The sequence below is a fragment of the Gordionus sp. m RMFG-2023 genome, chromosome 1 (assembly GCF_954871325.1).
Source record: "Gordionus sp. m RMFG-2023 chromosome 1, tfGorSpeb1-WG-v2, whole genome shotgun sequence".
NCBI lineage: Eukaryota > Metazoa > Nematomorpha > Gordioida > Chordodea > Parachordodidae > Gordionus > Gordionus sp. m RMFG-2023.
The window spans coordinates 28895483-28967363 of NC_088775.1; the positions used below are offsets into that span (position 1 = coordinate 28895483).

The 71881-nt window shown below is 27.7% G+C and overlaps 2 protein-coding genes across 4 annotated transcripts; one reads left to right on the plus strand and one right to left on the minus strand.

Moving 5' to 3' along the window:
• Positions 1-36817: 36817 nt before the first annotated feature.
• LOC135922709 (beta-glucuronidase-like) lies at positions 36818-57836 on the plus strand. 3 transcript variants are annotated; one of them, XM_065457150.1, is made up of 10 exons: positions 36818-37193; positions 37249-37352; positions 39381-39494; positions 41505-41750; positions 42286-42384; positions 42501-43196; positions 46162-46404; positions 51957-52121; positions 52612-52899; positions 57273-57836. In XM_065457150.1, exons 1-10 carry the CDS (start codon positions 36865-36867, stop codon positions 57494-57496), a joined length of 2508 nt encoding a protein of 835 aa, XP_065313222.1. In that variant the 5' UTR covers positions 36818-36864; the 3' UTR covers positions 57497-57836. The 3 variants fall into 3 exon arrangements, with proteins under 3 accessions (XP_065313222.1, XP_065313221.1, XP_065313223.1); XM_065457149.1 differs by having other exon boundaries at positions 36819-37193; positions 37249-37406; positions 57273-57835; XM_065457151.1 differs by having other exon boundaries at positions 37059-37193; positions 37233-37406; positions 57273-57828.
• Positions 57837-67645: 9809 nt separating this feature from the next.
• LOC135923838 (uncharacterized) lies at positions 67646-68698 on the minus strand. The gene has a single exon (XM_065458813.1). It carries the CDS (start codon positions 68696-68698, stop codon positions 67646-67648), a length of 1053 nt encoding a protein of 350 aa, XP_065314885.1.
• Between the last annotated feature and the right edge of the window lie 3183 nt (positions 68699-71881).

Sequence of the window (71881 nt, forward strand, 5' to 3'; positions counted from 1 at the left end):
AAATGCGTTCATCACTTCTACCGCTCTTCTCGTCATGCTCCCTGCATTCCATGACTTTTACCCCATCACTGACGGTTTTTCTACAGATTGTATTTAAGTAAAATTTTTGCGATTTGTAGTTCATTCGTGTTTCCTATCTATCTATTTTTAATAATTATATATCCTTGTTTATTTGTTTATTTGTTTATCTATTTAATAATTATTTGCTACAACAATTTTACATATCAATAGAGATTTTAAGCGATTCTTTTTACTTTTAGACACCTTTCCTAGCATCAAGCTCTCTTTTCTAGGGCTCACAATAACAGATTTAACCTGCTCTTTTTCAGTTTAGGCTGGCAATTTTTTTCATTCCATCGTTACTATATCTCAGCATTTTAATGTCATACTCGCCTTTCCATACACTTCTTGGTAAGCACATTATGATGTATACATGAATGTCGGTTTCGCAAAAATAATATTTTCTAACCTCTGGACCAATTTTAAATTCAGTCTTTTGTCAAATAAAAGTCCACTTGTCTCCCCGAATTTTATCCAAGCAACCTTCTTCCTTTCCATGATTAACTTCTTTCTGCAGCAAATCACTGACTGAACTATATTAATTAGATATATTATATAGTATTAATATGTACTTATACTCTTATTATCACAAGGAACCATTATTGGGTTATAAATAATTATTTATCAATATAGAATAATTATTGGCCTAAAACCTCCACTTTTAATTTTACAGACTTAACCTTCCTTTCGGCCCTCTAGAAATATTCTTCCCTTTCACCAGATTTAGTCCGAATCAAACGTGAGTGAATATTTTTCTTCGGGTTGATATTCATCAATGTCTCTCTAACTTATTCAATCATGTCTCAACTTCCTACTTTTTTTTCCTGCTTAAAATAATATAATTTGCAGACAAGACATCAGGGAATCTCCGAGTGACTCTGATATCGTATCAAAAAAAGCTTAAATAAAAAGAAAATTAAAGCCGACCTTGGGTAATTTTTTATAGAATAGGAAGATTTTCCTCTAATTAATGGAACATTCCCATCATTCGTGTCTATTATTAAACTAATGCTCCTTCATTTTATCAAACGTCATCATACATAATCTCTTGTTACATTCCATGGCTTTTATATATCAATCTATACCAAATATAGTATTTTTAAATCCATTCTCAACCCATTAAATTCCTTTGCATAGAAAATCGATTTTAAAAAGTCTCTTATGTGCACAAAATTTATTTTTAAAAAAATTGCTGAAAATAGAAAAATATATAAAAAATTATAACATATTATGGCGAAATTTCTTGTTACAATATTAAAATATATTCTTTTTGTTCATACTTCCAAGAAATATTAATTGTAGTAGGGTTACTAACCAGACTGCCATTAGGAATACTTAGATAAAAATGAGCGGTGTATTTGCAGTAGCAATGTGAATAAAAAGGTTAACCTCTGTGCCATGAATGGTGTCTCTATTATTAATATTCACGATCTAAATGTAATTCGTTGCCTATAGTAAACCCCTTTTCATAGACTCCTTTTCATAGTCTCTTTTAAATCATCTCTTCCCATACTTTGTCACTTGTTCTTTTCTACTCTTCTCCTGTACTCTATTGTGAGTCCCCTATGTCTATCTTTTATTTGATTCTTGAAATAATAAAATTTTTCTTCCCCGAAAACTCTACAATTTAATTTTTTCCTTGTCTAAAGTCTAAAATGGTAGCTCTTATTTTTCAAGGAACCGGCCGGAACCAAACTTTTTAGCCGGTAATGATTTTCTACCCGAACCTGAACCAAACGGTTAAAATGTATGTGAACCAGTTTGAGTAGGGTTGTTAAATGACTATTTGAACCGATTTTTTAAAACGACCAACTCAATATTTTAGCTAGAAAGGTACCTAAACCTAGAAATTTCCCTAATAGATGTCAAAGCATTTGTGCCATCTATGACCAAAATCTTCAGGCCTGCTAATATTTTTCTAAATATAATATTGAGTTATTTTTAAAAATTGGCTCAAATTGAGCCATCTAACAATATTAGGTTCGAGCCACATAATTTTATGCTTATAAAATAATATAAAAGTTATTACTAGTATATTGCTATATTTCTAATTTATATCAGAATTGTTATAAAGATTATTATCCGTCAATTTTAATTGATAGGAGTCAGTCACAATTTTTATATATTGCCATTTTATAACATTTTTTTTATAATGACGAAAGTTAAATTGAATCCAATATATAAACTATTTAGATATAGTATTATAAACAACAAATCAAAATGTAGTATTTTTATGCATAAAAGATTTTAACCCAATTTTTAGAGGTTCGAAGCGAACCGATATTTTTATTTTTTTTGAACTCAACCTGAACCTACCTTGAATAGTTATTTTCACCCGACCTGAACCTGACCCGATATTCGTTTCGGTTTGGATCCCTGGTCTTTTATATTCAGAGATTTCCTTATTTCTTTTTAGTGATTTTTTCCAGTGGCGTCACTAGCCTTTAATCAGATGACTCAACTTTAAAAAAATGGAATTTTTTATTTGATATTACCTTCTTTTTTAGGAAATATTTTCAAAATTATGTTTTCTTTAGATATTTTCTAAAAATATATAAAAATTTTGAACTTTTCAAATCTTTCAGATGGCTCAAGCCCCCCTCCCTTTCCATAGTAAAATTTCTAAATCTTTTCATCAAATTTGTGTTTAATTTACCCTTTTCAATTTCATCTCGTTGTTCTTCTCACTAAATGTTCGTGTAGAGATAGAAGTTCGTCCATCCATAATAATTAATCCTATCCTGTAAACACTTTAGATTATTTTGTTTTATAGATCTATTGTTTTTTCCCATTCATATTTGTTCGTAAACATGAGGCCCACACCTTTATTCTCATTAGAATTTTTATTAAGTCCATCGCAAGCCCAAGCTCTAGCTGTCATTTCTTAGCGCCCTACATTCCTCAAATACTCTTATATTTTTATTGACTCATAACCTCCACAATCTTGTCAAAATTTTTATATCAAATCTCTTTCCAGATACTAGTTTTAATTTTGGTCAGATCCAAAACGGCTAAATTTGTCTCAGTCCTTAAGCTGAAGCACTATTTATAGGTTTAAATCAATTTGTAGCTAAAAAGCTAAACCCTATTTAACAATGTTATCTTTTTTCTCCTACTCCCATAACACTCTTAGCGAATTCATATCCCATTTAATCAAGTACCTACTCTAATACTTTGTTCAAATCTATCATAAATGTTTTTTCATATCTCTCAATTCCCTCAACTTATAGTAAATATATTATTTTTATTATCCATACTCGTATTCACTTTTATAACCATATTCAACAACCTATGTTGCCTCATCATAAACCCCCGGCATTACTTTACAATTAGTAACTTGAGTTCTTATCTAGTGTTCTTAAAAGCTCCATTTAGCATATTTTAAATTAAGATTTTAGTCAAAATAATAATACTCCAGCCTCGAAATTCCGTTAATTTCCAAACCTTTCTGTCATCTACGACAAAAATGACTAGGTTTGCGTAACATTTTTGGCTAAAATATTGGAATCATAACTAAAATATAATTCAGCAGTTTGTTCTTATTATTATATATTATATCTTAGTTAGAATGAAATGAAATGTGGAATTTATTGTTCCACGGGCAAAATTCCAATAGAATAATTCTTCGTAAGAAAAACAGTAATTTTTTATTCAATTTAAAATAAATTCAAAATTTTCGTTTAAAAATATAATTCTTTTATTTAATTTACAATTAAATCCAAAAACTTTCGTATAAAAATATAATTCTTTTATTTAATTTACGATTAAAATCAAAACTTTTTAATTAAAATCATCATCTCTTTTTTTTTCCTTTTTCCTTCAAACATAATAATAAAAAAAAAACATTATTCATATTAAAAAATACACAACACTCTCCAACATCAATCACCATATCTCTATCATATACTCATAATTACAACATTATAGATTTCCAATCACCAAATCAAGCGCCTCCGTCATCCTAAGCATTATAGTTGTATTATATTCAAAACATCTTTCTATATACTCTTATACGAGAGCATTAACATGTATATTAAGAATCATATACCAAAATAATGAAATATTTCGTCGCACGATAATTATTAAACATTATTTTTTAAAAGCCAACAGGAAACCAAATTTCTATTTTTCTGATTTCAATCTAGAATATTTTGAAATTTTTCCAATCTCGTTAGCCTTGGAATTTATTAAAAATATTTAAGGAATTGATCTTTATTTTTTATTTTCAAAAAAATTATCAGATTCTTTTCATAATTCGTTCAGATTCTCAGCATTTTTTTCATCTTTGTCAGAATTTGATATGAATTTATATTTTTACTCATATGTTTTTTATTAGATTTGAGCTGCTGGACATCGAGGTTAAAATATTTGAATTAGGGCACAATCTACACATACAAAGTAAAGACTTAGTGTCCTTAGTGTCCTTAATTTTCTATATTTGTGTATAAGTCTTTCATATTGGGGCCAGGGCAAAGTTAAATCATCTTCATCTGAAGAAATAAGTCTATCGACATATAGTATTTATAAAATAAATTATAATATTAAAAAATTTAAATTGATACACCTTGATTGATTTAATACTAATTAAATTAACAAGACTCTATTTAATTCAACCTAAAAATGTAATAAATAAAATAAAATAAAAAGGAAGAACTTTGGTAGTTAATATGAATTAAAAATTAGTCTTAAATTTTTTATAAAATTTAAATAAAGAGTAACGTCTTGCGTTAGCGTTACTCAGAAAAAAGAAACGCGTTACTTGTTAATCTTTGAAATAAGAAATGGTAAGCGTTAATTTTCCTCAAAAAAGGTTACGCAGTTAGTAACGACGTTACTTTCATCGACGTTACTTTACTAATTTAACTAATTGCAATTAAATAATATAAGGGTTCGGATCTCACTTTGATTCAAGTTCTAAATATATTTCTAAAATGGTCCAGTGTTGTTCCTTAGAAAAACATGGCTATGCCTTATAAACGTGAAAAGGAGGGGGGATCTAGGGTTTTGGTTTTGTTCCAATAGGGTTTTGGATTCAGTTGGTTAGAAACTGTGATTTTAAATTATCCTTACAAAATATATTTAACACAGATCAGGCTAAGATCGGAGGTGAAATTAAACCCGAGACCTAACCTTCATTTAATTAAAAAAATATTTAGGGCATTAGGACTGTAGCCAGCCTACGAAGTATTTTGTTTCTATGATATATTTAAAAAAAATAGATTAAACTCATATTTTGACCTAGTAATTAAATAATACCACTTATTTTTTAATTATCAACTGGAATTTTATTAGGTATTATTGTATATCTTTATTTTTAATTTTTTAAAAAGGGAGCTTTTTAATTTTCTTTTAACCCCTATAAATCGTTCTATTATTATTCCTAAATTATCCATATCCTTTTTTAATTATCTCTAAAAAAAAACTTAATTTATTCTTTTTAAACAATGTTTATTTAAAAATATTTGAATCGATAAAAATAGTGATAAACCAACCAACCTCCTCATAGAATAATATTTTAAGATTTTTTAAATATTTTTTCTCTCTTTTAGAAATGATGCTTAATTTAAAATATCTTTGTTAATTAAAGGCTATAAAAAATTTAAATAATCATTATTTTCTTCAAATCCTGATGATTAAAAGAGAGAAAGATTAATATTTAAAGAGACCCCCCCCCCCTCTTACCCATTCAAACTTTAATTAGATTCTTGATTGTATATGAATTTAATTCAAAATAAGAAGTGATCTGGGTGATCATTCAAGTCAGGTTTGCAATTTTTTGGTCAAGTTATGGTTATACCCCCTCTCCTTTCCCATTAATAGATGATTTATTATTTTTTTAATACTTTGCACTTGTGATGACCACCAAAAAAGTATAAAAATATTCGTGGAGATAAGGCCATACTTATTAATATTCCAGAATAATATAATTAGATTAGTCCATTCAAAATTTAATAATAGAGAGCAACAAATGTAAATTTAGAAAGTTCTCCTGATTTGGATCAGTCCTTCCATTTGCCACATTTTTAAAATGTAGGAGAAAAGCCGGTCAAAAGGAAGCACACTCTCATTTTCTCCATCCCCCAACCCCAAGTCTTCAATTGGGTCATTGAAATCTCAGAAGGATTAGGAGTACTCGATGTGTCAACTAGTGACTAACCATGTTATAATTATATCTTTTTATATTTGTCATCATAGGCCTCAGTGATATTGGCCAGGGAGGGTGTCTAGAGGACTCTGAGCCACTCGAATGCCATTTTCAATTTATCTTCTATTTTTTTTTAAATGGCAGAAAGTTCTATTTATGAAAATAAAATATGCATCGGGCTTAATTTTTCCAGCTCGCCCGGATTTTATTTTTAACTTTTTAATTTAACTCGAAAAGCCCAACTAGAAATAAAAATTATTTGTCCACCCGGCCCGAATTTATTTAAAAAAATTTAATATTGTTTTTAACTACAAATAAAAAAATATTGGCACCTTATTTTTTGCAAGAATTTCAAATATCAATTTATTTCACATTGAATAATATCATATTTAAAAATTTAAGCTTGATCCAACCCGAATGTCTATCAAAAAATATTAGGTCGGACCCACCGATATTATTTTTAAAAAACAGGCCGGCCCCAACAGCCCGGGATTTATAGATCTCCAATATACATATTAAATAATATTTAGGATGATGGAAGAGAGAGAAAAATTAATAATTGAATTTCTGGTTAACTTTTAGAGTGACTTCAAGAAGAAAAAATTAATATTAAAATGTCAAAAACCTTGATCTAGACGCTTTTTAAAAAACACCTAAATCAAGATTTTAGCCAAAAAATATTATCTAAACCTTAAGATTTGGTCAAAAGAGGGTCAACTCTTTCTGTCATCTATATGCAACATGGAAGGTTTTTCCTTTCCTTTCCTTTCTTTTCTTTTCTTTTCTTTTCTTTTCTTTTCTTTTCTTTTCTTTTCTTTTCTTTTCTTTTCTTTTCTTTTCTTTTCTTTTCTTTTCTTTTCTTTTCTTTTCTTTTCTTTTCTTTTCTTTTCTTTTCTTTTCTTTTCTTTTCTTTTCTTTTCTTTTCTTTTCTTTTCTTTTCTTTTCTTTTCTTTTCTTTTCTTTTCTTTTCTTTTCTTTTCTTTTTCTTTTCTTTTTCTTTTCTTTTCTTTACTTTTCCTTTATTTTCTTTGGTTCCAACATCATCTTTAGCGAACCATATAATGCATCTCTTATTCATTTTCACGTTCTATATAAAAAGGTCATTCGAAAGAGAATAAAATGACCATAATTTCTATTAAATATAATTTTAGAAATTTCAATTTTTTTTTCCGCGAGATAAAAAAAGGAAGGAAAATCAAAATATATTAATCAAAAATATGATGATTTAAATCAATAAAATGTCACAAAAATATTTAATTATTTTTCTATATAATGAAAAATATATAATAAATTTGACAAACACAAAAGCCATCATCTGCATTGTTTCAATTGTAAAAAGAGAAAAGAAATAAGGAGGAGAAAAGAGATGGGATGGGAAGAGAAGATTGAATGACAATAAAAAAAAGAGTAAACTTGTTATATATAAAGAGTAGAGTACAATAAATTTAAAAGTATAATATAAATTAAAAACTAGTCAATAATCAAAAAACTAACCAACAGGAGATCATCCTCTTCCCCTTAATAGATGAGTATTAGACTAAGAGGTCATAATATTTTAATCAACATAAAATATCGATATAAGTATCAATAAAAGTTAATTTGAAAATTTTTGACTGAAAGTATTCACAATTTTACGCTAAATGACATGACCGATGTGTTAAAGAAAATAAAATATATTAATAAAAATGTTTTTTTTTGTATAATTTTTTTTTTTGTATAATTTTTTTTTCAATCTAATATTATCTAATTTATTTCATTTTTTTATGGAAAAAAAACTTTTACAAGATTTATAAATAATTAATCACGAAATACCGCTTTTGGCTAATTAATTTAATCTCATATATAATTGATGAAAGAAATGTCTTTTTTTAGTGAGGTGAAAGGGAACCAAAAAGGTTAATTAACTTAACTCCCATCATTCTATTTATTTATAAGGAAAATAGGATATATATAATATCTTCCCAATCCAATTATGATATAAGTTTTTTTTGACCTCTTAATTTGTTATAAAAGTTGAAATATTTTAGGCTGGGAATGTGTTGAGCCCTCTAAATCTACCCGAAGCTGACCATGTCTTTGAAGTTTAAAGTTTTAAAATTAAATCTGGCTAGGTTTGGGTTAAAAAAATATAAATAAATTTTAAAAGATAGAATGTTTTATTTAGTTTATTTTAATTAACTTTATACAAATGCATTGAATTGATATTTTTCAATTAAAGATTTCGATTGGGCCTAAGAATAAATTAAAGCATTAGGGCCGATCTCAGCTTAAAAATAAATAAAATTTAGGCCAACTTTCGCTGAAAAAATTGAATTTGTAGGATTCTAGATGCATTCCTTTCTTAATCAGAGTTTTTAACTAAACAATAGAAATTTTTTAAAATAAATAAATATATATAGTAAATTATGTAATTCTATAAGGATCAAAAAGTGCGGGGTTAGTAGACAGAGCATAAATTTTGATAAAATCAATAATTCCTTTGGGAAGTGTAGGGAGAACCAAACTCTTGACCATTTGTAGAATGCTAATCCCAAATTAATATTTTTTGAAAAGATTTCCATAAGTCAAACGAAAAAAAGGGATATACTTCAAGAGTTGCACTCATAAGAAAGTTATATTGAAAGGCTACGACAATAAAAGTAAAATGTGATAAGGGTAATAATATATGGTGTTGGTTGTCATATAGAAATTTCCTAAACACCAAATTTTATTAAAATGCAAGACTTACTTTTATTTCAATAAAATTATAACGGAATCACCCACCTTTTTCTATATTCAATTTATCATAACACATATGGAACCACCTAGTTAGTTTGAGAAAAAAATCCGGTTCTTGCTGGATTCGAACCCAGGTCGGGATTTATAAAATAATTCATTAATCAACGTCCGTTAGTAATCGTGCCACAAATGCCACTCCGAAACAAAAAATTTTTTGTTTATAAAAATAAAATTACGACCTATCCATTATTTTATATAAAACAGATAAAAAGTCAATACGTTCAAACGCTATACATCATTACTCGAGATTAAGTTAATGAACATTATGACACTAATATTATTTTATATTCCTAATTTTTCATTTGATTTATTTATAATAACTATTGTTATCGAGTTTAAACAATATAAAATATTCTACGTTGGTATTAATTATGATACTTATCTTCTGTATAATTTCTCTTTTTATTTCGACCCGTGTTCACTTCACAAGCTACAGAAGGATAATTAGATAGTTAAAACCTCCTCCGAGCCAAAAATCTTAATATAATTTAGTGTATACATTTCAAATAGAAAACCAAACAGATTCGCTCAGAAAGGTTCATATTTGTCCCAAGTTATGATGATAATTAATAATAATTATATATAATTGTGAATGTAATGTGTTGTTTATATATACAATATACATATTTATATAAAAATAATTAGTTATCTTATTATTATTATCGATTATTGTTAAGCGACATGATATTAGAATATTATTACTTGTTCAGTCAACTTGTACAGGATACCTTTTGATTTTTTATTATTGTTAGCAAATAAACCCTTTATTGTACAGAAATCATACTCAAAAATAAATATTAGAATAATATTCGTGTCTATTGAAATTTTACAAAAACAACAAACAATATTCAATCTAGAGATAGTGAAAAAGATTATATAGATCTAGATGTTAAAAAGTTTGTATTTGCTTCGAAAGAAAGTCAACTCAAAATGGGCCAATGCATGCAACAATTTCTTATGAAATAACTTAGATTGGCATATTAATACACCTCCAATAGTATAATAAAAAAATTTTATTTTATATTTTTCTTCTAATTTTATTGGAATATTGTGTATTTTTTTGCAAACCGAGGGTATCAACATTCAGCACTATTATACAGCATATGAACCTCTTTATAAATATTTTTAAAATAATTTGTGCTATCATTAATTATTACACAATGTTAATATACTATAAATATATTCTAAATAAGTTACAGTTTGTTGTTGCAATATAAATAATTCATGTAATGTCAATTCATTCTTCGATATCATTTATTTTTCTAATTCCATTTTCCCCCTTTTTATTTTATCCAGATGCGTCAGTATTATTTAATATTATATTTTTGTATCAATATCAGTTGACCGTAAACCAAATAAACAAATTTTTAAACAAATTTTTTAAATAAATTTTTTAAATAAAAAGAAATTTTTATCCTCCCCATGGAAAAAAAAATCCTGAATACGCTTATAGTGCCCTTATAAAACACAAAAGTGATAATAAAGTTACAAACAAATTATCGAATGTTGAGAAGAGTTTAAGTTGGTTCATAAGCGATTTTGAGGGATTACATGGCAACCTAATATGGTCAGTATCTTATTGAGGTGAAGTTTGGAGTATGTCAAAAGGTCATAGATATTTCTATGCATTAGTGAAGATCTATGAAAATTAAAGAAATGTTTATAAGATTCAGTCACTCTCAATTAAGTTGAAGAGAGAATCTTATCATAGAGAAGATCGGTAGAGTGAACAAAAACGATAAAAAGAAATATAAAGAGAGATGAGGGGAGAATTAATAGAATAAAAGAAATTTTGGAAACTAAGAACAAATGACAATTCTTGAGAAAGGGAAAATTGTACTTTTAATATTCTGAAAACTCGGGACTAAAGGGACATTTGGGGAATTTAATATAAATAAAGAATGTTAAAGGATGTACTTCAGAGGAGATTGGATTGGTGGGGGGTCTTTTCTTTGAAATACTTATAAATAAAAAAAACAAAGTTATAGGAAGTAGGGAGATAGACGTAGTTATTAAAGCTAAGGAAGTAATGAAGCAGAAAATTAGAGAAACACTACGGAAATAGATCATTCATTGTTAAATTCTAATAGAAGATCGCATTCGGAGAAACAGAAAATCGAGAGGCTTACTTCTTTACATAATGATTTTTTAAAAAGTCAGGAAAATACCCTATGAATGGAGGATTGAATGGATAAAAGGCATCAAAGGAAATAATTATAAGTTAAGTTATAGTAGAAAATCTATGCCAGATTCTGTATTTGGAGCAGAATAATCGTAGGTAAGTTTAAACAAAAATAAAATGGTTTTAAGAGAAGGCTTACAACCTGCCAAGGGAAGTTTACACAGCTTGTGGTAATAAAGAATATAGAAGGAATATTCTAGGATGATTTGAGATATAAATTATACAATCTCGTATCCAATATTTTTTTTCGTAGTGGGGGAATAGAGGGGGGGGGCGCTTGAAGCGCTTTTTTAAATTTTTATATGGAGTGCTCAGCGTTGAAAAGGGAATGGACTCTCTAAGCAAGTTCAAAAGGGATCTTACACGATGTTGGAAAAATTTAAGGGTTGCAGATATTACAGATGAACTTAGGAAAAGTCAGCTTAAAGGCTTTGAGTATCTTGGAAAAGAACAGCCTAATAACATCAAATATAAGCAATGAGAAATAGACCTAGAGGTTCTGTAAATAGCTAATTTTAGCCCGATTTCCACGTAAATGGACAGGTTTTAAATTTAAAGAATGGTTGGGCGGGTTAAAAATATTTTCAGAAGAATTAGAATTCATCATAAAATTTTACGTATACTTCTTTTAAATTTAGGTGAGGGTAAATTAATACATAATCTGACCAAGTCGTTATTAAATAAAGATTTTTGTTTTGGAAGATCTAAGGGATTTGAAAATCTTTATTTTATATGTATAGAAGAATTAAAATAAATTATGAACATTGCCTAGTTAGTTCTAAATATCCCGATAGAACTAATGTTTTTACAACCCCGATATTTTCGATGGATTGGTAATTAGATTATGGTAAGATTTTTCAGTTAGACATAATCTGCTTTGTTCTTTTGAAATAAAGGTTTATGAATATATTTATGGCTTGTTTAAAGAAATATTGAACAACGCATCTAGTCAAATGCATCTCACTAATACATTGGGGGGGGGGCTCGTATAAATCTTGAGCTTCGTAAAAAAAGCTCTTGTGGACCCTTCCTCAAATTTGAGGCCACTACACTATAGGCTCCTGAATCAGTAAAAATCTGGCTTGCCTAACCTCTAAGGATATCACTAATAATCTGCTATTCCCCTCTCTTTATATGATCTACGAAAAACTAATAATATAGTAGGTGTACACAGACACACACTGTGTTGAATTAGTGCATTGGAATAGGATTCATTTCAAAAATGTTTTCTTGTTAAAGCTTAATATTAGATACAGTGTTTAGGCTTCCGCTTTCTCGCTAATCATCAAATTTTTGGAATAGGGTAAATAAAATTTTTATAGCTAGTAACATAAAATATATATTAAATTAAATCTTCTAATTCTTTCCAAATTTTAAATGGTTACTAATTTAATTATCAATGTATCATGAATGTTTTTATGTGTTTAAAAAATGTCTACAATTTAAAATATGTTCAATTTTTTCTACTCCATTTGATAATCATGCCTTTTTGCAATTGAAATGATATAGATATTAATAATATTTTTTTAATATAATATAAAAGTAGTAATTCATGCCAAAAATTTCTTATATGATAGTCATTTCGTTACCTCATAAATCATTATAAATTACACAAACGGCAAAACGAAACCATACATATTATTGTTAAAATTAAAAGTATTTATATTAATTTATCTTTAAAAGAGAGAGGAGCTAAAAAATACATATTACTACAAATTACAAATATAATATTATGGATATAAAATTTAATTTATAATATACAATACATGTATAATGTTATATTGTATATTTATTGTTTTTCAGTTATCTAACTTTTTTTCTCTCTTTTTATAATAAAAATCATTAAACTAAAATAAATTTGATTTCTTTTCGTCCTTGTGCCACCCTCCCCACTTTTAAGATAAAAACATTATAAAATAATATATTATAAATAATAACTCCTCTAAAAAAAATTTATATAATAATTTTTAATATATTATATTAAATATAATTTTTATATAATATTTATTAAAATTCAATTTATTTTATTATCATATATATTAGAAAAAAAAAACAGGGAATCAAAAAAAAGGAACAAAGAAAGGAAGAGAAGGAGATAGAAAAAATGGACAGTGTTAGAAATCTGGGTAAAAAAAATCCTTAAATTTTATTTTATATTTTGTGTAAAATAATATTTTATTTTGTTAAGGCAGGTTTTTAATAATCGATAAAATAAGATAGTATAAATAGTTGAAAAGATAAAAAAATAATAAACAATTTTCGTCTATTTTATCTTATTTTAATATTGAAAAGATTTTTATTATAATAATAAAAATATTAACCCCCCCCCCCCTATCTCCTTCTCCATAAAATTAAATTTTATAGAATTATTAATTGTTTCATAATTAACTCTTGTCGATTAAATGCACTTATTTATATTAAGTGTGAGGTTGTGCTGTTTTTAAAAGGGAAATTTTATTAAAAAGAATGAAGTTCTTTCTGTTCCTTACTTCCCTACTATAGTTAGATAATTACTATTTTAGCCGTTTAGCTAATTTCAGCTGGCTGAAAAATCGGCTAAACCAAGTATTTAGCTCAAAGCTATCACTTTGGCCTCGGGGTTTATCTTAAAAAGATAGCATCTCAAATTTGGAAGAAATTAATATAAATTAAAATACCTTAATGTTAACGGATTTTCTCCGGCAGATATCTGAGGATTGAGCCGTATTAGTCGAGATTTAGCCATTATCTAACTATACTCCCTACCAAAAAATTTAGAAGCATTGATCAAAGGGATCGCCTAATATCTTAAACGGTAGTCTGTTATATTTTAGACCCGACTCAGATTTTAAAAATTTTATTATTTTAAATCTACCATTGGAAAGGGTTTACTGACAGAAAGGAAGTATCCACAACATTAGTAGTGTTTATATACAAATATATAATATAGTTGTATCATGTTAAATATGAATAAAAAAATCGCAAAAAATTAACGGGAAAATATCGATGATAGATATAAAAATAACTAACTAGGCTCATCATTTAAAAAATAAGATTCGAAAAAGAAGCTCTTCAGAATATGAATTAATATATTTATGCAATATATTATAGTTATATATAAATATTTGCAAGGAATGAGTAAATTAGGGAACTTCAAGCATAAATTATGTAATATTTATGCTTTTTTTCAAAATTACAATTAACTAATAAATGCATAAAAAACAAAATTTGACGAAATTTAAACAATCTTATTACTGTTGCCTCGCCTGCATTTGCATACCTAATGGATGGAGGGTTAAGCTATCATTTGATATAAAATTTATGCATTCCAATTATTTGTGAAAAACGGATATATGTATATTTTTTTGGTTAAAAAACACATGTATCGAATAAAATCAAAGGATATATTTTGCTATAAAGATATAATATCTGTCATACACTGATATCATAATCATCTATACCTTAAGTAAATTTTACTCTTTAAGTTTTAATATTTTTCAAATAAAATTAAGTGTTTTGACGTACCCTATGTTTCCTTTAACATCAGGAATTATCTGATTTTAATAAATGGTATGAACATGTGTTAAGGGCTGGCTCAACTAACGTGAATCGGTAAGTTTTTTATCTGAACTTACCCCCCAACTAACTAGAGGCAGGCCTTGTTGAATTTCTCAAATCCGCAAGGACATGATAGATTATGGCCCAAAGCCGAGCCGTATTTTAAAGACCCAAACTAGTTTTGGGATTAGCATAATAAAAAGGAAGAGAAGAATAAAATAATAAGGTTGACTCAGGGTTGTGAAGCTAATGGGGTAATCATATGCCTGTTATTAATTCTACCCATGGGTAGTAATTCATCTTATATATATCTTAACCTAAGTTGACTCAAACCTTGGCCCATACCTAATTTAGGTAAAATGCATCTAATATTAACTATAACGTCACTAGGAAGAGGCGCGCAGGAAATCGAGCTCCCTCATAATTTTGAATTTTTTTTATACCACTAAAAAAAAGGTTAGCTAGCATAAAAAAAGGTAACTATAGATAATGTTAGGTAAAAAAAAAGAAGGTAATTTTGAAAATAACTTAAAATTTTTTTTGAGCCACCCTGAGATTGTAAAGGCTAGTAACGCCCTGGATTAGCCATAACATTATATTAACTCTAGATTGGATCAAACTTTACCTATACCTTTTTAAGTGAAATTGTAAAAAAGTTATCTTATCACATAAATAAACTTGTTAAAGCCAAAATTATGCCTTTGCCCAGACCAAGTTAAACCTTAATAATACATTAGGTAAAATATATCTTTAGGGGGTCTTTAGATACACTTATTGATTCAAAGTATATCATTAAATTATTTTTCTGGCATCCTCAAAATGTTCTGGTAGTTGGATGGCCATTAGGTCTAATACAACCTATTCTATAACTTAAAGTTAAAGTTGTAATAAATTGAATTAAATGGCTCGCAGAAATCGCTATGATTTCAGTTTTATTAATATTTCTCTCATGCATTTTCGCAGCATTACCTATCTCTTAATACAAGTGAATTGAAAATTATATTTATTTTATCAATAATCTTTAATATATTTCTCAGTTCTTTTATAGCACTTATTACATGTCTTGGTTTAAAGATGCTAAATAGCAAATCTTTTGTTTAGAAGGTTTTTCATTTTAATAATTTGCTTTTGCCAAAAATGTACTTTAATATGTATAGAATACCTAATCTATAAATTTCAGATAATTTGATCACTCTTGAATTATTTTTATATATATACTCTTATTGACTGATTTCGCAAATTAGACTATAATATATATATATACAAATCTAAACAAAAATAACTACCTTAGCACTTGGCTAATCATTGTTTTTTTTACTACTACAATGTCATACACTTGCATTTAATATATTAAAGATTTGATAAAAATGTATGCCTTAGCACTTGGCTATCATTTTTATCAAAAAAAAATATAATTCTATATATAAAAAGCAAAATAATTTTATATAAAAATAATTAGGAAAAGGAGGGGGTAGGGAGGTTAATATATAAATTTATGTGTTCTAAAAATTATTAAAAAGCAGGAGGGAAGAGGGTTATCTTAAATGGTCATTGTGCTTTGATTTCAACCAGCATATGATTATAATGAAATCATAGCATTCCACCCCCATAAACCAACCCTAAACGAAATTAACGATCTATAATTTTTGGGGCCTCTAATACAGGAGGGAGACTTAATTGCATAATTAGAACAGGGATTCAAACCACCGTTATCTATAAAGAATTAGGTTCGGTTACAATTCAGCTGCTTAAATGTAAAAGGTTCCGATGCGGTTAACAGTTTTAAAATTTTTGCAATATTTATATCAGATTTGTCTTATAGTACCAAACGCTAAAACGTGAATTTAATTTTATTGATAAAATATCCATATACCATATATGCAATGACATATATAATACCTAGACTGACGATTCATTCATTAAAAGTGTACATCAATGCAAATCAGCTGGAGACGCCATCTTAGTTACACTAATCATTATTAAAATTTTAAACGAGAGCCTAATTTATTCCAATATCTGAAGCATACTTTATTAAAGAATTACCGGATCATCGAGATAATAAGGAAGCAAGTTATCAATTTAATAGCAGTTTTTAACATGAGAATAATTACTATATGTGTTACCAAAATGGCGGGTCCAGCTGATTTGCTTTTAACGACGCTTAAAAATGCATTTTAATGAATGAATCGTCAGTCTAGGTATTATATATGTCATTGCATATATGTATAAAGTATAATAAATATTTAAGAATTATCAGTAGAAATAAAACGTATAAGTACCAAAAGTTCACAATGTTTAATTATATAAGATTTGATTTTTGCAAGTTGTAAATGTATAATTTAGTCTAACTGTAAAATAAATGTATAACTATTAGAAATGAGAACTTTTTTTAATTATCTAAATTTAAACCACAAATCAAGCAACAAGTAATCAAAATATTTAAAAATATTATATATATCGCAATTTAAAAAAAAACAGTAATAAAAATAATAAAATTCAAAAGGAATGACTTATCAAATACATGGTCTTAAGTTACAATATATACATATAAAATTATATTATTTTTTAAATAGGTTCAAAATTATATAAGTTATATTTGCTCCTTTTATAACGATATGGTATAAAGGTTCGTTTACTATTCATAAAACGATAGTTTTTTCAGGTATATTGGCTTCACTTCAGATCCTTGATTAAATCTTAGATGGGGAGTATTCTTTTGGTCAACATATATGGGCAACATCCTTTTTATAAAAATCATCTTATATTTTAATTATCAGAGGGGCCTTAGAGTGATTGGCTTCATTATAAATGGAAATTGTATAATCATTGGGCTTATATAAAATATATATTAATTAATGATATATTATCTTTTATATATATGTAATAGATAATTTTTTAGAGATAGTAAGACAGTGAATCACTTAGTCTCAGGCATTGATCGTTATTTGAAAGTTGGTTTATAAAAGGCTAATTTATAAATTGGAGCATCACTTGTTTCTGTTTGTTTCTCTATAAAATCCATAAAATTATTTTTAAATTCATGTTAAATCAAAAGAGTAGATTTAGTAAAAACCCGGATTCGACTGATCTCGTGCACGAGGTGTGTAAAACGCCTAAACAGACTCATGGTGCAAACCCTAATGAGCAGACCTGATGAGCAAACTTTTTGATTGGCATTCATTATTGAATAAGGCTATTAAGTATCAAGTTTTGAGCCCTCTAAACTCTTGTCATAGCAGTAAACAACTGCTTAAATTTAGGCTTAATTAGCCGAATCGCGAGAGTCAGAGTTTGTAGAAAAGGGTTTTGAGCATTTTGATAATATTACAATATATGAACAAATGATATCATTCTACTTTAAAATTCTAATTTAAACTAAATTATAATATCAAAAAATATATTTCTGGGATAGGACACATCCCAAATAAGTTCTAGATTGTATAACACCCGTTCGGTATGCACATCTCTACCGGCTCTCTTAAAATAGAAATAGAAACATAACCCTGAAAGTAATATAATTTTTTGAAGTAGCCTATGAAAATTGATTATTAAAGTGAACTGGAAAAAAAAGTGAATTTTGTAACTTATGGATTCCAATCCCTGCCCTTAGCTAAAATAACAAAATCAATTTTATCATTGATGATAAAATTAATATTTTCAAGGTTTTATTTTTAAACAAAGATATTAAGAGCTTCTCAAAGCCTTCGCAAGATTTATTAAAGAACCAATAATTTCCTTCCAGTATTTATAGGCGTTTGAATAACTTAGCTCGCAAACTATTTTCTGGGACCATTATGTATCCTAAATATTTTATCAAATGTTTCTCCTCAAAAAATCTTATTGTGTTCAAAGAATATCGAGTTGAAGTGATAAAATTTTCATATTAAAATAATAATTCAATTCCAAACAACACTTTAAAAGCGCTTAAATCCCATGGGGTGGGATATTACTATATGGACTGTTTTCTGAAATTACGAAGATGGCTAATAAGATAAATCATGGCTAACTGCCTTTGAAGTAAGAGACCACTGTGACTCTGATTTATAGAGTTATTAAAAATTATTACCTACACACATACAAAAAAGAAACTTTCATTGATATTATTATTATGAATAAATTATTTTCATTCCCTTCTTTTTACTAAAAAATAGTATTTCATTATTTAGTATTCGTATAAATAACTTTCATTTCTATAATATTAATATAAATAAGTTTGTTCGAATCGAATTGAATTTATTATATTTAAAAAAAGAAGAAAAAGAAATTAAAATGATGGCCTAAATATGATTAAAAATAGGGGAAACGTTGGAAGGCATTACTTTTATTATTAAATATAATTACGAATCAAAGTTTATAATATATAGGAAATAAATAGTTTATTTTGACGATAAAGGAAATGAAATGATATTGATCCAAAAAAAACGGAAACAATATAACTTTCAGGGGAATTCAGTAGATTATAACTATGCAAAGTGATTTTCCATTTCAGAAATCCAAAAAAAAATGAAGAGTAAAATATAACTGACATGAAAAACTCGAACAGAGTTTGAACTATATGATGATACCTTTTCAACTTTCCTCAATCCACTAGAGCCCCGGGGCCAAGCCTAAAAATTTTAAAAAATCAAAAGTGGAAAAATCTTCAAAGATTTTTATCCATCTCTGAAGATATTTTTAAATCAAAATTTTGAGATTGATCAAGCAGAATTTTTGATAAAATTGGTGAAAATTTCAAATTATTTTGTAAAAAAATTTTTTTATCTTTTGTAAAAAAAAATTTAATTTTATAAGATCTTTAAAGATTTTTTGCTCAAAATTTAGGGCAAGAAAAATCCTTAAAAAATAATTTTTTACACAAACTCTGGTTTGAAATGAGTTCGGGTTCAAAGAAAATGAATTGCAAGACTCTGCTCTAGAGCCCTAAAATTTTAGACTGAAACTTCTCTCCCCTCATTAGGGTATATTACTTATATACTAATATTATAAAAAAAGATACTTGGCAAATCCTCGAGTGGCGTTAATGCTCCTACTCTCAGTTCTAAGATTGTTACTAACATATTAACAGCCCCCCCCCCCCACAAAATTAACTTACGAGTCAAAATAGAAGCGATTGAACTTTCAACTTTCATTTAAATAAACTTTCATTAAATTTTTAATGACCGCCATATGGCTTTGTCATAAAATTAGCAGGGACAATAACAGATTTATTTTTCTTTCTTTCTAGGAATTCTTTTTTGAAATAGTCAAAAAAAAATTAATTTTATTATTAAAAGTTCCTGATCAGTTTCGATAAGATATGATTTTGTAAAACTTGTAATTATTATCTATTAGCAATCATTTTGAAATATTTTATTGTTTTTCACCCCCCCCCCCTCCCTCACTCCCCTTTTCTCCACTTTTTTCACTCTCTCTCTCATCTCTTAGAATCGAGTATAAAAAATTAGTGCATAGAGTTTTTAAACTAGAGTCACTTTATTTCTACTCAAATCACACGAATATAAAATCTAATCTCCAAAATTCAAATACATAAAATGAATGACAAAATGAATTATTTTATAATAAATGAAAATGAAAAATAAAAATTATACGGTGGCAGTAAAAATGGTTAACTTAAAATTTTAATATAAAATAGCGTCCCCGAAATGGCGAAACCCGGTACAAGTCAAATAATTTTTATACAAATTTGATTCGACCAAAAAATTTGAGCAGCTAGTTCAGACCTTAAAATTCTCCCGTTTGCTTTTGTTATAATCGCGCACGCCCTAACTATGAAATTATCTACTAATTTTCTTGCCAAATTTAAGAACTAATGTTATTTAACAAAAATGTGTTAATAATGTTGGGATATGTCTTGGGCACCTACCTACATTGAATCAGTGACCATGAGCTGGGCCTGCCGATGACCCCATACCCAGCCCATTATATTATATTTTATAGTGGTGATGAGCCGGGCTTTTATTTAAATTTTGCTTATTTAAACAGTTAGTAACTTTAAAAAAATATTGCAATTTTTTTCTTCTAATAATAATAAATTTCAGTATTGCAAACAAAATGATTGCTTAAATACTTGAAATATCTTTTATTTACATTAAATACAATAAATTAAATTTTTGGATATAGGCTTGAAAATTTTTTTTGAGACTTATCATGGGCTTGGGCCGGACTAACATTAAATTTATGCCGGGTTAGACCTGGGTCTAAAATTATTTTTTTTACTGCTAGCCTAGGCCGGGCCTTATCAAAAAATTAAAGACCATGAAATGAAGGTCTTTTGGATCACATTAATTCTTAAATTTGGCGCAAAAATTAGAAGCTAATTTCTTTAGATAGGGTGGTATATTTTTTTTTAAAAAAAAGGATTTATATTGTCGTTTATTTTTCCTTTTCATATTTTTAATTTTGAATATTATAACTGTATTATAAAACTATTATGAAACATTTTTTAATTAAAAATCTTTTAAATAAATTTTTTTTTTAAAAAAAGAAGTTTTTAGTGTTAAATCGATAATAAATATAAAAGCTGTCCAAAAATTAAATGTTATTTCATCTTAATGGTGTTGGTTATAATGATACCTAACTTCATTTTACTCTTTATGCACTATAAATATAATCATTTTATTATAATTAAATTATAATGATTATTATTTTTTTAAATAAAATGTTTAAAAATGACCTGATGTGAATAATATGAAATAATAATCAAACCATTTTATCGTCTCTTGTCTCAAAATTTCATAAAATAAAAAAAAATTTAATCAAAATTTAATTTGGAAAGGGGGGGGGGAAGAAGATAAATTATAATAAATCTTATAAATAAGGAAATAATAATTATAAATAAATATAGTAACGTTGGAAGGGGGAACAAAACTGGACAAAATATTATCTTCCGAAGATTGAGTTAGTTTTGTTTAAAAAATTAAAGAGGTGAGAAAATTTATTAAAAATAAATAATTTATACCTCCATTCCCAATTAAAAAATTAATACTAAATTAGCACACACGGGTTCTCTCTAAGATTATAAATAAGGGTGGGGTAGGAGTGGGGGTATTTACCTCAATATATTTAATAAAAATAAGTTGGAAGATACGGGATAGGGAATAAATCTCGATATGGTGCTTTCCCCTAAGGAGGTATATTTTCCGGGAAACAATAATTAGGAAAAGTTCGGGGAAAATAGAGGATTTTTTTAATTTTTTCAAAAATAACCACTTGCAATATTAAATTTTTTTTCAGGCTTCATAGATAACAAATAGAGTCTTAATATATCAATGAATATATAATCTAATTTCAATTTTTTTTATCGTTATCTACTCTTTAGGAGACTCCAAATCAGATGAACATAAAGAATAAGAAATTAATTAATAGAAGAGCTTTCTACTAAATAGAATGGATATGCGCCCTTGTTGAAAGAAGTTTACCGATCTTCTCTTTTTATTTTACTTTTATTGAAATTAATCTTTATTTAATACGAGTAACACTATTATTAAATAGTAATAGAGTTTTAAATAGTAAGAGAGTTTAAAATAGTAATAGGGCTATTAGAATTATAAGATTAGATAATTACTTAAATTAAACAAGAGAAAATTAAAGTTTGAAGTTTATAAAATGAAGGCAAAAATTTTATTTCCAGTGATCTCAAAAAGTTATTAAAGGATTATCATATAAATTTAACTTAAAAAACCGTGAAATCGAATATAGCTTAACTAAAATAAAATCCTGAAATCAACAACAACATCATATAAGGACCATGTTTTGAAGTTCATTTAATCACATAAAATAGTAAAAATTTGAAACCTTATTAATTGATAAAGCGAAAGTTTAATTCTCAAATGTGTCAAAAAGTTACTATAAGTTTTATTAATTTATTCTTTTGAAAATAAGGTATATTAGATACAGATACAAATATCTTATTAAAAATGTCAAAAAGATACTGAGTACAAGATATAAAAGGGCAATATAACTTGTACCTTAGTAACAAATATTCGCGGTACTGCGCAACTCCGTACTAAGGTAATAATTATAATTCATTTAATTAATTAAGCAAATATAATTCATTTAATTAATTAGGCAATTATACATTGTGCTAAAAATAATTTTAAAACATTTTTTTGTACATAAAATCATCAAAAAAAAAATATTTACCTTTAATCTGGGTAGGGGTGACTAGGGCTAGTCGGCGCAAGGGGCTTGTCGGTTCAGCGAATTTTATTTAAAACCAGTAACGATTATAAAGTAAAATTTTGTTCTAAAAGAGAAAATAATTTATATTATTTAGCTATTTAATTTTTTATTTGTTATGACACTATTTAACGTGAAATTTGCAATATTTTTATTTTATATTATTAGGTTGTATTAAAAAATTAAAAATTTTAACATGATAAAATGGAATATATGAAATTTAAAACTCTATTTTAATATTTAGGAAAGTTTCAGATTGATATGTAAGGCTTAAATATATTTTAAGATCATATTAGTAATATTACCACCATTGGAGTTAGTAGAATAGTGGCATGTCGGCGCAATCAATTAATTTTTATAATATTATGGTACTCAAATATATAAAAATTCCAAATATGAAAATTTCCATCATAAAGGATTATGATGAAGCAATAAATATGAAAATGATATGTCATCAAGTATCAATGTAATTTTTCATAATATATTTCAATTTTAATATAATATCAAACCTAAATAAATATCTTGCAAACTAAAATCTTCATATATATAATGTGATATATATAAATATATATTGTGACTGACATATTATTTTATTAAATAAATTTATAATTATATTTAATCAATCAGATATGAACATTTATTTACCATATAAAAATATTAACCTGATAATAAGATCAATTATTTAAAATGAATTATATCTAGCAAACAAAGATTTTCATATATATATTATTGTAATTGACAATATATATGATTCAAATTATTATATTTAAATAGATATTTACATTTTAGTTATCAAGATATTTATTTTGGCCTGCTAATAAGATCTAATTAATGTTATATATTTAAATATAGAATTAGATAAATTATGATGGAATTTATTATTTATTTTATCTACTATAAATTTTTTAAGACATTATAAAAAATATAAAATGGCTGGCACTATGCCCAAGATAGGTCAAGATAATAAACAAAAAATATTTGATGAGGAGGAAAATAAAATGGTTGAATATCTAATTTGATGAAGTAAAACTTTTTATGGTTTATCGGTTAAAATGGTTTAAAAAAATTATAACTGAGATTTTTACCTCATCCCCATTCAAGAAACAGCTTCTATTAAAAGAGCAGGATAAAATATAAAAATAAAATTGTTAAAATATAAATAAAAGATGTTTGTATTATATATAAATAGAACTATAAAGTTTATAAAAGATTAGTTTCAATTCAATGCAGAGTATGCAAAGGTTAGGCGCATGGGTCCTGTGCAAAAAAAGATAGCTATTTTATTTGTTATGATTATAAATAATATTATATAAATAAAGCGTATAGGGGAGACCGGGGTAAAACGATAGGCATTTTGCATATTTACCATAAAAATTTTAAACAAGAGTCAAACACAACAAATTATAGATCAATGTGTAGCCCCATCTCTCTTCTACAAGAAAAAAAAAGTGTAGCCCTCTACCTATAATATTTTAGGAGCTATGATTAGTTATGTAAAACTACTCATTTTCGCTATTTTACCCTGTCATTTTACCCTGGGTACAGGGTAAAATGGATAAGCACTAGGGTAAAGTGGTTAAAATAATATTTGACACATATTTATTGTTTTATTTAACAAATATTACAAATTTAAGATTTATTTATGATTTTTATTTAAAAACTAATCGATACAATAAGGACATGTAAAATAATTATCATAATTAGCACATTTAAAATGTGCCCATTCAAGGCACATTGTACATTTTAGCCATTCATCGCCCTCGCGACTATTTTTATAGTTTTTATTACAAATAACACATAAACAATTATTTTTTGATATCTTTTTTTTTCTCTGAATTAATAATTTTTTTTTATAAGGTGTAGATGTTAATATTTCTGAATTCTTTTTTTTAGATATTTTATCCGATGAAATATTGAATAATTTTGGAATAGGTATTATAGATGAAGGATTGAATACTTTATTATAATTTTTTGAGCATGATGGTAACATATCATGATAAGGTTCATCAATATCATCTGGAACATTTTCGTTCAATAATATAGATAAATCACTATCATTATTTTTAAGATTTTGAGTCACTGTAATATTTTCATCATTATTTTCAAATTCAATATTTGAGTTAGCATTTGAATTATTACAGCAGATATAATCTTGTTCTGTAAATATATTTGGGTTTAAAGGAAATATGTCACATGCTAAGAATCCATTTAATAAATTATTTGATATCACTGCCCTTGGTATTTCATTTTTTAACACTCCTGGAATATCATAAATCTGAAATTGTTGCCCCACATGATTTTTAGAGTGAGCATTATTAAAATTATGAAATACAATATAATTTCAATTGAGCATTTTTATTAAAGTTACCAAATTAATAATATTTAGATTGAGCATTATTAAAATTATGAAATAAAATATAATTTCAATTGAGCATTTTTATTAAAGTTACCAAATTAATATTGATATTTAAATTGAGTTATTAAAATTATGAAATACAATATAATACAAACAATATAATTTAATTACTTGTTTAAGCGTTAATCCCATAAATGACCTACTTGCTTCTAATATGTAGTCACACAATCTAGATTCTTCTTCATTTGTAAATATTTGTTTATGATGATCTGAACTTTTAATACCAATTTTACATCTCCTTCTCAACGTTGTATAAGGTATGTTAAATTTTTTAGCAGACAAATTTAATGAAGTATTATTTGTTATTTTATATTTTATGGCTTCATTTATTATATTTACATCTCTGTATATGGTTTTTCTTTTATAATTTCTCATTATTTGATTGGTACAATAAAAATTATAATAAATGAATTAATGAAAAATTAATGTGAATAATTTTATATTTTAACCGTTTTACCCATAACAGCTTTACCCCTAGGTGACATATATTATAAATATCGTTATTGCGTGATTTCTAATATAACTAAAGATGTCAGATAAATTTTATTTTATAGCTAATACATTAAGGAACATGTGTGCCAAATTTTGAATCCTGAGGATATGTAAATTTTACTAAAAGCAAAATATACTAGAGAATGATTTTTATATTTTTTGGGTAAAAAACAGTTTTTTGACAAAATATATAAAACCAGGTAAGTTTTTTAAAAGATGAACATAGGTAAGAAATTAGATATAAAAATACATCTTCACACCAAATTTAAGGTCTTTATACTCAATGGTTAAAATGTTATTCGCGTTAACATTGTTACCCCGTCAATCGCTTTACCCCGGTCTCCCCTATATGGAAATCTGAAGAAATTTTTTTTTGTTTCTCATAGGAAGTTTAATAAGCGATTTGATTCCACTAGCCCAATAGATGATCCGACTAACCACGGGTTTTGGGCACTAGTTTCAAAAATCACATTTACTAAACCTTTTATAGAGAATAAATCAAAAAATAACTGTATATTTATAGCTAAGTGTTTAAGGTATCGATTGGTATTTTGCAAAATCTTATAGGACCAATATTTTCGGAGCTATGATGATTTTGTCAAAAATTGAGCTGACTAGCCCTGGTCTCAATTTATTTGAAAGTTGAATAAAGTAAAAAAAAAATTTTAAATCATGATCATTATATTTAAAAAAAAACACATCATAAAAATGTATTAATGATATTATACACATTATAGAAATTATTAAATATTATGAGATTATATAGGCGTAATCGTGATTAGCCTAAGTGAGAAGCAAGAACTTTAGGGTAAATTTTTACTCCATGCATTTTATTAAAGGGCTTGGCCCCTTTGTAGGCACCTAGCTGATATTTATATTTAAATATTTTTAATTATAACCATTATTTTAAAGTTTATTCATTATTGTTTATAATGGCATATTCTCTACTCATTATTTATGTAGAGGGGAGTGGGAAGAGTGCAGAGGGATAATTATTTTTTTAAGCCTAAAGTGATATTTATACAAAAATTAGCCAATTTTCAAAGTGGTTAGGGTTATGATCACGAGACTCAATCTCAATGAAGTCGAATATATAAACATTTGAATCGTTTTAAAACTAATACAAATCTATATTGTTCGTTATTCGGCAACTAGAAACAATCTATAATCCGAAGCTAATTAATCGTAACGAATTACAAATTTAGTTGGGGTTTTGTATTTCAATAAATTTTATGTTTTCTAAAAATACAGAAAAGATGCATATTATCGGGCAAGGAGAATTTGGGGAGTGGCAGGCCGATCCCTCTCCCCTCTCACACCTGCAAAATTTTTGCATATTTCTAAAAAATGCATCATATACTTTATGCATTATTTATCCAATTAAAAGTATATATAATTTTAATTAAGAAATGGAGTACATATTATAACAAAAATAAGTCAGATTTATAATCATTTATTTGCCTAAATTTACTTTCATAATAAATATTCCTTAATTCACAATATAATCTGAATTTGATATGATATTAAATCTAGTATTATTCGTCTTAAGAGTTTGTTATAGAAGTAATCCCATGCCCCTAAAATTTCGGATTATGACACTGACCTTATTATAAATTTATATGAATAAATGTGATCCACAACATAACTACTTTAAAGTTACTTAATTCTCCATATTTATGAGATTATCTAAGTGTTGTGGACCCTTGAAAATTTAGAGATAATCTTTAGTTTAACTCTTTAAAGTCGAAAAATGTAGGGTTAGTAAAATTCAAAATCGGATAATAGAATTAGTTATGGATCGAGTGTAAATTCGAGTCTAATATTCGATTCGAAATTCGAATATTGAGAGGTCCGAAATATATATACCAAATAAATGTTTTTTTTAAATTTCAATATATACAATGCTCATAAAAAACTGAGGATTTCAAACTCTATCAAAAAATAATATTATTATTCCCTGTAGAAATTTTTGAAATTACGAAAGCCCTTACAAGGCCGCCTAATCGGGGTAAAAATGCATTCAGCGGCCCTTTAATGCAATTTACCTAAGCCTTAAAATTATCAAAAAATAAAATTTTAAAAATAAAATTGGCCAAAATAAAGAAATCAGAATTAGCAAAAAAAAAAATTAAAATAGTTTTTAAAAAAAAGAAATTAAATCAATTAACAAGAACAAAAATTTTGCGGCCCCTAAAATAGTCTCATTTTGGCGGGACTGGTCATTTATCCTAATCAGAGTGATCGATTATTAAAATATTAAGAAATAAATCGTCTGCTGAGTATTATAATGTATTATATCCACTTTTTTAGATAAATGAATTCTTCAGTACTATATTGTTATATATCTACAATAAAAATGTTAAAATATAATTGAGTGTAATCATTTATTTGCATTATTACTTTAAGATTTCCTATTAAAAATATACAAAAAAACTTATTTTTAAAAAAATTCTCTCCTGAAAATTTTTAAAATATGGATATAGAACATTATAATACTCGAGACAAGATGAATTGTGCATGATAATAAAATAAAAATCAGAAATTTGAGGTTCCGAGCAAAATCTCAGGTGAAGGATTTCATAAACCCTAGCCGGGGGATAAAACCTATGTCGAATCAATTTTAAATTTATTTTATATTATAATTATAAACTTTAATAAAAAGAACTTCACATGCACACTTTATTTTTTTGAAAAAAAAAATCCAGGGGGGGGGGAGGGGAATCGAGATTATTTTAAAACCTAAGTAACGTCTCAATTTTTTAAAAACGACTAACCTAATATTTTAGTTTAAAAAATATTAAAGCCTGCTAGGAGATCTTACTCATAGATGGCAGAAAGATTTGGACATCTATTAACAAAATCCCTAAGCTTGCGTAATATTATTTTGGCTATTGATTTGAAATCAGCTAAATCAAGACGCTTAACAACGTAGTGAGCTCTGAAAATATATACCTATACAGATCGATTATTTAAAAAATAAGACTACAAGTGTTGCTAGTGGGGAGGGACTCAAAAATTCCGAACTAGAAAGTCTAGAATATTTCATATTCAAGGAAAATGGATTAAAGCTAGTGGCGTGGCATTAATGGCTGAGTTATAAATAAAAAAAGAGTTTGGGAACAGAACTAAAAATAAAGGTTCTGGTTTCGGTAGATATTTTTTTTAAAAATGGTGTTTCGGTTCGAGGTTCGCGATCGTCTGCTTCTTATTCTTATATTTGATGATTATACTAAACAAACATTATATACCTATTATTATATATCACGTGTTTCCTGTTAAGTCCTTTGTCCTCAAAGAATTTTTTGTAAAACCATTTGAATATATTTTAATGGCGAATTTATTATTAATTATTTTATTTTCTCATGTATAAAATATTTTTGAATTTTTTTTTCTGAAATTTTAGAAGACGAATGAAGGATTTTTTTTAAAAATATCATTTCATTTTGGATGATGATGTGATGATGATAATAGATCAAAATAAAATATTTTTAAAAATCTATTCAAAAATAATATAAATTTTAAAATAAATATTGGTAACATTATAAATTCAATAATACAGTTTTGCCGAAATTTACTGAATATAAAACCCTGAATAGATAAAAATATTATTATATAAAACATAAAATAAAACAAAACATAAAATGATTTTATTGAAGATCTTTTGTTAGAAGATAATAAGATTTATTATATATAATTTTCCCCCCATTATTTATTTATAATATGATACTAAAAATTCTCAAACATTGGGAAAAATACAAAAAATAAAATAAAATTTAATATAATATAATATAATACAATATATTGAATACAGTGAAACTTGTCCGATTTGGGCTCCGGAGTGCTGGCAAGAAATCATTCCCGAATATAAATGAGTGATTCCTATAAAAATGGACACGGCGATTACCAGAGTGGTCTCTAAGGCATGCCCACTACGGAAGTACTAATAAATTTTATCATAAAATTGGGGGGGGGGGATCACAGGAGTATCTCCTTAAAAAATCTTGCAATTCAGCCAAAGCCCTCCCGGCTCGGGTCCAAAAATTTGAAAACCGGGGCGAGCTCGGGTCAAAAATTAAATTTGAAGGTTTACACCCTCTTGGTCATTATAGATAAACAGTTTGTATACATTTTATCGAATTATTTTGTATTTTAGTCATCAGGGATGGTGGAGAGCTCAAGCTCACATCCCTCAACGTTTGGCTAAGTGGGGTAGGTAGAGGGCACATCTAGGGCGATCATATATTTTTTGATGATCGAAGAAAATTATGGCTGTTATGACAAAAATATATATTCTCGAATTTATCATTTCAAATTTGTAAAGTAAATATTTCAAAATTTAAAATGATGCTCAGTAGTACATCAATCAAAAGTCCCGCTTTTAGGTTATTACGTCCTTCTAAATAACTTTCTATCCCGTCGGAACAAAACAGTACTAAATATATGTACATTCAATGCCCCACGATATACAGTGTTATGATGTTTAATGAAACATATTGACGATTTAATTTAAACACATGCATATATAATTATAATCTTTACAAATGTACAACAAAAGAAATAATAAAAGAAATTTCAATAATGCTTTGTCTATATTTTAATTATTTTGGCAAATATTATCATTTTATATGAATGGGTTTAAATTTAATCATCAATATGTTTCATTAAATCATCACAACACTGGTTTAAATCAGAAAATCCAGCAAAACACTCGAAAATGATAAATTTATATAAAATGTTAACAGCTGTTTATAAGAAATTTTATTTATATTTTATCAAATTTCTGCTATTTTTGCCCTTATATTTTAGTGCAGAGCACAATTTATCTTATGACACTTGATTCTGTTTTTCGTCCATCTCATCCAGTTAGTTCAAAATGGCAATCAAAATATTTGAACTGATAAAATGTATATATTTTATTTTATAAATTAAGTTTTATGTTACCCTAACTCAGCTTATTTTTCAGAAAAATATTTTGAATTCACTCGCTGGTCTGTCTGCACATTGTTTAAAAATATTTTTAACCCATCTGCTCAACATTCAAAAAATGTTTAATCAAGGAGATTATTGGATCAAGTAACATTATATGTTTCCCATATTTATGTTTCCATTTAAGTTTCAAAAACTTTAGGCCCGGGATTTTTTTAAAATATATAATATTTATTTTTAATTTTTATAGCTAATAATGGCGTTTGAAAATATTTGGTTTTAAAATATATGGCCCGACCCGGGTATATTTAAAAAAATTAACATCGGGCCGGGCCTGCAGGTCTCTGATCAAATATTATCTTGCTTTGTTTACCAGTGTGATCAACCATTTTTAATGCAATCTCTGGCAGTATTTTATTTATTTGTTTTCATAGTCTTGTACATCAACTTTGTGTGCATCTGAATTGGCATGTTTCCATATCATAAATATATGTGTTCCGGCTTGTAAACTGCCATCATTTATATAATTAAACCCTTCATATGCAATCCTTATGTAGAAGCAGGATTACAGCTAGTAAAATGCTAGTTAAACGGATACAATGACGTTCACCTATTACTAACCAACTATTTTAGAAAAGTATTAGTTTTTGAATTAAAAATGTACAATTACATTAAACGACTACAATTTAGTTTATAAAATATTTTTTGTGTTTATTTCATGATAAATATTAATAATATTCTAAAATACTATTATAAAAAATAATTTTTTGGCAGGAGCACTCTAAAGTCTTTTCAAATCAGCGGGGGTTTTAAAATTAAATATACTAGAAGGTTAAATTTTATATAATATAGCTTTTTGATAGACCAAAAATCTTTTTAAATATTAATTATTAGAAATTTTATTTAAGAAATGAAATTCAATGTAAATATTCAAAGATTTTTTTCAACTATTTTGTACCTTTTTAATTTCAAAACAATAATTTAATTTAATTTTAATAAGAAGAAAGAAAATAGGCGTTTCAGGGAGTATAATATTCCTCAAAATCATCTAACAATTAACAAATATGAAATTAACAACAAATGCAATATATAATACAAGAGAGTGAAGCCATAACTGAGTGGGATATAAAGATTTTTAGTTTTTGTACCATTAATTTTATAGAACCTTAAAATTTAAGGCTTATGTGTCCTATTGAATTAGAATTAAGAGTTGTGAATATGAATATGAATGAAAATTACTAAACTTAATCTTGAGGTCCTTCTGATTAATCTATAAGATCGGTATTTTTATTTAATGTTGAAGGAAAATCTGCAACACCAATTTTTTTTTTTATAATTTACTAAAATGAGATATTTGTTGGAAGTATCCCTTATCATAATACTAATTGCCATAAAATTAAGCAATTTTAAAAACTACTATTTAATTTATAAAAAGATAGAATAGACCTATCAAAAATATTATGTTTTAAAAATAATAAATAAAATAAATTAATAAAAGAGAAAGCGCCCGCTCGCGGCTGAAATGTTATTATCTTTATATTAATAATTTATGATATATTTTTTTAAAATATAAATTATGTGAAGGTCTAGATAATTTTTACGGTATAGAATTAATTCAATGCTGACCATTATTTTAATTATAAAAATTATCAAGTGTATGTTGCTTGAAAAATAATCTGAGACTTCATAAAAAAAAATGATGTTTAAAATTCATTTTCTAAACTAATTACTCTTTACATCGTGGTCTGATTTACCACTTCACCATACTTATTTTCTTCTGTATAAGAAATGTCGATTTTTCCCCATAACCTTATATATAAGTGTGAGGTAGTCATCTAAACTGACGCCGCATACATAAATTTTCAACTTTAATATATGCGAAGTTATCAAATACCTAAATATAAAAAAAGGAGAACAATTTAATAACTTAATACAACACACAAAATTTTTTTTAAAATGCTGCGAAAAAATATACAAGGTGAGAGCTGTCCCGAACCATGCAAATTTTTAAAAAAACATGTTTTCTTGAAAATATTAAAGAAATTAAATTTAAAAAACAAAAATGATAGATGGAGCTCAGCTTTCTTTTCTTAATCATTAGGAAATTTAATTTTATTTTATTGGAAAAAAATTCGCCAAATTATTTTATTGTTATATGTTCAAAATAAAAAAATTAATTAAATATGACTTTCCCCATTGAAGCCTTAGCCTAAGTTGGCGTAGTTTATATAGATTTTATTGAATGTGGAGGGAGGGGGTGGTGGTGGTGTCTAATAAAATATTGACTCCTAAGCATAGGCATAGCCAAGATATTGTTGTTAATAAAAAGAAGGGGGGGGGGAGGTTAAAGCGCTATTAGATTGGTTTTCTCTTTTCTTGTCGTATATTTTATTGGAGATCTTTAAGCTCACCTATTGCAGGTCTTTGGCCATGTTAGATTTTTGGTGATAATTTTGTTTATCACTTTTTATATAAAAAATTATAAATTATAGTTATTCTTTTAAAAAATTAATTTTGATTACCTTTCTTTCAAATTATCGTTTATAGTGATATATTTTTGACATTTTGGGGGAAGAGTGGGTGAGGGTGTTGGAGAGGAAATTTTTATTAGCTTAAGATGATATTTATGAGACCGGCAAATTTTTGAAGGGGATTTCCTATTAACCCCCACCCTCCTGGCTACTCTATCGTACTAAGTTAACCATTAAAGAGGTCCATGAGTTTGGTATCAAGAATTAATTTGAGCAACGGATTTAGGCATCTGTTAGATTTTACCGAATGGTAGATTTGGTCCATAATAAAATTTAGCATTTCTCATAATCTTATTATTTTAAAAAAGGTTCGGTTTATAAGGTTTCTTTTTAGACTAATTTCTGTTTAGACTTTGGGGTTTTCGGTTTTATATTTTTGGAATCAATTTTACTACAGAAATAATTTTGTTTTTCTTTTTTTAAATAAATGCGATTAATAATTTTATTTTGTTTTTTTATTCAATATATATGGTATCCCAATAAATAAATAAAAATTATAATAATAATAGTTTTTAAAATTAAAAATAGGAAAAAATAATTAATGAATATAAATTTTACTTTTTTATATTTTTAATTTTTAAAAATAAATAAATATTTATTAATAAATTTTTTATATATAACAATATATTTCCAAAAAAATAATTTTTGACAAGAATATGATGATTTGTCAAAATTCAAAATTTATTTCTTTAAAAAAAGATATATATATGACACATATGTCATTCCTAATAGCTCTTATCTTCTTCATACTTTATTTTAGAAATAAAGCTTATCAATTCAGGATCATCCTCGGGTCAAATCTCCTAGCTTGCTGTAATGATCACTGATAAAACCTCACGTAATTAGAACTAGACTTATCCCACATCACTTTTTAGTCCGAAAAATTTATACTAAGCTAGGATTAAAGTAGTGAGCTTGTTTTAATAATTTCTAAACTAAACATATAACTTCAATAATAATACTTCAAATCGTTCTCGGCTTGAACTATGTAGAAAATCAAGATGTTCTCAGGTTTTATATCATATATACAATATAGGGATGAAAAAAACGTCGGGAAAATACAAACGAAAAAAAAACAAACGATAATTATTTCACATTTGATTTTATTGCTATATATTTTATTGCAAATTTTTATAATTTTAAAATACAATAAATTTAACAATACAAATACTAGATAATATCGAGCATTCTTACATTGAATATAAATTAGTTGTATTGAATTTTGTCAACAAGATGTAAAAGATCGGTGCCTGCTCATGAAGTTGATGTTAGAAGTAAAATATCATTTTCTGCATAAGCATTTATCATTCTTACCAATGTATATGTCATTGCAACCAACACTTATCTTTAGCTAGATCCTAAAAATATTTCCATTGTTCTTTCGATGTTGGTGTTTTTTTTTCACATTTTTTTCGTTTTTTATTCATATTTTTTTCGTTTTTTATTCATATTTTTTTCGTTTTTTATTCATATTTTTTCCGTTTTTTATTCATATTTTTTCCGTTTTTTTTTATTTTTTCAATTTTTTCTGTTTTTTTAAAAAAATTTCCTCGTTGTAAAACATTTTATATATTTATTTTTTTGTTTTTTTCAATCCCTAATAAAATAAAACCAACATTTATATCAATAAATATATTTGTCTAAAAAATTACTATAAATTTTAATATACTACTAAATTTAATCTCTTAAAAATAATTAATAATATTCCATTTATAAATCTTAAGTCAGAGACAATTTAATATATAAATTGAACCAATCTTATTAAAAATATTAGGTAAGAATATGATTGGTTGAATTTTATTTATTTATTTTTAAATATTTTGCTGAATGATATTTTTATTATAGAAAATTATTCAACTATTTTTTGTAAAAAGATAAATAAAAATGAGATGGACCGGATAAAATTTAAATAAAGGAAAGAGCATATTGGGTAAAAAATCTTTATGGATTATAAAGATGCTGAAGAGATTTGTAATTTAGTTACCTTTTCCATTGTTTTTCTTACTTAGATTGTATACTTTTATGATATATTTTTTAACAGATGATTCTTTCTCAATGGTCACTTATATCATTACTTATAAGTTTTTTTTCTAATTACACATTATCTGAGAATACAATTACTTGACTCTTTCTCTAAAATATTTATTTTTCAAATTTATAAAAATGAATAACAATATATATATATATATATATTCTATATATTTATAATAGAAACTTTTTGAATAATATCTTCTAAAACATTTTTAATGATATTCAATAGATTTATATTCTATTTCTTCTTTAAATAAATACATGTTGCTATATAATCTTCCATAAACTGGGACCTCCCAGATTTAACATAATATGTTTTCAGGCTTCGCCAAAGACGCTCTATGGACTGGGTATTTATGGCATTAGCCTGGTCCTCAAAAAGATATTATTTTTTTAACACTATTAAAAAAATTATTAAACATTTATAAAAAAGTATTAAAATTTAAAAAACTCATTTAAAAAAAAATATATGTAAAGATTAACCACCAATGGTTTTCGGTAATAAAAATATCATTCAACAAAAAAATATTTAAGAAAAAAAAATAAAAAAAATTCACACAATCATAAGACAGATAAATAAATAAAAGAAAACCAATGGTAATCAAACCATAATCTTACCAAATATTCTATAAAATTAACCATAATTTTTTATTAGATATCTTAGAAAAAATTTAAGAAAATTCAAATTTTTTGCTGAATATCTGCCTACATCCGATCATACATCTTTAATAACAATAGTCCAAAATCAGTTGATAGCTTGAACCACTAGTTCAGTAAAATCAAACATATATCGTTGCTATACAAAATATCTCTAAAGTGTCTTGTTTCATATCATACTTAAACTGAAACATAAGTTAAATTAATAAATATGATATTTGTCTAGAAAATAAAAATAAGTATTCTCAAATTTAAACTTATAAAATTAATTAATATTTTTCTTAACTCTCTTTTGCACATTGTTTTCCCGAGGTTCACATGAAATTAGGCGCATTTTTTTGCCAAGTGCTGAAATTCCAGGTGGGTCCTAAAGAACCGATTGTGTCAGAAACAATGAAAAAAAGTGATATTAGGAATCTTAATTTATTTTTTAATTTTTCTAATTTCCGCTGTAACCAAAGAATTGGAGCTAAAGGATGTGCAACCCTATCAACGCATGAGCGGGATTCTGTCGTTCCATAGAAGAAGTGTCATACTGTCATAGCTGATATTAGATTACGTCCTACTAGTTTAAAGTTGATGAAATCTTGTTAGAAAGGAAAGATATTGCAATAATCGGATTTATTGCTTTGGTGGCATGAATGCACCTTATTCTAAGGAAAATATATTAAATTTTTTATAAACTTAAAAGTTTATTATTTTTGAATACTTACATTTTTATTATTAAATATTCGATTTATATCATTGTAATATTATATATTACATTATTAAATTAGATTTTAAATCTTGATAATAAAATAAATATATATGATTAATCTATTAGAATGTTAAATTTACATTTTCAAAAAACACCCAACCATCGCTGCCATAGGGTTATTGACGATTGCGATACGATAATAGTATGATTTCATACATGCACTTATAACAACTCATGTTATATATTGTTATTTTTGTGTTAGCATACGATTTTATAGACTCATTGCTACCGGTACAAAACAATGAATTTAGAGAGATAAAGTGCCTTAATGGCCTGTGGAAATTCAAGGTCCTTCCATCACTTAATACTACGATTGGTTTTGATCAAAATTGGTATGATTACCCCATGAAGAATTTCATATTGATGCCTGTACCCTCGAGTTACAATGATATAACGCTGGATTCAAATATTCGCAACTTCTTAGGTTGGGCATGGTATCAAACAGAGATTTATATTCCACCATCATGGATTACAGAATATAAATACTTATCTTTAAATAATATGTAAGTTGAAATATTATTTTAAAAAAATTATATATTTAGTTTAATGATATGGCAGCGATCATGAAGAAAAAGCATCATTCAAATATATATTGAGATTTGAAAGTGTTAATTACTATGCCATGACTTGGATTGATGGTGTTCTAATTGGATCTCATGAAGGTGGACATTTACCTTTTGAATTTGACATATCAAATTTTGTTATAACATCCAAAAGTAAAAATATTTTGTTATAAGCTTTATTTAGTTAATTCTATTGTAAATTTATACTGGATTTTTAAAATTGTTGAAATCATATCCTTTAGAGAAACCCCACTGATTCCAAAGATCTCTTAATTTTTTTAACAATCTAACTTATACATTATCTCAAATTTGCTCTACATCTATTATTACATTATGTGTTTTATATATCTAAACATTTTCATGAAACTTTTCTATGTTTGAAAGCTGTTTTTAAGTTTTAAAATTAAAAATAGCATTTGGTTATAGAATGGCATGTGCATTTTGCTTAAGCAAATACTTTTAAAATATATTATTTATCAAAGCTTATTATTTCTCAGACATTTTTTTTCCAATTAAATGAAACTTATGAAAGTATGTGTTAATATAATCTAAAAAATAATTATATGAACAAAAATATTATGCATTGATCAAAATTCATGATAAGAAGAAAAAAGTTAAACAATTTTTTTTTCTATTGCTTGATTCTTATATCATTTCAATTGCTATTTGAAAAAATGCTATTCCTTCAGTTGCAACATTCTACATTGCATAGGCAACCCATCCTGCATGGCCCAGATAGCATATGCCCTTCCCTAGAATTATTCTAATTCTAGTTCACTCTGTTTAAATGTTGATAACTGTTGAACTTCATCGAGTGAATAGACCAATATTTTAAAAAATAGCAAATAACATTTAAACAATATAAGATGACTAATTTCAATAGAATAATTAAATATTTGTTTTGATTCATAGAATAAACAAACTATATTCTTCCAGCAAAAATAAAACAACTTTTTTAATAATAATAATATATGTCCATCATGAAAAATATTTTATGGTGCCTTTGCTGCCTAGCATTAATTAGTCCACAAAACCAAATGCAGTTTGGAACTGCTGTACCCCATCATATTTTAGTTGGTACATAAAATATTTATTTAAATTTGTTTATTTAGTGGTAATATTTATTTTTTATTTGATCTACGAAATATGGCGGAAAATTTTTTATAATGCACAATCAAATTAGCTATTTTATACAAAGCAAACATTTACAAAATTAATCACATCCTTGTTCTGCCTCCTTTCCCAATTTATTTGTTAGCTTGATTTATATTAATATTTTAATTTGGGCAAAATCCAAAATTTGTTTATTAACCAAACCAAAAATAAAAGTCACCATCCTAAAAACTTAAGTCATAAGAAAGAAGCGGGTTTTTTTTTTGGTTCTGGGTTGTTGAGTCCGATTTATATAAATATTTTGCATAATCGTTTGGTTGAATTAGAGACTACCATTTTTTAAAAAAATTAACCGCTCTCCTATTAAAGTAGTCGGAAAAGAAGCTAATACGCTATGTACTATCCGGTGATCGGGGAATTTAATCGCACGATTGACCACCTTTCATGAGAATAATGTCTGACATATTTATTTACTGTTATATATAATAACCTTTTAAATTATTTTGGGTTTGGACCTCAAAACTGGAAAAAAGCCAGTACGATCACCTGATTTATCTGTATATTCTTGGAGTTATTTTAAAACTCATCGCTGGTACTCATTTATACACATCCAAAATAAAACCGTTATTGATCACAGACAAACACCCCAACCGATGCTTTACAGGTATCGGGTGAAATTTGGAGCTTGCACACTATGCCAATCTTTTTTTCTGTTAAAACGAATTAAATATTAAACGTGAATAGCCACTCCACTACCCAATTTTTTTAAAATCAATCGTCTATTTAAATTGAGCTTAAAAAACAAATGATTATTACATGCCAAAATTTCTCCATACCAGGTGGACATGAACCTCCTCTCTTTTTCCCCTCCCAAGTGAAATCTAACAGATACATATGCTGCAAAAAATTCACTACCTTTCTTTGCATAATCCCAATAAATCAATAGAAGATATGGGCTATTATAGATTTTTTTTTTTAAATTACAAATTATTTATATTTCATTTTTTTTTATAGTGGCACCTCATCTTCTCACCGTGGCCGTTAACAACACGCTTACTCACTTCACTATCCCCCAGGCTGATATCCATCGAAGTGATTTTACTTCTGCCTTTGAATCATCCACATACGGTTCATCGACATTTTTTTTACTAAAGATTTACATTTTCTTTAAAAATGAATTCTATATTGCAATTTTATAACTTTGAATTTACGAGGCACCTTAGTTTTTATTTACAAATGTTTTTTTAGGGCAATAAGAACTTTATCTCAGAATAAGCCACGTTTGGAGATCTTGCTGTAGATTTACAGGTTCCCTTTCTGAATTATTATAAATATCGCTAAAAACAAAAAAAATGGGAAATTCTTATATTTCCTGAATTTTTTTTAAAGCAAATTTGAAATATATATTAATAAATGTTAGGGAAATAAACACATTTGTGTTTCAATTTAATTTTTTTAAAATCAAAAATGGGGGAAATATCGATATTCCCAAAAGATTTGGGAACAATAATGATATTTCCTCCCATTTTGGTGATTTTTTTAAAAACTCAATTTATAATACAAGTTTACTTCCCTATATGGTAAGCGAGATTCCTAATTTTTAGCGATTTAAAACCTATCCCGTCCCGATAATTATCAATAGGTTTTATTTAAAACTTAAAGACCATACATCGAGAGGACCGGGCTTTAATTTATATATGGTTTTTATAAAAAATATTTATCTGAGACCTGTAAAGATCGACATTTTATGCCCGGCCGATTTTTTGGGGAAAAATATTTTTAAACCCCACGTCTGGGTTTCCTGAAAAAGAGATAATTTTAGCATAAATTTTTATATTTGATTTAACCCTGTCAGGGCTTTTCTATATGCCCAGCAGGTCTCTCAAATAGTATATCAAATTGAAACTTACTAGCTTATGCATTTTAATCTTAACGTATATACTCCTTCCGCGTGTTCAATTAGATTGGCCCTCTGGGTGCATATTCCCATGGAAGGCACATATATATAAAAAATAGTCGTATAAGATTTTCACAAGTTTGGCCACCTTGAGCTCATAAAAAATGTGTTTTTAGAGATGCATCTATCAAGTCGATACTCACGGTATCGATGTGAGTAGCTGTATCGATCGATACTTTCAATTTTAGTAGGTGCAAGTGGCCTTTGCTTAAAAATGATAAATAACTTTTTAATAAATTTTTTTTTTTTAAAGTCAACATTAGAGGTCGGCTTTAAACTGACCCCGTCCAGCCAAATTTTCTATCTCGTTTTTAGCCCGGCCTTAAATAATTTTACTCAAGACGACTCGTAAAATATATTTTAAACCAGTTGTCCGCCCTAACCCGAAATTTTCTTTTCCCGAACTAGTCTGCGGACTGGGCTTCGGACTATGTTGGCATCTCGTCTACCCGCTATAAATTATTTTTCAAGAAATATAACTACATTATTATTTTTTGATATCGGCCCTTACCGTGTTTGTATCGTGGTATCGAATTGAGTATCTGTATATCGTTTAAAAAGGTGGTATGCGCTTATCCCCATATTTTTTTTAGGTATTTTTTTACCATTTTATTTTTGAATATATTATTATGCCAAAGAAAATATTGGCTTTTTAAAATTTTATATTGTAGATAGCTAGAGAAAGAATTTTAGAACGTTTTTTTTCGGGCCTGACCCTACCCGTAGAATTTTTTTGACGGCTCGGTTTGCCCCACCATAAAGAAAAAAATCTGGAAAAATAGTTTCTAACAAATTGCCCAGCCCGAGAAATGATTTGCATTACAAGCCCGGGCCCGTGCAGATCCTTTAATTTGAATCAAAGTGATTCGCATGATTTCCTAAAATAAAGGATATTATAATTCTAGTACATCAACAACATCATATCTATTTTGTAAGAACTCGATGGATATTAGCTATCGGAGTTAGGCTTGATGATTCATAACTATTTATTAGCTTTTGTTTGAGTTTATTATAAAAAAGAAATATAAAAATGCAAATTAATCCCATTGAATATAGCTTATTAATTCCTTTTGATCATCTCGCTCGACAGTATTTTAAAAACAAATTCAACATTTGAAATTTTTTTTTTGAATTTTATAAACGAGAAATCTAATCTTATATTATTTTTCATCACGCGACAGAATATGTGGATAAAGCGAGCGAGATCAAAAGGAATCGCGGGAACTCTTTTTACCCATCGGGATACATCAAACAGCAATTGCTATTCGATTTTTTCAATTACGCCGGCATCCATAGAAACGTTTACCTGATCAAGGTGCGTCGGTCTTACATAGCCGATGTGTCAGTCAAAACGGTTGCCGCTAGGGTATTTATGGAAAAAATCAAGAGGCTCGAGGACGATGGGCCCAAATGGGTTTACGACTACGGTAATATTTATACAATTTTGCTGGTAAAGTTTTAGCGGAAGGGGGGGGGGTAGGGGTGGGTGAGCGTCAAATGTTTCTTAAATTTATTTTTATTTGACCCCGGGTTTCAGGCCTACTTGTAGGGATATAAAGGAGCTGTGACCACGACAATGATGAATCGTCCCTTAAATCGATTTTCGTTTTAATATGCGAATCAGAGTCTTAGAATGAAATAAAGGCCCGGCCTAGGCCCGAAAAAATAAAATGTTATATTTCCTTCTTTCTTTCTTACCTTCCTATTTAATTCTATTTTTTTGCATGATTGTATATATCACGATAATAAAATTAATTTAAAAAATAGGTAAAGTTTCAAAAAATAAATCAGGAAGGTGGGACGTGATTAAAATATGTTTCTTTAATAATTCAACGGGGTTGGAAGCACAAAAAGTAATTTATATACTGGATAGGGTTTTAGTTTTTAAAACGTTTAAAAAATGGCTCTTTATTTTATTCATGCCGAATATAATTTATATAATAATAAATGACTTTAAAAAAGATGTCGTTGACGGACTTGATATGGGATCTAGAAATGTTAGTTCCGCTCGGATCGATTTCGATGTTACCGTAAATGGGATCAGTGAGGAAGAGCTGAAAAGTTATTTAATGTCAATTTGAAATTTTTTTTATAAATGATATAAATTATTTCCTACCATTCGACAAATTGTTTTTAATTGCAATCATAGTATATCATTCTAATCTATGCCAATTCAGCGTACGATTGGACTTGCACCATCGCTATAAGGGGAGATCCCGAAAAGTCTAGCTCGTCTAAGTACCTCGACCCAATCTTAGTGAACTTATCGCGTTACCGCACCCATCCAAATGACCTAGATAGGCAGGATGATGGATTCCAATCTGTATTTTTCAAGCAAACGGTTTTGTTGGAAGACGTTCAATTTTGGTGGCCTCAGTCTATGATCCCGGACTTGGCCCCTGGCTTCTTGTACACCGCTAGAGTGACCTTGATGAGAGCCCTCAGGGTTCCTTCCAACGGTATCCATTTAGGCGAAGAGAACCGAGTTGTGATGGACGTGTACACGCAACCTTTCGGTGTCAGAAGCCTAGAAATTAAATCCAAACCCCGCTTCGTAAAGGGCACAATTGATGAAGCCCTGATCGGTTCCGAAAACGGAACTCATCGTAATGATACGCTCGATAGTTCTAAATCATCGCCCCCTAAAACGCGTTTCCTGGTGAACGGTCTCCCATTTTACTTTCGAGGATTCGGCTGGCACGAGGATTCACCCATAAGAGGGCGCGGTCACGACCCGGTTTACACTGTGTCCGATTTCGATAAAATATCTTGGCTGGGTGCTAACTCATTTCGGACCTCTCATTACCCTTACGATGAGAGCGTAATGGACATGTGTGATCGCATGGGGATTGTGGTTATCAACGAATTGCCAGGTGGGTTATTTCATAATTCCTTTTATGACAAACGCCGATCAAACCCCAATTTTGAACTCATAATATTTCACCTCAATATTTATGAATTAATGATATTTAAATTAAGTTAGCTATCTTAAGTTACATATAAAAATTAGGTCTGTGCCGATTCACACCTACGATCCGATATTGTTAAAAACTGATCCGATACCGGTCCGATTCGATACTGGTCCGATCCGATATTTGTATTGATTTTTATTTACCATCTATCTTTGTATCAATGCCACAAGAATATCAATTTTTCTTTTTGAAAAAAAACCAACTAACTTTCCTAATAAGTGTATTTTGTTTTTTTATTCTCCAAAATTTAACAATTTATTTATTTGCAATGTTTATGGGTGAATGTACAGTGTTGTTGAACAGCTCCATTTGGCTGATTTTTAAAAGGGTTAAATCAATATTTTAGTCAAAATATTATAACCTAAGTCTCGAGATTTCGCCAATAGAATCCAATTCTCTTTGCCATATGTGAGAAAAATGAATAAGCTTGAGTAATTTACTTTTGGCTAAAATCTTGGTTTTTATAATTGAACAAAAAATAGGATAATTTTAACTCTTTTTTAAAAAATTGCCACAAATTGTATTTTAGTTCCTTTTATTAATATATTATTATGAAATTATTTATACCTTTATCTTAAGAAATAAGTATTATTGATATATGTTATATATAAAATAAATTATAATATTTGAGAATAAAAATTAACGTTGGTCTGAAATTGTGGTGCTCTTGCAAAATCGTATAAACTGGAAAAAACGATTTTAAAATTTAGATTCAAATATGGAATACTTACAGATTAATATTAGTAAAGATATTTATAATACTATATCTAAACGATAGCCTAAAAAAATCTTACTTAAAAATATTTTGTAAGAATATTATTTGATAAAATTAAAATACAAGTAAATTAAAATTAACACTTTATTATGAATTCGTTTTTTTGTTCAAATGCTCCATTCATTTTTATTTATGATAGTTTATTAAATAAAAGCACAATAAACAGAGATAACTAATAATCAAATCATATAATAAAAAGAAAGAAAACGCCGAATCTTTATTTAATTCTAATTTGTTAATGGAAATAATAATTTAGCTGAATAAAAAAATTATGGAAATATTTAACCGATAATTTTTTCCATACATATTTTATATAGTAATTTTTTTTTATAAAATTTAAAGATGCGCACAACGGGTGATTATAAAATAGAATAATATCGTAGATAGCGCTTATATTAGCAATAATTACTAAAATACTTCGAAATTGTTAGTGCTCTAACATGGCTAAAATTTAATATTTTTAAATATAGTTTTTATTTATATATTTATTGAAAATTAATCAAATAAAATCTGCTCCTAACTTAATCTTAGAGATTTTATTTTGAGCACTCCCATTTCAGACAAAAAAGGAAAGAAAAAGAAAGAAGGATTAGATTCAATATTAATTAGATTAACAAGACAGTATAAATATCAACAACAAAAATATAATATATAAAATAGAAGTGACGAACTTTAGTGGTTGATCTGAATTAAATACTGCTTGAATTATATAATATTTTAAACAATATATATAATAAAATATTTTTCCCATATTTTTTCAAGGAAAAATTTAAAGTAACGAGTAATTTGTACTAAAAAAAACTCGTTACTCGCTACCCTTTCTCCACTAAAAAAGTAACGCCTTTAGTAACGACGTTATTTTAAAGCACTACTATTGAATAATCATAAAATTTATTTAATTAATATTTTGTGATAAAACTTACTTAAAAGCTACCAAATAAAAATGGATGAAACTTCACAGAAGTATAGTTTAGAATATAAGAGACTCCTTGAAAAAAGAGTCCAAATATTATCGCTTCACCGACGATCAATATTTTATATCTTTTACTCTTATAAGATAAAAAGAATATAAGATAAAAAGAATTAATTTTTTTAAAAAGAAAGAAGTTAAGTTTATCCTGATATTATTTTTTGATTTCCAGGTCGGAATACCTTGAATTTACTTGATCCGCCTAATTATATTAAAATGGGAAGGCCTAAATATACTTTTAAATTAACTTTCTAATAATTTTTTTGAGAGTCAGTTGGGCTATGAATTTTATTAATCCTAGTCAGACCTCACTCCGAAATTATAAGTTAGTTTTTTTTTGATATGAAAGTGAAAGTGAACAATCGGGCAAATCACCTGGAAGCCCTCACTCTTGAATTGTGGGTGGGCAATCTATTGAAAGAAACGAAGTAGTTCTGTAGAACGACTATATTTAGCCAATTTTAAAATTAAGATTTTAGCCAACGCAAACCATGAGATTTCGTTAATAGATGAACCTTTCTACCATCTATGAGCAAAATCTCCATGCTTGCATAATATTTTTTTGGCTAAAATATTGAGGCTAGTCATTTTCCATTAAACAACAATATAACGAAAATGTGTTTCAAAAAAATCCCAAAATTCAAATAATTTTGTTTTTCTTATTCGTAAATTTAGAAAATCCCATATGAATATTGAATTGTTTTTTAAATTAGATTAAACTGATAAAAAATTTTTAGTGCTTTATTTGAATAGTTATAAATATAGTATTTAAAATATTGACAAAAAATAGAGTGTATTAAGGCATTACAAACTAAATTACATTTTCATAAACGTCCTCAACAAGAACAAATCATTCAAACAAAAACGGCAGCCCTTGTCGGGATGGAGATTTTTTATTTATTTTATAACTCGGCGATATGTTTATTTTTTAGGCCTGTCTTGGATATGTATTTTACATCATTTTCAGATAATTTGAAAGTGTGAACTTTTTTAAAATCGGCTCGGTTAGATTTTTCATGAAAATGTTAATTGGCATTCATTATTTATTTTCCGTCCAGACTGGGCTTAAGCTTGGGCCTGCAGGTCTCTGAAATATATATATACTTTTTTTCTCCATCTAGCTGTAGGTGTCCGGTATTTCAACGATAAAACCCTGGCCCTTCACACCCAAATGGCGAAAGAGCTATACAGTCGAGACAAGAACAGACCGTCCACTTTCCTCTGGTCTTTGGCTAACGAACCCCGTTCCGCTCTCAATGAGAGCAAGAATTATTTTAAGAGTCTATCGGATCTTTTTCACATTCTAGATCCCCGAAGGTTCGTTACAGCGGCCATTTACGAACCAACCGGAAGGGATTTGATAGGTATCAGCTGTTATATATTTTATTTTTTCATAGTCTTTCAATTGAGGAATTTTTTTTTAGGGATGTTATATAATATCTTCCTTTAATATAAAAATGAAACTTCCAATCTTTTGTATTACCTGAGATAATGAGAGTTAGAGGCATAAAAATCGTTCTCTTTACTCTTTATTGATAATATTCAATTTATTTATTTCAAAAACCTGCAGAGTTACTAATTGCACCTCCCGGCTCGGATTTTTTAAAATATATTATATTTAATTTTTATAGATAATAATGGCGATATTTGGTTTTAAAATATATGGTCCGGCCCGGGTATATTTAAAAATTTAAAACACGGCCCAGCCCGTGTACCCGGGCTTAAGGCCGGGCCTGCAGGTCCCTGATTTATTTATTAAAAGCAAAATTAGTTTGCGCATTGATTTTAATACTAATATAAATTAAATTAATGATTGATAATTATAGGGTAAAAATTTAAATTAAAGAAATTCTTTGTTAACCACCATATGTCAATTTTAAAATAAAGTAATTTTTCAAAATGGCTATAACCTCCAATTTTTTTTCTCAAATTTATTTTTACTCTTTTTTCCACAATAATTTAGAACGGTTTCTTAATTTTTTCAAAAAAAATATTGCGAATAATATAAAAAAAATTACAAATGGCACTATTCAGCTACTAATTACCAACAATTAATGTTCGCTAAATTCAATGTGTCATACGCTTTCAAAATTAACCCATCTGTCTTATTGATATTATTGTTATATTACTATATCAGATAGGGATAAGTGGACGGGGTCAGCTGGCCAACCCTCCTAATTTATTCGCGATTATGAGTTAATATCCCTATGTCGACTGAGCGTCGGAGTTTAACTCACCTTTTTATACATGCGGCAGACATGTCATGTCACAGCCAAGTTTATACATATAAATTGAAAAATACACAAAATTTAATGGGTAAAAATTGCCTTAATTCATAGGATTGGTTACTCTACATATGCAGGAATACATTTCAGGTCAAATCAGACTTTCAAAATTTAATAATTGTTCTTAAATGATAAAATGAAAATATTACGAATCCCCATGGTTTCCATATCTCAATACTACACATATATTAGGATCAAAGAAATATGCCCCACAAAAAGCCAATTTGAAATAGTTCACATTTATTTGCGTCCGCATTTTGAAAATGCAATACTACGACAAAGCGTAATACATTCCCAGGTTTTATCATTTTAACCCCCGATATGTCATTTTTCTTTCGATGTTAACCCGTTAATTACCAAGACATAAAAAAAATTTAATTTTATTTATTAATACATTAGTATAAACATATTTATATACCAAAATTTCACATTATATGATTTTTTGAATTTTCCAAAAATCAAACATTGGAAGTTTTGAAAAATAATGAATAAATAAATAAATATAATGCCCTTTACTCTCAAACCTTCACTCTCAAAAATATAACTTAACAATCCTTTCTTAATAATTAAATAAATACCAACAGTAAACATTACTAAAGGACAAACAGATTGTTTAATTTCATGTTATACCATATTTTATTTATGTTCACATCCAAATAATTATAAAGGTTTCATATTCATAAAAATAGTTGAATCTCCTCCATTCTTTGTTCTTCCCAGCTGACATCTTCTCCTCTCCCATTCTCCCTTCTTCCCCCAAGGAAAAATTCATTCTTCATGTCATAAAATGACTGACATTCAGTATATTATATTAAATTTATTTCTTCTTTTTTTTCAGCGGTTACAACACGCCCACCCTTCACAAGTCCAGCGTCCCTCTCTGTGGTGGTGTTGTATCGAATCACCTCTTTGAATTGTATCGGGACACCTTGAAGACGTTTAAGGAATTTATCGAATCGTCTTCCCTTATGATTATTTATAATATAATATCTCCAATACATTTCAATATATAATCACGAAAACACATATTATCAATTATGACATATACATTGGGGTATCTGCATTTATAATCTATGGAACATTAATATGGACAATGTAATATCAGCAAAACATAATAATTCATTCATTTTAAGACATTTGGGAAATAGGATCTATAATATACATCATTTGGGTATGATTAATGGTATTAGGAAATAACGATTTTACATATAATACTGTAATGTGAACACATGATCTATGTGTGAAATGCAATTTCAACACATGTAATTGTCCTTCTGTCATGTAAACAAAATCAAGGCTACATTTTTATAAATATCTCCTAAAATAGATATAAAAAGACATTTTTATGTATTAAAAATGATTGTGCAAATTTGCCAAACAAAGATTTTAAATAAAATTACACGACATATGTATAGAAATAAATTTAATATTTTAAAGGGAGGAAAAATATATAATATGTAGAAAATACAATATTTTTTATCTAGGAATTACTCAGTATCCTAAGAAAAATATACCATTTCTACCTAACTCTGCCATCACAATTAGCACAAATTCACAAAAATGTAGAATGCGAAGTAACAAAAATTGAGAATATAATGGGCTATATGGTATATATGTAAAGAATTTTTAATATACCTTCACAATATAAAATAATTTGAGTTTTTTTTTTAGAAAAAATGTTCTTAAAGTAAATAGTGATGTGCTATATAATTATTGCAAAGATAAAAAAAATGTAATATGCAGCATAAATTTACAAAAAAAAATTTACACAAAAAAAAACTTTCTCCAGTACTAAACAATATTCCCACCTCAAGGCATACCCATTAACATGGCTGACCTTATCTGTAAAAATATTTTCTCTTCACATCATTGCATACCATAAAAATAATATAATAATTGCAAATAAAACTTTTTATAATTTAAAAAAAAATATATATATTAAATATAAAGATTTCATAATTTGGGAAAAAAAATATTACACATCATCTAATATATCATATAAATCCATACCCAATTTATATATATATCATATGCAGACACTAAATCAAAATAACTATCCACCTATAACATTATAGATGTTATTCTGACTTCATCATACTTCAATTCCTTTAAATTATCATTCATAATATATATCATATGTGTAATTCACATTACACCCTATTTCATAAAAATGGTTAATTACTTCAAAATAAACAACATTAACTCACCCTCAATAGATCCCTTAATAACATATCAATCTTAATTGAAACTGAATTTTACATATACAATATATTAACATTAATAATAAATTATCCCACACATGTCCATCCCTTTAAAAACCCCAAATGCACAATTATATAACACATACTTTATTACAAAAGTCCATTTTTATATATATTTTCATAAATTTCAAATATTTAAATATTTAGCAATCCCTTCTGTTCTGCTGATCTTGAGGTCTTATCTTCCTATGACGGAATACCTATAACACCATTCAATGAGTCTTAAAGCGTACCAAATAATAAGACAATAATTATTGTCAAACATTGGATGTAAAATATACATCTAGACATATAATACCACAAATATTATTGTCTTAAATGTCCAAATTGAAGACATCTAATACCACAAATATTATTGTCTTAAATGGGCCAAAATGAATCAAATATCATTAAACAATAATTAATCATTTTATTTTAATTTTCAATCCTAATACTCATTACATACTTTCTATCTTAAACCTTGTAAGCTAAATATTTCAGATAAAATTATAGAAACCCTTAAACTCACCTCTTAATCTCACTTACCCCTGTATAGTTCTTAGTACTTATGTGTTGTGTACCTAAATCCATATGTTGTCGATCCTGGTCAGCTGGCAACACTTTTGAAAAATAATAAATAAATATAATGCCCTTTACTCTCTAAAATATAACTTAACAATCCAAACAATCCTTTCTTAATAATTAAATAAATACCAACAGTAAACATTACCAAAGGACAAACAGATTGTTTAATTTCATGTTATACCATATTTTATTTATGTTTACATCCAAATAATTATAAAGGTTTCATATTCATAAAAATAGTTGAATCTCCTCCATTCTTTGTTCTTCCCAGCTGGCATCTTCTCCTCTCCCATTCTCCCTTCTTCTCCTAAGGAAAAATTCATTCTTCATGTCATAAAAGGACTGACATTCAGTATTATTAAATTTATTTCTTCTTTCTTTCAGCGGTTACAACAGGAAGGAGTTCATTTTTTGGTGAAATAATTTTGAGCATTATATATGAATAAGTACTTCACATTTATCACACTTATATGTCGTATTTATTTTGCAACATTTGCAATGACCACACGATTGGCTTTAATTGACATATAACTTATCTCTGTCTCTCGGATTGAATCAATTGAGCATCTTGATGAACTTTTTTTCATTAGTTTTTGATCCAATTGACATTTTTCGGTTCGATTTATGCGGATTGTTCCTGTACAACGTAAACCTTTTTTCCTAGCATTCTGCAATGACGACTATCATTCCAATAACAGAGCAATTTTTTTATCACTGAAGGTTTCATAAGATCCTAAAAGTAAAAAATTATTAAAGAATAGTGAATGTATTTGAGCTTTAGAAATAACAGCTGTCAATTTGGTCACCACTCTTTCACCAAGAGGACTAGTTTTATTTTCATCCTTCTTAGTATAAATATCAAAAGAAAAATGATATCCACTTCACCAAATTTTACTGGCTTTCCTCGCATATCTTTAAAGTTAGATTTCCATAATAGGGGATCATTTGTTCATCCAAACTTATATTTTCTTTGAATATCCCAAATCGTAGATTTCGACCAATAATATATAAAAATGGTCTGACCTTCGGCAAGTTTTATCGATATTGTTGGCCAGATGTAGATATCTTTTTATTTCTTGGAAACGATTTCTAGACATTTTTTTGGACCTACATCTTCATCTTGAGACCATTATAAATTTTCTGTGGAAGAATATGATATCCACAATATAAAATAATACCTATAAAAATGTCCAAATCCAAATCCATAATGTCAAAGGAATGATTTAATTTTTGATTAGCATATAATTTTGTTTGATTCATTATAAGTGAATACATGTCTTCATCAAAAAACATACGAAATAATTCTAGAGGAGATTTTACATTTATATCTGGGAAAGAATTTTCTAACTGAATTGGTTCTTTTCAAATCATAGTATCCTTTTCACTATTTTTTTTCCATTTTATATTTAAAATTTTTATTCTCTTAGATAGTTGAATATTATTTATCATACTCTAACTATTTATCACAACATCTTCTAGTTCTTCTTTCCATATATCTTGATCGTTACCTTCTTCAACTGTAACGTCTCCTATATTATCTGGTGATAATACAATAATTTCATGTTCATCATTATCCGAATTTTCTAATAATGCGTTTAAAGCTCTTTTTAAATGAACGAATTTTATGCTGGCACTAAAAAATCTAAAAAATTGAAAAATTTAGATATCTTTGTTTACCGATGTTTGAAAATAGAACATTAAAATATTTTACATTATATCTTCGCGAAATGAATACCTTAGATAATATTTTAATGAAATAGTTAAGGATATGAGTTATAGTTTTTTTCTTATAACAATTTTTTTAAGGCAAGTATCTGGACGTAATTTGCTTTAATAGGTACCACGGGTGGTACGAAGACACGGGCGAATTGGAACTCATCACGCCTCAAATGACCGTCGATATAAATTCTTATGGAAACGTGTACGCGAAACCTATTATCATCACGGAGTACGGGAGCGAAACGATCCCAGGTATTTCGTTTATTTTATATAAAAATGTATGAAATAAAAAGTATAATATCTTTGCAGTGTATCCATCCTAATATATACGTAACCGGCAATAATTTGCATAATCAGGCACGGCATCTACTGCCTGATTAATGCAGGCAATCCAGAAAATTTAGGATATAAATATAAATATGGTCAAATTGTAAATTTATAGGATAGATATTTTACACACACTGTTGTACATTTTCAAACAAATCAGATATTAGAATATATATAACACATTTCAATAAATACTTTTTCATATTTTTCAAATTTAAATCATTTATTTAGCTTGTTTTTAAAAAAAAAGAAGATTAATATGATTTTGCCGTTCCAGCATGTATAAAATACCTCCTAATAAAGTTTGGAAAAATTATATAAAATATTATACTTATTGTCTAATAACGCATATTGCGGTTAAATATATAAATATGAATCTAAATAATAAACCCTAAACTATTTATGCTTCTTGTAGGATACCATTCCAATCCTCCTTTAGTGTTTTCCGAGGAGTTTCAAGTCGAGTTCATCAAAAGGTATCATCGTTCTTTCGACAAATTTCGCAATTACAAACCAAAATTTACTAATAACCATTTTAACCTCCATCAACTTTCGAACAATGCCGTCTTTAAACACGATACTGAAGTTATCCTGATTAACAGGGTTGATGATTACACATTTGGGGCTAAGTACCATATGCCCGATGTATCTGTAGATAATTCTAATGGATTGGCTGAATGTTTTGAAAAATCAAATTTGATAGGTATAATATAATGAAATTCTTTACAGTATAATTTACATTTTAATTTATAAAATGCCTATGCAAATTACATCAATAGGCGAGAAGGTTTTTATATGATTATCCCATATTGGAAATTATCGTAATATCATTATATAAAAAAATTTGTATTAGTATTGAATTAACGAAAAAAGTGTTTATCATAATAATGCATAATTTAATACATTTTGAATATATAATTCCTAATTAAAAAATTATATATTAATATTAGACTATTATAATAAATTGAATATTTATTGAACAAGTTAGTGATGATTTTAATATTTCATACAATTTTGACAATAAATTTTTTAAACAAATTTTTTGTACCAAAAATATTATTTCAGTATTAACGCAAAATCATTTATATAATAATAAAATTCTATAATTAATTAAAGCTTTATGCAAAATATAGTATAATGAGGGATAATAAAATATTTTTATTTAGAAAAAGAAACTTATAATTATTTAAAATATTCAAACAAAAAAGGAGAATAGATTTAAATCATGATTTTTATTAAAAAAAATCAATTTGATTTAATCATGCCTATCCTAAACTATAGTAATGAAAGAGCAGATCAATATATTTGCTTAATCTTTTTCGTATATTTGCCCTTTTCCAGATTCACCAGGGTAGGCCAAATACCCTTCTATTCCCTTTATTTCCATTTTCCGATGTCTTGAGCATCACTGCTCAAATCTAGCCTTTTCATATTATTTTATTAAGTTTCTCTGGGTCTTGTTCATAGAAGGTAATAGATCATGGTTTTATTATAGAATGCTCTTCCTGACATCAACCTCTTTCGTTTGCCTGTTACAATTTTTCGAGGAAACTATGATCTTATTCTATCCCAGAACCTAGAGAACTTCTTAACCTCCATTAATCCCCTGAAGGAGTTGCCACTTCCCCATCATTTTGAGGCAGGATTTTTGGGAAGAAATATTGGCTTAAAATAACAAAAACGGATCCAAAAAGTGATTACAGTTTTAAATTGATGTCTTCATTCATTCCAACCCGAACTAAACTAAATTCCAAAAAAAAATTAAAAAACATTTTACTAAAGTTAATCGATCGCATAACATTTTAGTATACCCCAATTATAAGATGGGAAACGCTTGATACAATTATAGTGGAGCGTTGGAATATTAAAAAGCTGTTAATCCTTAGAAAATATAATCCATTTCTAGATTATAAATATGCAATTGAATTAATAAAACATGAATATCACTTAAAATCGCAATTTCCATTAACGCAAATTGTAAGATGATTATATTACTGATCAAACAGGGTTGTCAAGTCGGTCAATTGACCCGTCAAATTCGGTCAATTGACAGAAAGAAGGAGTATTTGACCTGGTCAAATACTCTAAAATGTTATTGGTGAATAACTATATTTATTTAATGAACTAATATGTATTTAAAGCATATTTATCAATCTTATTTGTTTACAAATTATTTAAAAATATATTTGTATCATTAAGGCTTCGATTTAATTATAATTTTATATAAAAATATAAAATTTTCTTATTAAAATATTAGAATTTCAATTTGAAATATATAAAAAAAGAATTTTCTCATTAGTTATTTGATTGGATCTAAATAAATAAAGATTTTACTTAAGCATGGTTTGAGAAATTACGAATTGTTAATTTATATTACATTATGTACAAATATCCAAACAAGATGGGTATCATAAATAAAATGTAATGAGCAAATATAAATATGCAAGAAAGCACTGAAAGCAGCTGTTGAAGAAGTTGGATATTTGTCCATGAGAAATTATCAATAATATATTAAAATATTTTGGACAAAAAATTTTAAATTTTAAACTATTCATAAACATTTAGCTATCTCATTGACCTTAGCTTACGTATAAAAACAAGATGCTTAATTTAGAAAACACATAATACAATCATGTCCATGATTTTATAATTTACCAATCTAAAAAAAAATATTAAAGATAAGTTTGAAAAGAAAACAATTCAAATACATGTGCTCTCACTGCACTGCTGATTATTTATTGGATTTCCAATTAGTTTGATGAAGCATATGACATAATACAAAAATTAGTCGTTTCATAAAGAGATGATCATCAAAATATTTTAAGTGGAATCATAAATTTCAGAAGTAAAAGCGGAGTATTTAATAGCCAAAATATGTGGAACCAGTAACTTTCATAAAAAACAATCAGATTTCGGGCTCAAGTTGTTGGAATGGGCTTTGTTTACATTGAATATTAAGAGAAGTGTGTAAGAAATTCGATTGAAGATCTCGACAACCAGAAAATTGGTAGGAGTATATCATATAACTTAAGATTGATTAAAAAATGTTAAAGAAAATGATAAGATCGATTGAATATAAATTAGAACAAGGCTCTGCCATAAAGAGCGAAACATTCATTATAGAATTTAGAAAATTATTTAATAAACATACATTTTTTACTATAAATAGAATTAATATTGTCTTAAAAAACATTTATTTGAATTTGACCGGTTAAATATCGGTCAACGAATCTTATTTGACCGGTCAAATGCACAACCCTGGATCAAACTAAATAAAGTGGTAGCGCCTTATCTTCTTTTATGCGTCGAATGATAATATGGGGTTACGAGAAGAATAACAAGGATCTATACATAGAAGTACTTTGACGTGGGAATGGATACGTGATACGGCATTAAAATATAGGGAGGTGGGAAAAATGTAAAGGTTAGAGAAAAATTGAAGTATCCAAGAAGCTTCTTATTGAAAATGATTCTATAACCAAAGGTGCAACACCAATGGTCCCCAATAAATAATGGGATAGGGTTTTTAATTTGTGACACGCGTAACATCAAGGAATAGTAAAGCTGAGAAATGATTAGAGAGTGAGGGCATATGATGGCCATAGATGAATGAGAGTGAGACAATATATAAATTGAATAGGAAGTGTGAGACGTGATAAATGGGCGAGGGCGCCAGATTTAAAGATTATAGATAGTGTTGAGAATCGGTAAATAATCTGGAGGAGAGAGTACATGGAGATTTTTTTTAAGTATACAATTTTTAAAAAATGTGGTAATGGTTAATATTTTAAATGAGGTGAATGGAAAGTAGCAAACATATTAACAAGTAAAATAGCAAGAAAAAATAAAGGGCAATGATTGGGAAGATTTGAATTAATAAAACATTTTTATCAGGTGGGGTGTCGGTTGTTGCAAGTTAGCGATTCTATAAATCTATAGATTTTAAAATGCATAGTATGGAGTAGAGCCCTGCACGGCCTGTCAGAACCCTGCTCAGATACTGCCAGTCCGACCCGAGGCCATAAAGATAAATCCTAGAAATATCCTCAATAATTATTTTGCTTCATCGAAATGTCAATCAGAATTACGTGCCATTTTTCACCTAACGCATTTCACTTATTCATTTACATAATTTCCATTTTCTAAATTAACAATTTCCTGTGATTTGTGAAAACTTTATTACTTACATACATCATATTCTATCAGGTAAATATATTATAATTAAACTCAAATTCCAAATTTTTTTAGCCAGGCTTGGGCCGAGCTGGAACAAAAAATTTATTCCCGGACTGGGCTCCGTCACGAATTTGTGTAAATTCGGGCTCGGGATCGGGTTCGAGCCGCTAATAATTATTTTGCAAGGCTCTAGTATGAACCCTCATATTATTTTAGCTTAATAGACTAGTAAAGAATAGCAGGGTTAGTAATATCATAGTTGAAGAAACTTAGGAAAGAAAGGAAGGGTAGAGTAATGTTTGTATGTCTACTATTACGAAATTTTTACTATATATTCCAAAAATGTCTATATGTAGAATATTTTTCGCTTTCCCAATACTTTTTTTTAACGCAGGCTTAGTCATTACAAGTATCTCGCTTTCTACCTAACTTTTCTATCTCTTCTATCCCTAGCCACCATATATGAGCTCTTTCTAATATTTTCATCCTTGCATTCCTTAATGGTTCGCGTGCAATAAGTTCAATACCTTATGTCGTAATCTATTGATGAGATATCATTCATATGGAACGACATATCTCTTTACGAAATTTATAATAAATAAGAGTCAAAATGATATATTTTACAAAAACAACTGAGTAAGATAGAGAGATAGAAAGAAAAACATATATAAACGATATAAAAAGTTTACACATCTTTTATCTTATTTATCCATTTTATCAAATTCGTTTCGCCTAAAATATAACTCTTAAGATTTTTTGAATTCCTTTGGCGAATGCACCTTTACAGCTAATAAACACATTGACCAATTTAAATAATATTTCATTTAAAAACTCAAGGCACTATTACTAATGATCCTTTAATTAAACATATTAATATAATTTAACTATCAACTATCTAAGATGAACCCGAAGCTCAACATTCCAATTTGGTGGGGGAGATGATTTGGAACTTTGCCGATTTCGAGACCGATCAAACTATAACGAGGGTCGGAGGTAACAGGAAAGGAATTTTCACGAGGGATTCTAGGAGCCCCAAGATGGCCAGCCATACCCTGAGAAAGAGGTATTGGAGCATCGCCAAGGAAGACCAAGACAAAATTATCGCAATTTTATCAGGGGGGTGATTTAATCTTTAATAAATTTTATATAATTCCTTCAATTTGGTTAGTTATATTTTTATATAAACTTGTTTTAATATAAAAACAATCATTTATTTTTTAAGAAACTAATTATGAAATAAGAAATTTAATTTTTTAAAAAAAATTGATAATAATCTGAGAAAGTGATGATTTATATTCTTTGTAAACCACGGGTTGAAATGACTTTCCTCCTCGTCTTTAGGAGAAATTTTCAATTATATACAATAAAATTATTCAATATTAGCCATCTTTATAATTATAAGATTTAATTATATTGTTATCACACTAGTCATGGCTCATAAAGGAAATTTGTATTCGATGTCAAGAATATTAATCATTTCTCTAATTATAATTCTATATTTATGTTCTGTGAAAATAAATTATACAAAATCTGATTTTATACTGAACTATTCTAATTTAATAAATTATGATTAAATTTTTTTTCCATTAAATTAACGTATTTTATACCTCAGATTGATTGAACCCTAACCAAAACAATTTATTATTTTATTTCAATTTAAACAAACTGAAAATTATGTTTCAATTACTTTAGTTAAGCTTCAACCATACTCATTTAAAGCATAAGATAACATTTAAATAAATTATGTGAATCTATATCTAAGACATATTTTTTTGCAAGAATTTATATCTAGATCCTTTTTCATGCTTAACTTTGAGAACAAATAATTATTTGAAATAGATTGTGATATGTCAATTGTTTTATATAGTAAAAATAAGTTTATAAACCAAGAAGAATATAATGGAATTGAAGATGTTTTGAGAAAATGATATGTGAACAGATTTATGTCATGTGCTCTTTGCATATTTTGTCTATTATTTTGCATGGTTTAGTAATTTTTGGGCAAGTTTAAAATTTTCCCTACCTTTTACGCCATTCTGTGAGGTTTAGTAATGATGATGTAATTATAAACCGAACCGATATAAATTTTTTCAAAAAAACCCGAAATGGAACAAAACCTTTATAAAATTTTATACTAAAAACCGAACCGCTATCGAAACCCGGCTTAGGATAATGATTTAAAATTTTGCCTTTGGTAATTTTAACACGAATATTATGATTTTGGTAGTTGTGGGATGAATATAAATAAATATTTTAAACGAAATTTAAAATAGATATTTTCCGATATATAATTATATCGGTGTCCTATAGGTGCAGAGGTATTTAATATTTTGATTATTTTTCATTTATATACCAAAGAAAAAGAGTAAATTTGCGTTCATAAATATATTTTATATTGTATAAAATAAATATTAATTAATCTCTAAATTAAATTATTATTTTTTATAGTTTTCTTAGCCCAGTTGGAGTATTTTTTAAAATTTAAGCCAGGCTCCTAGCATTTTTAACAAATTTTTAAACCCAGTCCTGGTAAAAAAATACAGCCTGCAGGTCTCTGATTTATATACTCGTCAAACAAAGCTAAATTTTTTTAAAAATATTAAAGTAGTAAAATCAAAATATTTGCTCCAATGAAATTATTTTTGACTACTCAAGACGATTTTTCAGTGTAATCAAGATCAAAAAAATATTTATTATGACTTCTTTTAAATTAAAAATAATGTCATATATATTATATATATGTCATATTGAGATATGGAATTCATGGTAGGGTCACTAGCTTTTACAATCTCAGTGGGCTCAGAAAAAATTTTTAAATTTTTTGAAAATTACCTTCTTTTTTTTAGCTAACATTATCCAAAACTACCTCTTTTTTTAGCTAACATTATAATTACATTTAGTATTTTTATAAAAATCAAAATTTTAGGGGGCTCTTCAAATTTTTCAGGGAGCTCGAGCCCCTGCCACCCCCCCCCCCATTGTGATGCTACTTATTTATGGATATTTGGAATCTATATGTTTTAAATCATTTACCGAGGGAAATTTTTAAATGTTAAAAATCTGATTTGACTAGAAATGTATTCCAGCATGTAAAGAATGCCCCACTGTAAATTTCTGACAATTTTCGCTATAAGGAAATATATATAAATTAACGGTAGTTTTAAAGTTCACTGCAAAATTATCTGAAATTCACAGTGTGGGTCACTATATACATGTCGATATACATTTCCGGTCAAATCATATTTTTGAGATTTAAAAATTCATCTCAGTAAATGATATATAAAAATAAAATTATACTTTCAACTTGAATCAATATAGCAATGTGGCGACTAAAATTTGAATGAATATTTTATTTGCTATATCCTTTAAAAGTAAATTTAGTCCATTAGCTGCACACCCAATGCAGTCGGTAGTTGGATAGTTATTTCTTTAAGTTTCCATATTTTCTTCATATTGCTTGCATTATCTGTTATTATGATATGATTTTTGTTTTCCTATTTCTTTAATTACTTTTAATTTGTAGAAAATTGGACTTGGGATGATAAAATTTATAATACATTCCCACTTTTACTTGTCCACTCGTTATCACTAATAAGGAACAAATTTTTATCTGAACTTTAGGTTACTATATTTTCAATTCTTTTAAATTAACAAATTTCTATTGAGTAAATATCTAGATGTATTTTAAATGTAAATTCTTAAGATATTTAATAATTGAGCCTTATAATTCCATATTAATTATAATTTTTTTAAAAAACTATATATTATATAAATTTTATTCCTATTAATTATAAATATATTCTCTAATATCGGCATTTAGACGAGTATCTTGTAAAATTTTAAATTCTTTATTAATATTATATTTTATAAATAATGTAACAAATTTAATACCATCCATATCTATACAAATCAAAAAATATATAAATATGAATTTAAAAAACTTCCATAAATCTTTCATTTCGTTTTCTTTGGGCTGTATTTTTATTTAAAAAAATTTCATTTGCCCGCGTTGGTTCCTTTTCGATATGTTGACACATCTGAAATCCATTCCAAATATGATGGTCCATTAATCCAGTTAAGAAATTTTTAAAATTTTTCATTAGGAATATCTTATTGTTGAAGCCCATAATATTCATTATTTAAATCTTGGCAGATTCTTTTTATTTGCTTTCCGCCAAATCACACATCTAGGGTCTAAGGCCAATTTCTTTTTAAATTAAGGTATATATCGGAAAGAATTTCTTACATAAATAAATAAGTTTTATTAAAATTTATTCAAGTCATTATACTCTCGTTTTCAAAGCTATCCATTAGATGTGACTGCGTGATATTTTAGAAAAATTAGAAATTGGCCTATTTTTAATCTTACTAGTTTTGGATTTTTTAAAGTATATTTTTAAATAAAAGTCAAATTTCGGAATCTAGCGACATCTGTAAATATTTACCTATAGGCAAAGTATATATGAGAGTGGGAGTATGAAAGATTTTTTTCCATTTTTTTGAAGGGGTAAGGAAGTAGGCATTTAAGCAAGTGTAGGGTAAAGTAAGAATAAACTCTATTTATAGAATTAAAGATAAAAATAACTGATAAAATTTAAATTTATTAATAAATATTTATTTCTCATTTTACAGATAACATTTTAGTAGTTTGAAGTTGTACACATGCGGTACTATTGTTTAACTAGTTGATTATTACCAACTAATATTTATTTGTAATTCATTGCCGAAATAGTCATGAAGTCTGAAAGAGTTTAATTAAAATTTTTCGAGGTTATAAATTGTGGCTTATTATAAGATTTGTAATTAATATCATGGGGTGGTTAGATCATAATGGATAAATAAGTATTGCGGGCGATGGCCGTACAATTTTTTTTATGGGATAGGGATAGATTTTGGAGAGTATTTGCTGGCACGCCTTTCATAACGGCGGCGCATGGCCGGTGCTTAATTTTTCAAAAGTAATTGTAATATTTTATACATTCTTTTTCTAATGATTAGTCAGTTGCGATATGTCAACAGAATAAATACCTAATTACAATAAATCATCTGATACGCTAGATCTTGATAGTACTTATCCATATACCCTGATGCGCTATTTTAAATTGGTGCTTCCAATGAATTAGCAAGAATGCGACTCAAATGAGAACATTAAAACTAAATGTCCCAACCAGATGGCACAGTATATTATTTATGCTTAAAAGCATATGGAACTGATAAAAATCGAATTAATATTAGATCTCGTAGAAGAACTATTGATTTTTCTTTCGAAATTTAAGAAATAGATTGAATTTCTATCTTCATAAAACGAGCCTACATTGAACTTGGCATTACTTTTCAGAAGTAAAATAGCAACACACTGTTTTAATATTCAGATGAATACTTTTAAAAGAAAATGTTTTATTTAAATTAGAATTATTAGGATATTATTTAATATTATAGACTATGTTTTGAGATTTTGTGAATATTAATACACTTTTCAGTTTTTGGAAACTTATTATTTTTAACCATAATTTTTATATTTACTATAATCTTTTATAATATTAATTTAGTATATTTTTACTTTATAATTTATTATTTTATAATTAATTTAGATGAATAAAGGAAACATAAATTATGTTAATGTTTCAATCTTCATTATTTAATCTATTATCTTTTTTATTTCAACTATGTTTTTTTTAATTGTGCTCAAACCTTTCAACTCTAGACACACTTAATAATGTGTGATAATTATAGCTTGGAAAATATTTCATTTAAGGAAAATTGTTAAATAAATTTGTCTTACTAATTCCTGTTTGCGATCTGGAAGAAATTGTATTTAATTTACTTTTTATTTCAAAACATATATAGGCGTTGGCTTCTCTCCTAGACCTAAAATTAAAAAAAAATTAAAATGACAAAATCTAATAGAGCAAAATTGCAAATTGTCGTAACTTATTATTAAACATATAAACTTATAAATTTTTATGATATAAGATTAATAAATATAGAAATTGAAAATCAAGAGGAGATATCAAATACAATTTTTTGAAAAGGTTAGCAAATAAACATCTTATAACAAATACAATGGTTCCACTTTAAGTGACTTAGAACAAGAATGTTATTCTTCCAAAAAAACGCTATTCACAGGATATGAAGAGAAATGAGAATCAAACTTACGAATCTTACCACCTTAGCCTAAAAAACCTGTGTTCCGGCAACTAGCATACTTATAGAAAGGGAAGAGATTATTTTATGTTTAGCAAATTTAAATAAAATTATTTTTATTCATGATAACTATAAAACTAAATAATTGAGTTTTATTTTATTTAATATTTGCAATTAAGATCTAAAAATATACTGATATTTCTGTATATATTTTAATTTTGTTTTTCTTAAAAAAATTAGATTAATAATTAAAAATTTATATATTATAAAAATTTGCTGTCGGAGCACCGATCTGCGCCGCAGGCTGCCAATTGGATTTTTAAAACAGGTGCCGATCACCTATAATTTTTTCGGCGCACTGGCCTACATATAGGGTAAATTGAATGTTAAAAAATCAGTAGAAGAAATTTTTTTTGTTTTAAATAAATTAAATAATCAACTTATATCGATATTTCAATTACCAAATGAAATATATGACTTACTTAATATTTTTTGTTAAAATTTTGATGATATGATAATTAAGGAATTCACAGTTAAATTAAAATGGTTTCTTGAAGTAGAATTTATAAAAGATAAAAAAGTTGAAATAAAAAAGGAACTAAAATTAGTACAACCTCAACTTAAATATGAGCAAAATTATAAATAACAACATAATAGTATAAATTATTAAAATGAATATTATCATAATAAATGTAAAGATTCAAAGTGTAATATTTTTTAAAATGTTAATTAAAAAAATAAAAAATATAATAATATATATTAAAAAAATAAAATAATATTTATTTAAAAAAAACGTAATTAATACATAACAATAATTACAACAAAAATATTTTAAAAAACAAATTACAAAAAATAATGAATATTAAAAAAATATAATATTAGTAAATCACAAAGCATGTGTGATGAACTAAGATGGAATAGTGTTTCGAATAAACAAAGAGACCTATATTTCTTGCATTTTCTGATTTCTTGGAGTTCCAAGAGATCAGAGTTTCTATTAGCGGTAAATGAGGTAGCACATGACACATCCCAGACAAGTCTTTTACCACCAAGCCAAGATGTTAAAGACATTCCATCGGGACGCTTACCATCCTCATTTAGGAGGCCTAAAGGCTCCAAACTATTGGGGAAACCGACCAAAATCAAAAATTTACCGATCAACCTATTTATATTGTCCTGTCGCAGAAAACGGCCAATGACTTTAAAAGGCAAGAGAAACAATGTCTAGAAAATGTATCAACTTGCTTATTGCAGGCAGCACAGATGGTATAAGACAACCTAGCCTATGGCAATTGCAATTTGAAACTCATCGTTTGTGAGAAACATTTCCTTTTTTCCATTCAGGATCTCGTCTAACCATTCATGGCCGTTAGGATTTGTTTTTTCTGAGTAATTAAAGGCTAGTTAGATCAGGACACAACAAAGTTTTTCAAATGCACATATAGCATAGGAACTAGAAAGCTCTTTAAATGGCTGGAAACGGGGTGCTCATATCCTTGCAGAATTTGAGTAAGTCAAGAATGTTTGGTCAAAGTTAAAAGTGTATCGTTCAACTCAATAAGCAAGGAAATAGAATCGTTAAAGGATATCCGAGAAAAAAGAAAACAAGCAATTGCCATTAAATTGGGGAATGAGAATTCAATTCCACCTTAGTAAGCAGACAAAGAGGCAAATAACCAATTAAAATTAGAAAACTTAGTCTATAAGAGATTCAATAAAATGTTTAAATTTTAATTCGAAGGACGTAAGGAGGGAATTATATTGGAAAGCCAAGTAATATTAAAAGATGTGCAAGAATTTAGGTAAGAAAAAACATTTTTTGGTGAAGAAGAAAAATTGATGCTTGGGAAGATGAGGAAGATTCCTTAGCGAATTAAAAAGAGATTGTATCAAATTGTCAAAATGACAAAAGGAAGTTAAAAAGCCGAGGAGAACCTAGCAAACAGAGTCTCATGGGGAATAATTTTAAAATCTAGGGAGGGATAAAATCTTTATTGTTGAGGAAAGATATTTCACTTTTTTTTCTATTCAAGGAAAAACCAATTTTCTAAGATTCTATTTCAGCGTACTCGATGGCCGATATAACATTGGGTAAAGATACCAAAAGAGCCATTGTCGAGATTCATAAATTAAGGTCTAATTTGAAATCAGGCTTTAAATTTTTGATCAAATCGTGAATACTTATAGTGAAAAGCAAGGGACATAGTGGATCACCTTACTGAATCCTCTTTTCAGGAAATATTCAAAATTTTCCGAATTTGAGCAACGAGGGAAATCCATAGCAGGAATTAAGGAAATTATTTGGGGAAATGTTGTAGGATGGAGGGTAGAAATGAGCTCCTTGAATGCTGTTGTAGGCATTTCTGAAGTCTATTGCAGAAAACCTTATCCGCCTCAGTGTCTACAAAAATACAAGATACATGTGAGGCCACTTCGCACCCACCTCTAATTCCAAAACCTAACTAGTAGTAGGGAGCTGACCTTAGATCGGATTTTATTTACTATAACCTTGGCGACTAATACGAAAAAATGACTATGGCTATGAGTCTATTACCACCATCCAGTTTGGTTAAATAAACAAGACGTGCACCAAAAAGAATAGGTCGTATACTAAGAGAAGAGGAACTTCGCGTATAAGGATATTATTCAAAGTTCGGTTAATGTTTAGTAAAGGGTAAATAAAACCACTATCAAAGCATTGGATTGAATCAACAAAAAACCTGGTCTGAACCCGTCTAGACCACCTATCGTCCCTTTTTTAAAGGGCTTTAAGCATTTAAGAACTTAATCACAGGTAAAGGGAATGGGAGAAGAGCCATGCTGGTGAATGTTAAAAGGGGACGCCAATAGATGTTTTTCGAGAAGTTGTTGAAAATAGCGTTGATAGGGGAAATAGTCATCAGAAGTGAAAATTCGGGCAGCATCGTTAATATCTTCAATGTCCAATTTTTCAGAGAACAATTTACAGCGGAAAGAGTTAGGATTTAAAGAGTTGATGGAGTAAATTCACCAATAATGGTATTATCAAAATTAGACACTTTCTCTTTAATTGCGGCAGATAAATTATTTATTTAATTTTTGTTTAACTAGAATCGAAAATACAAACTAATCCCGTCTAACCATAAGGCTGTTGAGAAGAAATCTGAATTCAAATTATTTATATATGACGTGAGGAACTTTGAAATCGATTCTCGGGCTGCTATAGGGATCCTAGATAGAACTGGGGGCTTATGTGAAATGATTATTTTAAACACACATGGCAACAAGCGTTTACCAATATATAACTTTGGATGGGAGCTTAATGAAATATAATGGTAAAAAAAAAAATTGTAGTATATGAGGAAAAATTTTTTTTATATAAAAGTAAAAAAGAATACTATTTTATTTATGGAGAGATTTAAAGATATATAAGAAAATTTGAGTCTTGGAATATAAAAAAAATTTAATTTATTGCTCAAATGATTGTGAGGATTAAATATGTTCAAAAAATATATGCATGTAAAAAGAAAATTTATGATGTGTAATATAAAAAACATAGACGTAGCCAGGATTTTCTAAGGGGGGGGGGGAATTATTGCCCGGCCTTTGGCTTGGTTACCTTGGTCTATATATACTCAAAATATTTTTACATAGGAGGTTAATTTCATTAAAAAAATAAGCCTGGAACATATATGAAATATATTTTTATTAGTTTATATAAAATATAATAAATTACCTGTATATACATTAATATAAAAGCATGGTAATAATTTATTCCAAACAAGTATAAGAAATTTATTTAGAAAAAGTAAGTAGACATATAGTATTCCTTTATTAATAGAATTAGTTACAAAATATTAGGTAAAATTCCACTTTTACAGACATATTTGACAGTTAGAGAATATATTACAGTTAATATTTTAACAAATTTTACTAATCAATGCTCTTGATAATAATAGCAACAATTTGCATTTTATTTTAAATAAAATATTAAAAATTAATCTTCATATTATTCATCCCACGATGTCTTTAAAAATTTTCTGATGTTCTTATCAATATTTTATAGTTTTCTGTAAAATATATAATTCTCTATATTGGTAAAAATTACTTGATTGTCATATGAAATTGATAAAATTAGATATACTGTAAATCTACGACATATAATATTCCACTGTTTGTATTGTGCTTTAATTTTTTTATTTAATTTATGATTTAATTTTATCAGTAGTTTTATAATTATATTTTACTTTTATTAAGATAATAAATTAAAATTACTCACTTTATAAAAAATTATATTTGATATATTATATTATTTAGTAATTTTATGGATCTATTATTAATAATTATAATACATTTCACTTTTGTCTTAAGACTTATCTTTGCCTTATTTTCCATTTCTTAAATAACATTTTTGGTTCACTTTTTTTATATATAAATGCCTTTTTCCAAAATGTATAAATTATGATGAATAGTTTTATAAAAAATATTAACTTTTATATTCTTTCTTCCAAATTATTGTTTTAGATATATGCATACAATTTTGGGGGTCAGGGAGTGGGGGGTGGACTAAGGGGGATATTTTTTTATTAGTTTAAAATGATATTCACAAAAAGGGTTAAATTTCTGAAGAGGGGGGGGGGGATTTCCCCTTGCCCCACACCCCCTGGCTACGCCTATGATAAAAAATAAATGTACAATATAAGTGTTAAATTAGTTGAAAGGTTAAATGTTATTAAAGTATCTATATGTGAATTTATTTGATAGTTAAAGTTTTTTTAAAAATATATATGTATATTAGATAACTTCTGGTGTATAAAAAAAAGATAGCAATGCTTGATTCTTCTCCATTTTATGGCGATTTCTAGATTTACCCGGGTAGGCCAGTTTTCCCTCTGATTTTTCTTTTCCATTTTTGACGGTCCTGAGCATCAATACTTGTAAGATTCATGCTTCTCATATCCGCCGCTATCACATTTGTCCAAGTCATCTTGGGTCTTCCTCTAGGTCTTGATCCTCCTACTTCCATCATTGTGCATCTCTTTACCCAGTCATCTCTTGTCATACGTTCCACATGCCCAAACCATCTTAGTCTATTTCGTCGCATTACCATACCAATCATTTCTATACCTAATCTTGCTCGCAATTCCTTGCTAGTTTTTCTCTCTCAGAGATACCCCACACATCCATCTAACCATCCTCATCTCTGTTCTTTCTAATTTGGCTTCGTGAGTTGCTTTCATTGCCCATGTTTCACCACCATAAACTAAACAACTCCTCACACAGCTTACGCAAACTTTCCCCTTTAACTTCAGAGAAACTTCTTTATTTGTAAGAATAGACGACATCTCTCTGAACTTCTTCCAAGCTTGTCTGATCCTTGCAACAACTGCAGAATCTACACCACCATCTGCGTTTAGCATATCACCTAAATAACAAAACTTATTCACTTTTTCTAGGGTTAACCCATTGCCAATATCCAGACCACCAATTTTTAGGTTATCATTATTATGTATCCCTTTCATGCATGTTTTACAAATAAAGGTCATTCTTTCTAACATCAAACTGCCCTTTTTCCCGCTACATCTTTTATGTACCCATTTCTGGCATCTGGTGCATTGGATAGAATTTCTAGCAACTCCTTTCCCACATACACCACAAGGCCATTTACCGGATTCTTCCATCTTTAGATTTTCCCCACCAATCATCACCTTTGTTTTTGATGCATTCATTTTCAGGCCCTTTGCTTCCATAGTCATCTTCCATTTACTAACTTTATCCCTCAATTCTCCCTCACTGTTTGCCATTATTATAAGGTCATCTGCATATAATATCTCCCAGGGAAGTCCTTCACCGATTTCTCTAGCCACCACATCCATTACTAAGATAAATAATAATGGACTCAGCACGGATCCTTGATGAAGTCCTACCTTCACCTCAAAGCTCTCACTATCACCATAATCCGTCCGTACTGCTGTTTGTGCTCCAACATACATTGCCATCACTGCGGTAACCAACCATTCCTCCACACCGGATTTTCTCAAGGCCCATCTTGTAATCTCACGCGGCACCCTATCAAATGCTTTCTCCAAATCAACAAACGCATAATAGAGTTTCTTTTCCTTCGCAAGATACTTCTCCTGAATTTGTCTCACCACAAAAATTGCATCTGTCGTGCCTTTTCCCGATGTAAAACCAAACTGCATTTCATCAATTTTAATTTGTTACCTTAACCGCTTCTCTAACACTCTCTCAAATACTTTCATTGCATGTTCCAAGAGTTTAATAGCTCTGTAAGACCCGCAATCTAAAGGATCACCTTTCCCCTTGTATACTGGGATAATTATACTTCTTCGCCAGTCCTCAGGAATAGTACCTTCTGTGACAACCTGATTTACTAAAATCATTAACCATTCAATCCCTAAATCATCAGAACCTTTAAACATCTCTGATACCACCATCGTTAAACCCGATGCCTTCCCTTTCTTCATCTTTATCACTGCTCTCTTTATCTCGTCCTTGCCAAATTTACACCCTGGACCTTCTACCTTTGCACAACTAATATTATTATTCCATTCATTTTCTTCATTCAAAAGTCCTTTCATGTAAATCTTCCAGGTGTTCTTAATACCACTACTATCAATCGTCATTTTTCCTTCCATATTTTTCAAACACTTTAATCCTGCCTCTTTTTTGACATCTGTTTTGCCATTCTAACCATATTTCCAATTCCATCAGCGCATTCCATTTCTTTAGCAAACTCGTGTCTTTTTTCTTCTTGAGCCTTCGCTATTAATTTCTTAGCATTTCTTTTAGCCATCTTGTAAATATCATTATCACTATTTTCTTTGCTATTATACCATACTTTGAAACACCTCCGTTTCTCATCCACGGCTTTCGCTACCTCCGGGCTCAACCTCCAAGTCTCCCTATGTCTAGGTGGCCCTTTTGTCCATCCACATACCTCCTCAGTTGTCATTACCCAGGCTTTCTTCATGGCTTCCCACTTGTCATTCACCCCAGATGCTTGTGCCACCTCCGCCTCCCTAGTCGCCAATGCCATATTGAATTGACGTCTAGCATTCTCCTCCTTCAATTTCCAAACCTTCAGCCTTGGGACAAACTTTTTTTTAGTGACCCTGGCACCTTTAAGAGTGAGATCTCCTACAACTAATCGATGCTGATTTATACATTCCTCTCCCGGTATCACTTTCACATTTTTTACTATACATCGATCACATCTCCTTAATAACAAGTAATCCACAGCACTTTTGGTATTACCCGACTTATAAATCACCAGCTTCTCTTATTTCAATAAAAAATATGATTGCTGTTGATCCCTGTAATGTGGGTTGAGTGCATATTCTTGTTTAAAGGATTTATTTAGGATATCATTCATTATTACATTAAAAATAATAGGCAAGAGAATGCATTTTTGTTTAAGGCCCCTATTTGCTTTAAAAGGTTGTGATTTTACATTTAGATGTTGAGGTACTACGCTATGATTGTCATAAATTATCTTAATTAGCGATATCAGATGCTTATCTATTCCTATGTTTTCCAGCAAGGGCCATATCTTGTGAATGGAATCGAAGGCTTGACTTAAATCAATCATTAGGGCAAAGATGGGGGATTTAGGCATTCTTGCCTTTTCCAGAATAACTTTAAGTGCCATAGTCAACTCCGTAGTATTTCTACCCTTCCTGTATGATGTGATAGTGTTAGAGAGGAACCTGTTGATGATTGGTTTAATCCTGACAGATATAATGTATGTGGACATTTTTAGGGTAACTGGAATCAGTGCAATTAATATATTCATTTATATTTATTTATAACTGACTGATAGCCCGTTAAGAATGATGGGGAATCAGAATTTTCTCCATGGATAAATAGTAAATTTTACCTTTATTCGACGATGGATGAATCAGAATAGTCAAATGAGAGGAATAGATTATCCGTATTCCTTCTTCCAAGATTTCTATAAATTTTTAGAGAAAAGGCCATATATATTATGGAAAATATGGAACAAAAAAATATGATTTGTGAGTCTGCATTTACAGCGGCATGAGGGTTTATATAGATAGTTCGGAATTTTTTAAAATTCTTCGACCTTGTCAATTCTTTTAACAAATTTTTCACATCTAGACGCAATGGTTTTTGCACTATCACTTCGTATAAAATCTACACTCATCTCAAAGAATCGTTTAAATACTTTTAAAAACTTCCTAAATACTCTTTTAAAAAAAGACCTGCCAGCATAGATTCGAATCAATTATGGGGAAAGATTATCTCACAAATATTGTGGTGGTATCCACCCCATTGCAATTGGCTATTTAGAAGATTATTAGCAAAATATTTACCACGGGTCAAAACCCAGGGTCTTAACTTATTAAGTATACGTATCAATTAAGATTTGGTGGGAAAGCAAAAATCCTCCTCCTAACATGTCTATTATCAAAATAGACCTTAAAAATGCTTTCAATAGCAAATTTCGCGAACATTTCATAAATTGTTTTTATTCAAAATTCCTAGAGATATATTGTAACATTAAAACCCTTTATTCATCTCACATATCATAGATTCTGACAAAAGGATCCAGCAGGTACACACGTCCTCGTTTATTTTACCTTGGTATTCATGATCTCATCCTTTATCTTAAATCTAAATTTAATTTGGATATAAATATTTGGTATCTTGATGATGGAACAATCTGTGATGCTCTTCCTAAAATAATTGGTTTTTAATTTCTTGAAGCCAATTTTAAATGACTCATTATTAATAAGTTTAAATCCAAAATCTGTTTCCATGATAACAATATACAAAACTCTCATCTAACAAGATTAAATTATTTATTGACATAAATAATAAAATTTTAAAATAAAGTATATTCAAACATGTTTCAAATATTTGTTCATATTGAATGATTTAAGTATATACATATATTTATATATATATACTTCATTAACATATTTTATAAGAATAATGTAAATTTTAGAATTAAAACTCTTATCAAAATATGGTAAATTTCTGATTCACACCTCATATAGGTTTCTTTCTGATTTATCCATCATCAAATTAAGGAGAAAATACTAATTCCTTCTCATTCTTGTGGTATATCAGCTAGTAATCATATAAAATGCAAATATTTATTAGATTGTGGGAATGGATCCTTCCTTAAGGTTTTTTTTATAATGGAAATCACAAAGCCTCCTTGGTAAATTGTTATCCACACAGTTTTCAATAAGTTTGCATCTTCTCATGATATGGATCTATTCTTAAAAATGATCTTTATTATAAGAAAATAAATTTTGATACAGGTACAGGGGTCAGGCCTTATTTTATTTTTTATATATATCCGGGCCAGGTCTAAAATTTTTAAAGATATCCAG

Coding starts and splice junctions, on each gene's coding strand:
- LOC135922709 (XM_065457149.1), top strand. CDS start 36,865: ATGTTATATATTGTTATTTTTGTGTTAGCATACGATTTTATAGACTCA. Junction 41,751..42,285: donor CAAATGGGTTTACGACTACG/GTAATATTTATA, acceptor ACTTTAAAAAAG/ATGTCGTTGACGGACTTGAT. Junction 46,405..51,956: donor AACCGGAAGGGATTTGATAG/GTATCAGCTGTT, acceptor AATTTTTTTAAG/GCAAGTATCTGGACGTAATT.
- LOC135923838 (XM_065458813.1), bottom strand. CDS start 68,698: ATGCAGTTTGGTTTTACATCGGGAAAAGGCACGACAGATGCAATTTTT.